Source organism: Artemia franciscana, chromosome 2 (genome assembly GCF_032884065.1).
Source record: "Artemia franciscana chromosome 2, ASM3288406v1, whole genome shotgun sequence".
Lineage (NCBI taxonomy): Eukaryota > Metazoa > Arthropoda > Branchiopoda > Anostraca > Artemiidae > Artemia > Artemia franciscana.
In genome coordinates, this window is record NC_088864.1 from 2582215 (window position 1) to 2654303 (window position 72089).

General features: G+C 35.7%; 1 protein-coding gene across 1 annotated transcript; it reads left to right on the forward strand.

The window, feature by feature from the left end:
• The first annotated feature begins 21581 nt into the window (after positions 1 to 21581).
• Positions 21582 to 56273, forward strand: LOC136035964 (ankyrin-3-like). The gene is made up of 2 exons (XM_065717860.1): positions 21582 to 22000; positions 53202 to 56273. Exon 2 carries the CDS (start codon positions 53518 to 53520, stop codon positions 55966 to 55968), a length of 2451 nt encoding a protein of 816 aa, XP_065573932.1. The 5' UTR covers positions 21582 to 22000; positions 53202 to 53517; the 3' UTR covers positions 55969 to 56273.
• The last annotated feature ends 15816 nt before the right edge of the window (positions 56274 to 72089 follow it).

The window sequence follows — 72089 nt, forward strand, 5'->3', positions numbered from 1 at the left end:
CTAATGTAGGGCTTTGGCAAGATCTTCACACTTCTGAGGGTCCGTACTCATAACTTGCCCTGCTTGCAAGGATACCACGTTTTGATATTTACGATGGTCATATCAAGTATATCTCTTTCCTACTAGGAGAATTCTCCCCATCAAATTGAAATTACTTATGTCTTCAGACATTTGAAAAAATAAATAAATACAGAATAGCGAAAGAAAATCGAAATTTAAAATTTAAAATTCAGAAGTCAAATTGATTTTCATTCTTATAGTAGTCAAATATAACTGAAAATTATGAATAGGCTCAAATAAAATTTTTACCAAAAGAGGATCTTATCATATAACCTGTTATAAGGAAGGGTAAGTAAGGAGTGACTCTGGGATTATTCACCGAAAAAGAAGGAATTTGTTGACAATAAACACATAAGCGGAATTGGCTGTTTATACTGATTCTAAATATAATTAACTTATTCATATTGTTATTATGTATCAAAAGTAACTGATCTGAGAAAATTGTACTTATATTTCAAAAGAAAATAGTACCCCCACCCCCTTAAAAAGTAAGTGATCTTAGTGAAAATTGCTTCATTAGATTCGTCGTATAAGAGAACCCTTCCGTAGAGGTTTCAAGATACAATCAGCAAAATTTGGAGAAAAAAAAAATCCAGAAGGAAGATTGCAGATCCCGCGAAAAAAACCGCAGAAAATATCCCAGAGCAGAAAATGCATCACCCAAAAAATAACCTCCCCCACCCTCCCCGCGGAAAATAGGGTTTTCAAAAAATTTAGGAATTTAATTTGAGTTTTGTTTTAGTTTCGTTGAGAATGGCTAAGGAAAGGGAGAGGAATATACACACCATAAGTATCTTGAAAACTTAGAAAAAAACTCCTTGAATCCATTTTTGTTTATAAGACTTCCTGAGCTTCTGCAATTTTTGGTAGTATTAGATGGCAAATTAATGAAAAAGAAGAAGGAAAAAATCGGCAAAAAGTCCTCAAAATTAAGCTAAAAACATGTGGCACTAAGAAAGTTAATAAATTTTAGCTTTCCTTTGAAAGGATAGTTGGCTTTGGGAACCAACAAATTTTTGTTGTTTAAGTTTTTATGGACGAAAGTGTTTTTATATCCTAGGAGTTTATTTTTCTTATCTTCTAAGCGTAAAACTACCGCAAATCACCCTTAATCAAACAGTTCGTGGTAACGAACTGTAGTAAGGAGCGACCCGGCTCAATAGAAACCAAAACTCTAAAAAATGGAATTTTGATACCAATAGCTACATCAAAAGAATTGCATTTTAATGCTGATTTTAAATATATAAGTTTCATCAAGTTTAGTCTTAAGCATCAAAAGTTACGAGCCTGAGAAAATTTGCGTTATTTTAGAAAATAGGGGGAAACACCCCCTAAAAGTCATAGAATCTTAACGAAAATTACACCATCGGATTCAGCGTATCAGAGAACCCTGCTGTAGAAGTTTCAAGCTCCTATCTACAAAAATGAGGAATTTGTATTTTTTGCCAGAAGGCAGATCAAGGATGCGTGTTTATTTGTTTTTTTTTTTGTTTTTTTTCCCAGGGGTGATCGTATCGACCCAGTTGTCCTAGAATGTTGCGAGAGGACTCATTATAACGGAAATGAAAAGTTCTAGTGCCCTTTATAAGTGACCAAAAAAATTGGAGGGCACCTAGGCCCCCTCCCACGCTAATTATTTTCCCAAAGTCAACGGATCAAAATTCTTAGATGGCCATTTTATTCAGCGTAGTCGAAAAACCTTATAACTATGTCTTTGGAGACGACTTACCCCACCCCAGTCCCCGTAGGAGGGGCTATAAGTTACAAACTTTGACCAATGCTTACATATAGTAATGGTTATTGCGAAGTGTACAGGCATTTTCAGGAGGATTTTTTGATTGGGGGCGGGGTTGAGAAGAGGAGGATATACTGGGGGAACATTCCATCGAGGAATTTGTCATGGGGGAAGAAAACTTCCATGAAGGGAGGGCAGGATTTACTAGCATTGTTTAAAAAAAACAAAGGAAAAATAAATATGAAAAAGTTTTTTTTCAGTTGGAAGTAAGGAGCAGCATTAAAACTTAAAACGAAAAAAAATTATTACCCAAATGAGGGGCTCACCTCCTCCTAATACCTCGCTCTTTACGCTAAAGTATTTTTAGTAAGGGGGCGAACCCTCTCATATGTGTAATAAAAACATGAGAATAAAAAATTCTTTACGTAAGCTAATTTATAAGTTACGTATATCTTTACTGATAAAAAGATTCGTAAAAAATTAAAAGTTCTAGTTGCCTTTTTAATTAACCAAAAAATTGGAGGGCAGCTAGCCTTCCTCCCCCGCTCTTTTTTTCTCAAAATCATTCGATCAAAATTATGAGAAAGCCATTTAGCCAAAAAATAAATAAATATGCAAATTTCGTTTTAATAATTCCTCTGCGGAGAGCCAAAATCAAAACATGCATTGATTCAAAAACGTTCAGAAATTAAATAAAACAAACAAGTTTTTTCAACTGAAAGTAAGGAGCCACATTAAAACTTAAAACGAACAGAAATTACTTCGTATATGAAAGGGGCTGCTTCCTCATCAACGCCCCGCTCTTTACGCTAAAGTTTTTTACTGTTTTAAAAAGAAGAGTTGAGAGAAAGAGTCAAACTTTAGCGTAAAGAGCGGCAAGTCAATTTTCCCTTGTTTTGAGTGTGTGTCGGTTATTTATTGTAATTTCTGTTCGTTTTTGGATTAACTTATTTATTGATTAAATAAAAAAAAATAAGTTTTTCTAACTGCAAGTAAGGAGCGACGTTAAAACTTAAAACGAACAGAAATTGTCCCGTATACGGAAGGGGCAGTCCCCTCCTCAACGCCTCGCTTTTTACGCCAAAGTTTTTTCATTCTTTCAAAAAGTAGAGCTGTGACAAAGAGTCACACTTTAGCGTAAAGAGCGAGGCGTCGAGAAGGGGATAACCCCTTTTATATACGGAATAATTTCTGTTCGTTTTTTAAGTTTTAATCTCGCTCCCTACTTGCAGTTAAAAAAAAACTTATTTTTTTAAATTTAATACAATATAGACCGACTTACTACGTGGATCTTTGCTAGCTTTGGCGATTCTTACTGGCCAGAGAGGATAATCATTGTCTTAGTAGACTCTCAAAATTTCTATACTAATGCAAGCGCACCCTACCTTTGTCATAGCCTTAGAGAATTGGGGTGAAAGCATAGTCATTTGATTCAGGGGTCATTTTTAAAGAATTGGGACAAAACTTAAGATTTAGTGTAAAGAGCGAGGTATTAACGAGGATACAAACCCCCTTGTATACATGATAAAAATATAAGATTATGAAAGTTTGTTACGTAAGTTGCTAGTTTATAAGTTACGTATATTTTTTACTAATAAAAACGTTCGTTAAAAATTAAAAGTTCTAGTTGCCTTTTGAAGCAACCGAAAAATTGGAGGGCAACTAGGCCTCCTTCTCCACCCCTTATTTCTCAAAATCGTCTGATCAAAACTAAGAGAAAGCCATTTATCCAAAAGAAGAATTAATATACAAATTTCATTTTAATAATTTATGTGGGGAGAGCCAAAACCAAACATGCATAATTCAAAAACGTTCAGAAATTAAATAAAAAAAAACAATTTTTTTAGCTGAAAGTAAGGAGCGACATTAAAACTTAAAACGAACAGAAATTACGCCGTATATAAAATGGGTTGTCTCCTCCGCAATCCCTCGCTCTTTACGCTAAAGTTTGACTCTTTGCCTCAATTCTACTTTTTAAAACAATTAAAAACTTTAGCGTAAAGAGCGAGGGACTGCGGAGGGGACAACCCATTTTATATACGGAGTAATTTCTGTTCGTTTTAAGTTTTAATGTCGCTCCTTACTTTCAGCTAAAAAAATCTGTTTTTTTTTATTTAATAGGTCAAAGACTGAATCATGCCATTGTCAGTTTGCTCATTTTGAGGTTTAAAACGATATTTTTAAAATATATGTACAAAAATCAAGAGAGATTAGATATAAGCTTCACATTTTTGATGCATTCTTCGCAACCCCCCCCCCAAACAAAAAATATACTGACTTGTCCTCAGTCACTTTCGAAATGTAAAAAAGAACTAGAACTCTCAATTTCTGACATAATGAGCACAATCCAAAGTTTCTGCAACCATGGATTGAAGGTGGGGATGAGGAAGGGACACTCCCCCTCCCATATATAATAGATTCTGCTCATTTTAGGGTTTAATGTTAGTCTTTAATTACAAATTAATAATACAGACCAGAAATATTTTCCAGATATCAAGAGGGGTTAAATATTACTCTCACATTTTTCATGTGTTTTGTACCTACCCACTCACACCGAAAAAAATTTCCCCTACAAACGGAAGTCTTGTATGTGGCCCTGGGGATTATATATCAATTTATATCTCCACCTTCCCTTAAAACTAATTCTCTATTTGTCTGAAGGTTCAAGGAGAGTTGGGATGTTTTGGCATTAAAATGCACCCTCTAAGGCATCTTCCTCCTTCCCTAAGTGCAAAACAGTTAGAAAACCCCTTTGTAGAGCTTCAAAGCCCTTATATGCAAAGTAAATTGTTCACAGCGCTATAGGCCTACAGCACTGTACACAGTTTCAATAGTTGCGCAATGAAATAAATATCCAAACAATAATCTTCAGTGAAAACTGACCAAACAATATAAACGAATTTTCAAACAGTTCGTGGTAACGAACTGTAGTAAGGAGCGACCCGGCTCAATAGTAACCAAAACTCTAAAAAATTGAATTTTGATATCAATAGCTACATCAAAAGAATCGCATTTTAATGCTGATCTTAAATATATAAGTTTCATCAAGTTTAGTCATACCAATCAAAAGTTACGAGCCTCAGAAAATTTGCCTTATTTAGGAAAATAGGGGGAAACACCCCCTAAAAGTCACAAGATCTTAACGAAAATGACACCATCAGATTCAGCGTATCAGAGAACCCTATTGTAGAAGTTTCAAGCTCCTATCTACAAAAATGTGGAATTCTGTATTTTTTGCCAGAAGAAAAATCACGGGTGCGTGTTTATTTATTTATTTTTTTTTTTTCCCAGGGGTCATCGTATCGACCAAGTGGTCCAAGAATGTCGCAAGAGGGCTCATTCTAACGGAAATGAAAAGTTCTAGTGCCCTTTTTAAGTGACCAAAAAATTGGAGGGTATCTAGGCCCCCTCCCACGCTCATTTTTTCCCGAAGTCAACGGATCAAAATTTTGAGATAGCCATTTTGTTCAACATAGTCGAAAACCATAATAACTATGTCTTTGGGGATGACTTACTCCCCCACAATCCCTGGGGGAGGGGCTGCAAGTAATAAACTTTGACCAGTGATTACATATAGTAATGGTTATTGGGAAGTGTACAGACGTTTTCAGGGGGATTTTATTTTGTTTGGGGGTGGGGCTGAGGAAAGGGGGCTATGTTGGAAGATCTTTCCTTGGAGGAATCTGTCATGGGGGAAGAAAAATTCAATGAAAAGGGCGCAGGATTCTCTGGCATTTCTATAACAAAACAATGAAAAATAAACATGAAAACGTTTTTTCAAATGAAAGGAAGAAGTAGCATTGAAACTTAAAACGAACAGAGATTAGTACGCATATGAGGGGTTCTAAAAATACTTTAGCATAAAGAGCGAGGTATTTAGGAGGAGATAAATACCTTGCTCTTTATGCTAAAGTATTTTTAGTAATTTCAACTATTTATTATACGGCCTTTTTGATTCAGGGGTCATTCTTAAAGAATTGGGAGAAAACTTACGATTTAGTGTAAAGAACGAGGTATTAACGAGGGTACAAACCCCCTCATATACATAATAAAAATATAAGAATATAAAAGTTTGTTATGTAAGTTACTTCTTAAGTTACGTATATTTTTTACTAATAAAAAAATTCGTTAAAAATTAAAATTTATGGTTGCCTTTTTATGTAACCGAAAAATTGCATGGCAACTAGGCCTCCTTCCCCATCCCTTATTTCTCAAAATCGTGATTAAAACTAAGAGAAAGCGATTTAGCCAAAAAAGGAATTAATATACAAATTTCATTTTAATAATTTATGTGTGGAGAGCCAAAATCAAACATGCATTAATTCAAAAACGTTCAGAAATTACATAAAAAAACTAGTTTTTTCAACTGAAAGTAAGGAGCGACATTAAAACTTAAAACGAACAGAAATTACTTCGTATATAAAAGAGGCTGCTTCCTCATCAACGCCCCGCTCTTTACGCTAAAGTTTGACTCTTTCTCTCAATTCTTCTTTTTAAAACAGTAAAAAACTTTAGCGTAAAGAGCGAGGGATTGCGGAGGGGACAACCCATTTCATATACGGAGTAATTTCTGTTCGTTTTAAGTTTTAATGTCGCTCCTTACTTTCAGTTAAAAAAACTAGTTTTTTTTATGTAATGATCTATATAGGTCAAAGACTGAATCATGACTGAATCATTTTAAACCTCAAAATGAGCAAACTGACAATGGCACGATCACGATTCACTCATGATTCAGTCTTTGACCTATATGGATCAAAATTAGTTTATATTGTTTGGCCAGTTTTCACTGAGGATTATTGTTTGGATATTTATTTCATTACCCAACTATTGAAATTGTGTACAGTGGTGTATAGCGCTGTGAACAATTAATAGATACTTTGAATGGTAAATGGATACTTTGAATGATTGAAATTGTGTACAATATTGTATAGCGCTGTGAACAATATGCTTTGGATAATAGTATCTAAAATTGGCGTGTTTTAATCCACTTGGATACTCTCGTGAGACTCAGCCCTCTCTTAAAGATAAGTCTTTTGCTGTTTATTTTATTTCTGGTCATCATCATTGCTTTCAACCAGTTTTGAACCCATGCTCCTCCTTTACCCTAGACTCCAATTTTTGAAATTCCAATTTCTTCTAAATCTTTTCTTATGCCTTCACCCCAATTCTGTAAGGCTATGACAAAGGTAGGGTGCGATTGCATTAGTATAGAAATTTTGGGAGTCTACTAAGACAACGATTATCCTCTCTGGCCAATAAGAATCGTCAAAGCTAGTTAAGATCCACGTGGTAAGCCAGTCTATAGATAGATTAAATAAAAAAAAAAACTAGTTTTTTAAACTGAAAGTAAGGAGCTGTATTAAAACTTAAAACGGACAGAAATTACTCCGTATATGAAATGGGTTGTCCCCTCCGCAATCCCTTGCTCTTTACGCTAAAGTTTGATTTTTTGCCACAATTCTACTTTTTAAAACAGTTAAATAGATGCCCTCCAATTTTTTTGGTCACTTAAAAAGGGCACTAGAACTTTTCATTTCCGTTAGAATGAGCCCTCTTGCGACATTCTAGGACCACTTGGTCGATACGATGACCCCTGGGAAAAAAACAAACAAACAAATAAACACGCACCCGTGATTTATCTTCTGGCAAAAAATACAAAATTCCACATTTTTGTAGATAGGAGCTTGAAACTTCTACAGTAGGGTTCTCTGATACGCTGAATCTGGTGGTGTCATTTTCGTTAAGATCCTACGACTTTAAGGGGGTGTTTCCCCTTATTTTCCTAAATAAGGCAAATTTTCTCAGGCTCGTAACTTTTGATGGGTAAGACTAAACTTGATTAAACTTATATATTTAAAATCAGCATTAAAATGCGATTCTTTTGATGTAGCTATTGATATCAAAATTCAATTTTTTAGAGTTTTGGTTACTATTGAGCCGGATCGCTCCTTATTTCCTGACTCTCTAATATAAATCGTGCATGGCTTTCTAAATTTGTTTGTACATCACGAGAGCAAAGACCATTATTCCATAAATAAGGCATTCCTACTTTTTCTAGTAATGATTTAATTTGGGATGGCCACGAGGTTTTTAAACCACATTTCAACATCTCTTTATATGCCACTCTTACTAGTCTATCTTCATTACTCTTAGTTAACTTCAACCAGAATCTAAGCATTAAAATATACCTACGTAGCTTTAAAGAAAACAGGCCCATATCTCCTTTTAGAATCTGTGAATGAGTTGTCTGATGTAGATCAAACACTCTTTTATAATACTGGAGCTGAAGGGACTCCAGTTGCTGCACCGTTTCTCCACCCCGTATCTCTGCTCCATATTCTATCACAGGTAAAATTTTTGTGTTAAATATTCTTTTATGCATTTTTAGGTTTTTCATCCTCATTATCGTCGGGTTTCTAAATATAGCTGACATGGCCACCCTACCTCTCTTAATTATTTCATCAACATGACTCCTTAGGCTTCCATTTTCCGATAAGATAAAGCCTAAATATTTTATTCTTTTACTTATAAATAGTTCCTTATTATTAGATTTAAACATATATTTTTCATCGTCCCCAACCTTCCTTTTTTTAAAAATAACAACTTCGCTCTTTTCAGTATTCAGCCTTAACTTTTTTATGTGCAAATATTCTTCTATGAGATTCAAAAGAGTCTGTAGATTTTGCGGTTTATTAGCCACCAAAGCAATATCATCTGCAAATAATAAGAGAGATAGTTTTTGAGTCCCTAGGCTAACTTTCGGATTCCATCTATTCTCTAGAAAATTAACAACATCATTAATAAAAATATTAAACAACTTAGGTGAAAGGGTGCTGCCCTGTTTTACTCCCCGCTTAATATCAAAAAGCTTCGAAAACCTATTACCAACTTGAATGATTCCACTCACACAAGTATACATGCTCACTATCAATCTAAATGAATGGGGAAGGTCAATATTTAGCATGGCATCCTTCAATTACTCTCTGTCGACACTATCAAAAGCCTTATGGAGATCCAGAAATCCCACATAAAGACAAGTTTTACCCTTTCCATATTTATCTATTAATGCCTTTAAAATAAACACACTATCTGTCGTCCCATACCCTGTCCTGAAACCTCCTTGTTCCTCATGTATTAAATTATTTTTATTTAACCAATTGGAAAGCCTGGTATCTAATATTTTCTCCAAAACCTTACTTAAAGCAGGGACAAGTGCTATTAAACGATAATTTTCATGAGCCTTCGGGTTTCCTCTCTTAAAAAGTGGTATAAACAATGATGTCTTCCAAGCGCTTGGCCATTGCTCTGACCTTAACACCTTATTACAAAGAAGAACAATTATCGGCATCAAAATGGAAAGAAAATTCTTAAATAACAATATTGGTATACCATCAACACCCGCAGCAGTACCACCTTTTAAATTCTTAAATATTGACTTAATCTCTTGGCCATTCACATCACCCACTAAATCGTAATCATGTTCTCTCATGGGATAAATAACCATCTCTGGGGTATGCGCTACCTCCTGAAGATCTGCACAAACACCTTCTAAATTATTTAGGTAATCAGGCCATGAATCAGCTTCCGGAACAGCCTGGGTATTAACATTTCTCCTTCCACTATCATTCTTTATATAGCCCCAAAACTTTTTAAAATCTTTATTTCTAAAATCATCAGCAATATCCAGTTTCTTCTTATTCTCGTACTCTTTTTTTTTCTTTTTATTAAACTTTTATATTCTCTTCTTTTATCTTTATATTTAGCCAATTTTAGACTTTGATCTTCCGCGCTGTCAAATTCATTCAAACGATTTAATAAACATTTTGCTTCTTCTCTCATTAACTTGCAATCCAAGTCAAAATATCCCTCATTCTTTTTTAATTTTTTAGTCAGGCCACATGATTCTGCACAACTGCCCATTATTTCATTTAACAGCATAATTACACTATGTGCATCTTTTTCATTGTCTTCTAACGCTTTCAACTTATTTTTTACATGCGAGTCCAAGAGCTCCCTTCTAAATGCCTCAATATCTTTATCTGTTAAATCATTTTTAATTCGTATTTCTAAACCTATTTTTCTATAATCCGCATTATAGAAATTTCTTACTCGTGAACCATGGTTCACAAACTGCCCAATCTTCACCTCAAGCATAATAGCTCTATGATCAGATCCAACTAAATCTAATACTCCCATATTTATTGATTCAGGTACAAATTGCGTATTAATTAGCACATAATCTACAACACTTGGAGTTGGACCCGAAAGGCAAGTGAACTCGCCCCTGCCCTTATCAATCCCAAACCTACCATTCGCAATCATCAGACCATGTTCCCCACAAAACGCCAGGAGCTTTCTTCCCCATACATTTATTTTTCTTTTTCATCCTTGTTGCTTCGTGGTATTCTACAACAAATTGGGACAAAAACACCTAAATCTGGGATCTCAGCCTACAGGCCGGTATAAACATTGAAATCCCCCATTAACACACAATCCAGATCTTTATAACTTTCTTGTATTAACGAAAATTCTTCTCCTAAAATTTCCCAAGTATTTTCTCGATTGTACGAAACTATTCTGTGGAGGTATATACACTACACCCAAAATTAATTTCTTCCCACATTTCAAATAAATAGACAGCCAAAGCAAGTTTTCAGATCTACTAGTAATTCTCTCATAGCCGTCAATAGCAGATGCTTTAACCAAAACCAAAATGCCACCATAATGTCTGTTATTTCTTGCTACATTACGCACGGTCTGTTCAACGAAATACCCGGGGAGAGGTGATATAGGAGAACAATCGTTCCATGTTTCGATAAGCGAAATCAAATCAAACTAAAATAAATCGTCATATAAATAGGTCAACTTATCACGTAATCCTTTTATGTTCCATGACACTAGACTCAGTATATGGTCCTCTATATCCTATGTTTCTACGCGTTCTGTTAGCACGTTAACATCACTAGCCTTTGGTTGAGATTGCTCGTTAATAGTCTTAGTCTGGGGAAAGGCAACATGATAATACTCACGAGTGCGGTTATTTATATCCGCTAACTCACGTCGGTGTTTATTGTCATAAAAATCACGTGAAAAACCACCACGATGTCTTTCATTGTGTTGCGGAGCAACACTACTGCTTCCGTAGTTTTTTTTTTTTTTTTTTTTTCACCGTGATCAGCGACCTGTAGCTCCGAAGTGGTAAGAGTTAAAAATTTGAGATTTTTCAGAGGGAAGGGAAACGTGAAACAGAGTAAAAAAGTTCCAGAGAAGTTCCTAAAATTTCTAACAGTTTTCCATAAAACAAAATAAAACGGTTTTTTTCTTAGAAACTGTGCGTTCGATGTTCGGCGTCAAGTTAAGACGACCCTAGCTTCGGAAATAAACTTGTTAGAAATACAGTTATGCTGAACTCATGTAGAACTTTCATTTGTCTCTTCGAGAACCGGAGCACAAAATTCCGTAGCTCTTACAGATTTCCCGGAAATAATTCCGGAAAAGTCCATCTCGTTCCGATTTTTTTTGGAATTTTCTCAAATTTTCGATTTTGATGTTCCTTATATTTTTATCGAGTAGTGCTATGAAAAGTATGCAAGAAGAAGTGAAGTGTTCTATATACCAAGTTGCTTCGTTCTCTAAGAAATAATTTCCGAAGTTTCGACGTTCTAGAGGTAACTTCTGTTCTGGACCAGCTAGAATTTTTTTTTCCAACGCGGTTCGACAGGTCTCGATCTCCTAACAACTGGAACTTACAATAGTTTCTCCGAAATAAAATTCCTTCTTTGGGTTTTTCTATTTGGAAGTTTTGTCATGCCCTCGGGGCAATTTAAATTTTTTGGTGAATTTTGTTTGTTTTATATTTTCCTAGTTTAGACCATCAAAAGTTAAGCAGAAAACTATAAGACGTTATTTCCGTATCTCTTTCAGATTTCCCGGAAATAGCAACTGTGTCCCGTAGGGCACAGTTGCACGTGTTGCTCCGCAACTGTGCCCTAAGGAACAGGGCACAGTTGCTGCAACACTTCCCGTTGCACAGGCAACGGAGGTCTAGTTAAACTTCTTTCTTGGCGAATGGCTTCCTTTGGTTGCTACATTACGAGTACCTGGTCGAAACAAGTCATTTGGGCTGACAATAGCACTAGCAGGTCTTTTAGCTGTCGATACTGCCTGAGGAGTGCTGGTCGATGGTACTAATGTCTCAGTATCACTATCACTGGCATCACTAACTAGCCTCATCGGAATATTATTGGGATCATTTGGGAGCCTAGCACTAAAGGGTGGACCAGAATTTTGTACTGGCTTCAAATTACGCTTAATCTCGACTGTTGAATTGCCATCATACCTGAATATTCGGCCTTCGATGAATAGTTTGTTACCTCGTAATTTTGCATCACGGCCATCATTTTGCGCAGTAGTCAACATTTCCTTTAAATGTTTACGGGCCTCCCTTTGTATAGCTGTGTAATCCGGAGCCACCGATAAACCAAACCTTCTTAATACGGAGCTGTTTCTTAAAATATAGTCTCTGATTTCAACCGAGTTTAGCTTTACTACTATCGGCCCTGATTTCAATCTAAAAATACCACGTACATCACTTCGATTTATTCCGAGAGACGGAATAGTACGATTTAATAACCCCGTTATTTCTTGCTTCAGAGTATAATCGCCGAGTTGTTGAGGGGTGTAGTTATAGAAGATTAAATTCGTTCTTTTCTGCTCTGCTTCGAGCTTGTTGGCTCGTTCATAAGAGACTGCTAGGTTAGATTTCACATTTTCCAGCTTTTTTTAATTTCATCATTTGTCTTAGCATTGTTAGATAACTGCGTAATAATGTTACTTAACTGTACTTGTATGGCATCAATGCTATCCGAAAGTTCAGGAATCGTATTAACTTTCTGCGAAAGCACCGGTAATAAATCCAGTTTAAAATTAATTTCTTGCAAGAACTGGGCACTTTGCATTTTCTCGGCCTCTCGTGTTTGGACTGCCATTTACACCCTTATAAACTTATCAAAGTGCAAAATTTTAAACCTTTATTACTCCTTGATTTGATCCAGTATCGTTAATTAGCAATAAGACTTTTTTTCACCATTCGAAAAAATCATAATATTGGCTCAAAGCTACGCGGGAGAGAAACGTTATTTCAATCTTGGTTTAAACTAGTTAGTTACACAATTTGTCTAATTGTAAGCATGGATGTTATACGAAAGAAATGAAATCTGGTTTTGTTGTTAACTCCTTGAACTCTGAATGAAAACTGATATAAAACTATATTGTATTAAATAAAAAAAGTTTTTTTTTAACTGCAAGTAGGGAGCGACATTTAAACTTAAAACGAACAGAAATTATTCCGTATATAAAAGGGCTGGCCCCTTCTCAACGCCTCGCTCTTTACGCTAAAGTTTGACTCTTTGTCACAACTCTACGTTTTAGAACAATGAAAAAACTTTGGCGTAAAGAGCAAGGCGTTGAGGAGGGGACAATCCCTTTCGTATACGGGACAATTTCTGTTCGTTTTAAATTTTGATGTCGCTCCTTACTTGCAGTTCGGAAAACTTGTTTTTTTTTTATTTAATTTCTGAACGTTTTTGAATTAATGGATGTTTTGATTTTGGCTCACGGCACCTGAATAAATAAAACAAAATTTGCACATTGATTTTTTTTTCACTGAATTGCTTTCTCATAATTTTTATCGGACATTCTTGATAAAAAAAAGAGTGGGGGAGGAGGCCTAGTTCCCTCAAATTTTTGACTACTTAAAAATGCAACTAGATTTTTATTTTTTTAAAGAACTGTTTTGTTAGTAATAAACATACGTACCTTACGAATTAACTTACGTAACAAACTTGTATATTTATGTGTTTTTAATATTTATATGAGGGGGTTCGTTATAATTGAAAAAACTAAAACACTTTAGCGTAAAGAGAAAGGTATTGTTGAGGAGACGAACCCCCTTATATACGTAATATTTTATGTTGGTTTTAAGTTTTAATGCTGCTGATTACTTCCAGTTGAATTTTTTTTAATGTTTATTTTCTCAATATTTTTTATGTAGTGCAAGAAAATCCTGTGCCCCCTTCATGGGAATTCTCTTCCCCCATGATAAATTCCTCCATAGAAAGATCCTCCCACGTAACCCCCTCCTTACCCACCCGCACCCACAAGGGGAAACGTCTGTATACTTCATAAGAACCATTACTATATGTTAACAATGGTCAACGTTTGTAAGTTGCAGCCCTTCCCCCGGGGACTCTGGGGGATTAAGTCGTCCCAAAGACATACTTATTAGGTTCTCGACAAATTTGAACAGGATAGCTCTCTCAAAGTTCTGATCCGATGACTTTTGGAAAAAATGTGCGTGGGAGGGGGCCTAGGTGCCCTCCAATTTTTTTGATCACTTAAAAATGGCGCTAGAACTTTTAATTTCCGTTAGAATGAGCCCTCTTGCGACATACTAGGACCACTGGGTCGATACGACAACCCCTGGAAAAAAATACACAAATAAACACGCATCTGTGATCTTTCTTCTGGCAAAAAATACAAAATTCCACATTTTTGTAGATAAGAGCTTGACACTTCTACAGTAGGGTTCTCTGATACACTGAATCTGATGGTGCGATTTTCGTTTAAGATTCTATGACTTTTAGGGAGTGTTTCCCCCTATTTTCTTAAATAAGGCAAGTTTTCTCAGCCTCGTAACCTTTGTTGGGTAAGTCTAAACTTAATGAAATCGATATATTTTAAATCAGCATGTAAATGCTATTCTTTTGATGTACTTTTTGTATGAATTGAAAAAAAAACAAACTAGTTTTTATTAACTGAAAGTAAGGAGCGACATTAAAAATTAAAACGAACAGAAATTACTCCGTATATGAAATGGGTTTTTCCCTCCGCAATCCCTCACTCTTTACGCTAAAGTTATTAATTTTTTTAAAAAGTAGAATTGTGACAAAGAGTCAAACTTTAGCGTAAAACTGTTTTTTTTTTTTAATTTCTGAACGTTTTTGAATTAATACATGTTTGGTTTTGGCTCTCCGTACATAGATTATTAAAATAAAATTTGCATATTAATAATTTTTTTCCCTAAATGGCTTTCTCTTAGTTTTGATCAGACGATTTTGAGAAATAAGGGGTGGGGAAGGAGGCCTAGTTGCCCTCCAATTTTTTGGTTACTTAAAAAGGCAACTAGAACTTTTAATTTTTAACGAACGTTTTTATTACTAAAAAATATACGTAACTTAAGAATTAACTTACGTAACAAACTTTTGTATTCTTTTGTTTTTAATTATATATGTGAGGGGGTTTGTCTCCTCGTTAATACCTTGCTCTTCACACTAAATCTTAAGTTTTGTCCCAGTTCTTTAAGAATGACCCCTGAATCAGAAAGGGCGTAGAATAAATAGTTGAAATTACTAAAAATACTTGAGCATAAAGAGCAAAGTGTTTATATCTCCTCCTGAATGCCTCGCTCTTTATGCGAAAGTATGTTTAAGACCCCTCACAGCATTGGCAACAATGGTCCCTTAGAGCCTGATTTTTGTTGTAGACGGCTTAAATATAAATGAACAATCTCCCTGTCTTTTTTTTGAGTAGATGTTTTAAGTAGGATGTGTTTAATTTATAAATTTTTGTTTCATGATCCCCCTACTTCACAGGCCATGGAGCCTTTGCGGGGATTATGGATTTTATTTGGTTATTGTGAATGAAATTTGAATGAAATTGAAATGTATGTGGATATATTAATTAACATCTTAAAAATATACAATCAGAATCCTGCCAGATATGAATTAAATTTTAGATATATTTTCAGGTGTTATGAATCAATACAGCAAAAAGTAGTTTAAAGTTTTCATCTTTCGAAATTATACTGCTAACTTTAACTGAATTTTTTCTTGAGTACTTGCTGCATTATTTTTTTTTTTTTTGGGGTGGGGTGGGGTACTTAGTACTCCAATTCAGGTAAGTTTAGTTCGTCATTAATAAAATTAATGCAACTTCTACATAAAGTTTCCACTTAAACAAACCTAATATAAGACATATATCAATAACAAGTTATATTTGACCGTACATACGATATGCTGTGTCGGGTGATAGACTAATTGTCAATCATTTGTTTCTAGTGTAATTTTGCCTGCATCATAGACATTGAAAATGATACAACCACTTCTAAGGCAAATGTGACGTATCTATGCTCTTCGAATGTACTGATAAATATGACGTCAACGTCATGAATTTTTTTTTGAAAAATTAAAATTCTTAATAAATTTTCTCAAACTTCTAACCTATATAGATAAATTTTTTTACGCCAGAAAATCTCAGGATTACACATTTTACTGAAAAAAATTTGGAGCCATTTTCTAGAAAAAATAAATAAATATATACAACAAATACATGCATAATTATTGCTCGCTTACAAAGATAGTATATATGGTTTTTTTCATAAGCCTTACACATTAGGAGTGTGCAAAAAGCGGCTTCACCTGACAGTTCGTTGCATCCGTCTTCTCACGTCAGCGCTGTCTTCACCACTCGTCGCTCGCTCTGCTCTCTCTTGTTGGAAGCTTGAGTCTCGGCCAACAGACATTTGTCATCATGACACCCTGTTTCTGGTTCTTATGCTTTGCTTTGTCATTTTTCAAATTTTTATAGCACAATTTCGGTTCTCATGCTTCTCAAATTATTCTGGATTAATTTTCACGGTTCTAGCTTGAGTGATTAAATAAGTATTTTACACATCCCTGAAGTAATGTTTGAGAATTTTAGAGATCGATTTTATACATATTAGAGGGAATACATTTTCCTTTAGAAAGAAATTAATAATAGGTGCAGCTTTGGGAAGAAGTACCCTCACCCCTAGGAAGCAATTAGTAATTTCAAAATAAAATAACAAATCAAGAAAGACTACCGTTTAAATCTCGGTAGTACTTTTTACCCCCCCCCCTCCTGAAAAAAAGTTGTGGTAGCACTGTTGGAAGTTATGGCAGTTTTTCAAACCTATGCATTTATTCCCTGTCAACTAATATAATCACACATAGTTCAGGTATGTCACTGTCATAATAACGTTAATAACTATTGTTAGCGTTTCTAATGGTTAATGAAATATTTTCTCATTGGGCATGTATCGTCCCTCCAAGCTTTCGTTAACAAATTACCACCTGAGAAAGCTTAGAAGTGTTCCAAGAGAGTGCGCAGAGGTACATAATTGACCTCTCTTCAAAGAGAATTTCTAGTCAAATGTCTTTTCTCCGAATTTAATTTACCACTTGTTGTGATTTAAGTAGTACGAACATGACCACCAAAAGTGAGAATGACGGAAAACGTAGCTCGATTAAATCTACGTTTGGCTTGAAACCAAATGAGAGAAGATCATCAAGACTCCTCCCAAAGTTCATGCAAAAAGTATTTATTGACCAAGCTTTCGGACAGCTGTATAACACATATACGAATAAACATAAACAGAATAATGTTCTTTACTTCATATGGGCAAATATATTGATCTCCATCCATACAATTGTTTGCTGTGTTTATAACAACAGTATCATGGTAGCTATTCCGTATAGCTGTGCTTTCGGTGCCCTTGTTATTCTGCTGCTTCTCTGCTACAGCAGAAAGCTGAAAGACGATCATTGGAATTACATGGCTTCAGCAGCTTGGGTTTTATCATACATAGAAGCAATTGGGTGGTTGTTTCTATCTACTCTTATTTCGCATTTTCGAAGTGTTATATGGTTGAATCTTACAACATTTCTGACATTTATATGCCTTCCATTTCGGCTGAGAACATGTGTCTTTCTTCAGTTGGTATCAATTTGTATTTTTATAGTTATTGGATTCCTAGTCAGTGGCGACAACTTAATACTAGAGGTACGATTATTGCATATTTGTTTATTTGGATCTGATTTATCTTAATAGTTATCTTAAAAATATGTCCCAAATACTTCTGGGATCACACTTGTGACAAGTATAGTAAAACAAAATAACGAAAGAAAACGGTAAAAAAAAGAAGCTAAACCACAGCCAGTGAAAAGAGAAAAAAATGTAAATATTTCAGTTGCAACCTACCTCAAGTTGCAATCTTCCTGAGTCAGTATAATTCTCCGTCAAATATTCCTCGGCCAGGCGATAAGATGGTAAAACGGAGATGAAAAGCAATAAAGGTCAGTCTTTATATAGAGATTAATTTCATTAAAAGCCCACGTATTCCAGCGTGTGACGTACGCCACAAAGTAAGAGAGGGGGGAGTGTTGAAAGTTGGGGTTATTTGATGTCCCTGGCACAGTGCTTTCACATTTCCCGAATTTACTGGCTACATCCCAAATTTCGGCGGAAAGAAGATGGATTCTCCAAACTTTCATTGAAATTTAAGCTTTAACGAAAGTTTGCAATTTGTATTTCGTCTCGGGAGACTTCACAGCTTTCAGTTTTCTTTTATTGAAAAACTAGCAGAAACCTTGAAAAATTCGAGAACAGGAGCACTGATCCAGGGCCACATTTTTACACCAGATTGGATGAAGTTCTTTCCTAGCGTCAAAGTTGTCACAAATTGTTTCAGATTCTTGGTGATCTTTTGAGTTTTAATGCTAATGGCTAGTAATACCTTTATATTTACCTAACTAAAAAGTTAATAGGCTTAATAATGTAAAGTCCTCTACTTCTCTGTGCTCTCGTCTTTAGAGTCTTATTGTAGCGTTGGCCTACAATCTGGGGCTCAACCAGTAGAGGATGTCAAGCGTCTCTAACTTTCATAAGGTTTATGTGCCGAACATAAAAATTTTTATTGACACATATGACACAGTAATTTTACATAAGACGAGGACAGAAACAGAATAAGAACTGACTCGAGTAATCTAAAACGGTGGCTTATATTCACTAAAACAAGGAAATAAACATCGAAACATTTGACAGGACCTATTTTAATCTGTCAACTTAGAGGAATTATTTTAAAAATTCAGACTTTATACATCTAGGAGATAGGCATTTGACAGAACTCGAGAATCTTATTATGTATCTAGCCTACTTTCAGAGTTTACAACGATTAATAGCATATAGCGAAATTAGCTCAAGGGTCGTCCGGTAATTACGCTCTTTGGTTAATAGGCGTGCAGTAATTTCAAATCAATTGGACAGAATGGGTTATGTTGGACATAATGGATTATTATGGCTGGCAAAGGGCCCTTTGTGGTGGAGGCTTGGGCCTCCTGGAAAATCTGGGGAGGTCATTTGCCCACCCTTACCCCCCCCCCCCCCCCAATGGCGCTTCTGGCTGCATCGCTCCTTACTTTCAGTTTGTTACCACGAATTGTTTGATTTTGAGATTTTAAGCCCGCGGAATAGCTTCCTGGCCTTCCTCAACATATCCCTGGGAATAAGACGGCTGCACAAGATCCTATTTCCAGTGAAATTCCGTAATATTTGCATATTGTTGCCCGTATTTTCCTTTTGTTTTTCATAGAATAATGGTCCGCCTGTGCCCTTTCAGGTTATTTCTCTGTCTTTAGTCCCTCCGAGCCGGTATCTTGTTTTCAGATTTGAATACTTTTATCCAGCTGAATTGTAGTCATTGGACAGACAAGTTGGGACTGTTAGGAACGAAGTAATTAAATTCTTTTTTCATAGGAAATGGTCCTCTTCAAGTTTTGCTGAAAATAGCTTCATTAAACTTAACAGAAATTTAAAGTTATAGCTTAGATGTTCCTAATTCAGAGAGAAGGTTCTGGTTAATATTCAGTGATTTGCCACTTCTGAATTGATTACTCTAAACAAATAAAAGTACTGCAATTAGATTCCTTTTTGCATGATAATTCATAATTTCACAGTCACTTTTTTGACGATGCACCCCCACCCCCCGTTGTTTCTGGACATAGCCCGATTCCTCCGTTAGCCTACTTGAATCTTGTGATTCGATGTAGGATCTTAGTTAAAACGGATTTTGTAGTCTCGATCAGATTAAATTTAGATTCGCCAGTAAATGATTGATTGACGTGACTTGTGATTGATTGCAATATTGAATATTTGTATTATATGAAAGAATTCTAGAACTATAATATGTAAAAGTATCTACATAAGATGTTTAAATGCAGTACTGTGGTTGTAGGAGTGGTAGCAGTTAAGAATAGTAGTGGTAGCAGTAGTTGTGGTGGTATTACCTTTTCGGTCAATCGATCATCTTTTGTATCATTTCCTGAACGCAAAAAATTAATAAATTCAGTGATTCATGAGTTACGGCCTTTTGACAGCCCGTATAATAATAACATTTTGTGATTTAGTTCAACACTCCCCTCAATCTTCTCTGAAGGCTCACCTGAATGACCTTTGTTTTTTCGGAAAGTTACGGTCAAACATTTATACCTTTATCAATAACATATACTATGTGTAGACAGTTAACGAATTGCCTAACTTACAGCCCTTGTTCTGTGGACTGTGAGGGGATTCTCGTCCCTAAAGGCATAACTGTAGGATCTTTCAACTATGCTGAAGAAAACGGATGTCTGAAAATTTTGATTGGATGTTTTTTTGGAAAATGATTGTCGTTGGAAGGAGGAGTGGCTGATTGCCCTCGATTCACCTTTGCCTCTTAAAAAGATCACTATAACTTCGGATTTCCAATCAAATGAGCCTCGTCTAAAGTTTATACGACCACCCATTCCATAAAAACCTTATATGCCTTACGGGCGTAACAAAAATCCTTGCCACCAGGTTCAGAGGGGCTATTTCAACCCCAAAGGCTTTTTAAAGGATCTTTTTTGAAAAAAGATAAAGGATAAAAAGGGCTATATAAAATTTCTATCGGATACATTTGGGGAAAACAAGATGGGGGAGGGGCTATTTGTCCTTCCATTAATTTGATTCACAAAAAGGACACTAGGACTTCTGATATCTAATTGAACTAGCCCTATCTGAAGTTTTTGCGACAACCCTTTCCATAAAAATGTCAAATATTAACAATGGGCAACTAGTATAGCTAATCGCCCTTTTCCTGAGGGCCGTGGGGAGGGCTTTGTCATCCCCAAATACATAATTACTGGACCTTTAAAATATGCTTAACAAAATGGCTGTCTCAAAATTCTGCTTGGATATGTTCGGGGAAATGATGGGTGAGGGGGAAGTACAAGCTCTGGGGGGGGGTGTAATGCAAAGACATATTTACTGGACCTTCCAACTACGTTAAACAAAACGGTTATCTCAAAGTTTTGATTTGATGTATTTGGGAAAAGGATGGGCGTGAAGGGGAGGGGGGCTAATTGCCCCTCAATCGCTTATGAATGGTAGAAAGGGCAGTAGAACTTACAATTTTCAATCGCATGAGCCCTTGTGAAGTTTCCACAACAAATCCCTCTCTACAAAGTGCCCTTGTCAACCCCCCCCCCCCCCCCCAAAAAAAAAGTTGTGCCCACATCGCTCTTTACTTAGGCAGCGCTTATGCGCTGCCCTTGAACTTTAGATTATTTTTTGAACAAATGGCTAACTCAAAATTTCTATCAGATGCACTTCGGGAAAATACGACGTTTGGGAGGGATAATCGCCCTCAAGGGTCAAGGTTCGAGGTACTCGTGAAAAGTTATTAGCATAAGTTAACTTGCGTAAGTTCAAAAACAGCTTCCCCCGTCAGAAAGTGATCTAATATTTGTGAAAGTCTTATCGATTTCTGGGTACCCAAGTTTCTCTAAACTGTACTTTCAAGCTTCTAACCGCAAAAATACAATTTGCATAATTTTTGCGTGCAAACAGTTATTTTTTTTTTTGCCTCTCAACCATCCTTCCCGGACATTAAAAAAAAGAAATAATTGTCGATGTTGGAAAGCCTGAAAGGGATTTTTAAGCCTCCTGTCAAAACTTGTCACTTCTGTATATCATTGACTATCTAATCGAGGGCAAAGACTATAGAAAAAATGGCCTTTGCCCGATTTTCAGAGCACTTTACTTTTATAAAAATGTTTAAAAATTATTGAATATTCTGAGATGGATCAAGTCTTACATCCTCGCTTCCGGTGCACATCAACGAAGTATAACCCAATGCAAACAACTGATACGGACAAAATCATATAAATATCATTTCACCCTATTGCAAGTTTTGATGTCCTTTCGATAAACAACTTGCTTTAGTCCACAACAGATTATTGCATTCTATTATGGACTATCACAGGGTTTAAGTAAATTTTTATTAGTTGAGTTAGAGCTGTTGGACAAAGCAGATTAACATATTTCTAAGTAAGTGAATTTGTTCTTCACAGATATGGTGTTTAGAGGGATCTTACTAAATATAGGCAAGTTCTTAGGAATCTAGTTGTGAGGGGGTTCTTACTCGCCATGGGAAGTGTTGCAAGGCCAATGTCTTGTTTCGTTTATTAGTGAATATAATCTGAACAAGAGCTCATATGGCACTTGTGACGAGGCAAGAAGAGCCAAGAGATCATATGGTATGAGCTTTAACAAAATTCTATGAATCAATAGATTGATTTAAAAGATAAATAAGAGGCTTAATGCCGACCAGGATTTAAAATAAGGGTAAAATTCTAGTTAATTGACTTCTCGCTATCTTGGAAAGGGTTTAGGTTAGGAAAATGAAACTTTCAGGGATGGGTCTATAGGCTAAAGTATGTCCCGGGAAAGTATTTTAAAATACCCACCTCCACCCCTTCTCCCTCTAGAGGGCCCAGAAAATTTGCCTACATGACATGTCTATGCCTATTGAAATTTTGACAAAATGACATTTTACCTTAATTTTCAGTTACTAGTTGCTTTTTCTCTGCCTTTAGTTCTGAAAATGCAATTCCTGTTATTTGAGTAGAATTTTGAGCCATATCAATGTTTTTTGTTTTTTTTTTTAATTTAGGAAATGTATTTGCAGATCTTTAAAATCTTATAAAATGGAATTGAGCAAAGTTATGAATTTGAAAACAATTTTGTAGTACTTCATTCAAGCAAAAGATCTATTTTGCGAGGTTTCGCTTTTATACCACACATATTTTTAAAGGTCATTAAAGGTCAGGGCCCTCTAGAGGGAGAAGGAGTGGATGTGGGTACTTCAAAATACCTTCCCGGGACATACTTTAGTCTGCAGATTCATCCCTGAAAGTTTCATTTTCCTAACCTAAACCCTTTCCGAGATAGCAAGAAGTCAATTAACTAGAATTTTACCAAAATAAGAGCTCTGAGTCACGATGTACTTCTAAATATTAAAATTCATTAAGATCCGATCACCCACTCGTAAGTTATAAATACCTAATTTTTTCTAATTTTTCCTCTGCCTTTAGCCCCCAGAGGGTCGAATCTGGGAAAACGACTTTATCAAGTCAATTTGTGCAGGTCCCTGACACGCCTATCGATTTGCATCGTCCTAGCACGTCCAAAAGCACCTGACTCGCCAAATTACTGAACCCCTGCCTCCAACTCCCCCAAAGAGAGCATATGCAGTACGGTTCCGTCAATCACGTATCAAAGACGTTTGCTTATCCTATCCACCAAGTTTCATCTCGATTCCTCCACTCCAAGTGTTTTCCAACATTTCCCCCACCAACTCCCCCCAATGTCAAAGATCTGGTCGGGATTTGAAATAAGAGATCTGAGACATGAATTCCTTCTAAATATCAAATTTCATTAAGATCCGATGACCTATTCGAAAGATAAAAATATCCCAATTTTCACGTTTTCCAAGAATTCCGGTTTCCCCCTCCAACTCCCCCCAATTTCACAGGATCTGGTCGGAATTTAAGATTAGAGCTTTAAAGCACAAGATTCTTCTAAATATCAAATTTCATTAAGATCTGGTCACCCTTTCGTAAGTTACAAATACCTCAATTTTCAAAATAGCCCCCCCCCAACTCCACCAATGAAGAGCAGATCTGGTCCGGCTATGTCAGTCACAGTATCTTAGACAGGTTTTTATTCTTCCCATCCAGCTTCATCCTGATCTCACCGCTTTAAGTATATTCTAAGATTTCCGGTCCCCCCAACTGCCCCCCCCCCAATTTTGCTGGATCCGGTTGAGATTTAAAATAAGAGATCTGAGTTACGAGGTCCTTCTAAATGTGAAGTTTCATGAAGATCCGTTCACTCCTTCGTAAGTTAAAAATACGTCATTTTTTCTAATTTTTCAGAATTAACCTTCCCCCTAATAGAGCGGATCCATTCCAATTATATAAATCGTGCATCTAAGACTTCTGCTTATTTTTCCCACCAAGTTTCATCCCGATCCCTCCAATATAAGCGTTTTCCATGATTTTAGGTTCCCCCACCCCAGACTCCCCCCAATGTCACCAGATCCGGTCGGAATTTACAATAAGAGCTTTGAGACACGATATCCTTCTAAATATCAAATTTTATTGAGATCCGATCACCCATTCATAAGTTAAAAATTTCTTATTTTTTTCTAATTTTTCAGAATTACCCCCCCCCCCAACTACCCCAAAGAGAGGACCCGTCCCGGTTGTGTCAATCTTGTATCTAGGACTTGTGCTTATTTTTCCCACCATTTTTCATCCCGATCCCTCCACTCTAAGTGTTTTCCAAGTTTTAGGTTTCCCCCTCCCAACTCCCCCTAATATCACCAGATCCGATGGGATTTAGAGTAAGAGCTCTGAGAAAAGATATCCTTCTAAATATCAAATTTCATCGAGATCCGATAACCCGTTCGTAAGTAACAAATACCGCATTTTTTCTAATTTTTCAGAATTAACCCCCCCCCTCTAACTACCTCAAAGAGAGTGGATCCGTTCCGGTTATGTAAATCATGTATCTAGGACTTGTGCTCATTTTCCTCACAAAGTTTCATCCTGATCTCTCCACTCTAAGTGTTTTCCAAGATTTTAGGTTTCCCCCTCCCAACTCCCTCCCCCTAATGTCACCAGATCCGATCGGGATTTATAATAACAGCTCTGAGACACGATATCCTTCCAAACATAAAATTTCATCAAGATCTGATCAACCGTTCGTAAATTAAAAATACTTCAATTTTTCTATTTTTCCGAATTAACGGGCCAATCCACCCCCCCCCAGATAGTCAAATCGGGAAAACGACTATTCCTAATTTAATCTGGTCCCTGATACGCCTGCCACATTTCATCGTCCTAGCTTACCTGGAAGTGCCTAAAGTAGAAAAACCAGGACCGACAGACCGACATAATTTGCGATTGCTATATGTCACTTGGTTAATACCAAGTGCCATAATTAATAGTAATTTTTTAGTCAGAAGGGAGCAAATGAAAATGTGTACACAATCGAAAGGCATTGAAGACTTTCTTGATATCAAGCAAATACTTCCACTATCAGAAATAGAAGGTTGAGATAAAGGAGTGGGAAAATCAATTAGGCCTATATCTAAAAATGCAGTTATTGTCTTTTGATTTCATACAGCCTAGAAGTAAATTTGTAGTTTACAATATATATTTTAGCTAGGATGCTAGGAAGAAAGCGGACATATCACCTGGAAAAAATATTGAATAATTCCTATAAATGACCCACAAATAAAGTAAACATACCACACAGTGTCTTTTTTATGCTTTTAATATAATAATCACTTTTGGTGTAAATTCAATTTTAAACCCTCTTAAGGAACGTTGAAAATGATAATTTTTGGACGCTTGTGAAAGATAAGTTTTTTTTTATATTTTTTGGGTAAGCTATAAAAAGGGGGGGGGGGTCAATGTTTTCATTACCTGAACAATTGTTTAGGTTCATGAAACATTGTTAATAGATACATTTTGACTTTTTGAGCATCTTTTCTGTCTTGCAAAATTACCACAAACTCACCGTTATGGACCCGACCGGATCTGGTGACATTAAGGGGATTTGGAGGGGGGAACCTAAAATCTTGGAAAACGCTTAGAGTTGAGGGATCAGGAAGAAACTTAGTGGGAAAAATAAGCAAAAGTCCTAGATATGTTGACCCAATCGGAGCGGATTCGCTCTCTTTGGGGGAGTTGAGGGAGGGTTAATTTTGAAAATTAAAAAATGAGGTATTTTTAACTTACGAAGGAGTGATTGGATCTTAATGAAATTCTATATTTAGAAGGACCTCGTAACTCAGATCTCTTATTATAAATCTCGACTGGATCCAGTGTTATTGGGGGGAGTTGGGGGGAATCGGAAATCTAGGAAAACGCTTAGAGTGGAAAGATCAGCATGAAACTTGGTGGGAGGAATAAGTACAAGCCCTAGATACGTGATTGACATAACCGGACTGAATCTGCTCTCTTTGGGGGAGTCGGAGGGGGGGATAATTCGGAAAAATTAGAAAAATTGAGGCATTTTTAACTTACGAACGGGTAATCGGATCTTAATAAAATTTGATAGTTAAAAGGATATCGTGTCTCAAAGCTCTCATTTTCAATCCCGACCGGACCCAGTGACATTGGGGGGAGTTGGAGGGGGAACCTAAAATCTTGGAAAACGCTTAGAGTGGAGAGATCGAAATGAAACTTGGTGGATAGAATAAGCAAATGTCGTAGATATGTGACTGATGTAACCGGACTGGATTCACTCTATTTAGGGGGTGTTAGGGGGGGGGGGGTTCGGTGCTTTGGAGAGTTCAATGCTTTTGGACGTGATAGGACAATGAAAATAGGTAGGCGTGTCAGGGACCTGCACATATTGACTTGATAAAGTCGTTTTTCCCGATTCGACCATCTGGGGGGGGGGGGGCTGAAGGGAGAGGAAAAATTAGAAAAATGAGGTATTTTTAGCTTACGAGTGGGTGATTGGATCTTAATGAATTTTGATATTTAGAAGGACCTTGTCTCTCAGAGCTCTTATTTTAAATCCCGACCGGTATCAAGCCTCTGATTTTCCTGTTAAGTTAATCTATTGATTCTAGAGCTAATGCCGCATGAGCTCTTAGCTCTTGTTTTGAGGGGTTTCAGGTCCTCGGCTGCTATTTTGAGTAGGCTAGGTTTACATGATTTTTGATAAATTTTATGTGATACTTCATATACGTCAGTCATTATAGTCAGAGCGCCAGATTCTGCATCGTGCACCCACCCATGCCGGAAGGTACAAAAATGCTGAGGACGGATCCTAGGGTAGTCGACCATGCTGAAAACGAATATCGTAGGGCGCATGTTCGCCGTTGGGGCGTTTCTGAGATATAGGCCAAAAACGCCAAATTTAGCCTATAACTAAGTGCGACGATTCAGGATTTTTTTGCGAGTTATTGGGTTGAGGAATCCGGCGTAATTTTATATCAATCGAAAGAAGAGGTCTAGATCTACAAGAATATTATTTTTAAATTGAAAAATAAATGCTTTTTTTCTCTATTTACTGCAGTTTCAAAATAAGTGCTGTAAAATTCGACAAATATCTTAAAGAAAGGCTAAAAACTCGAAATTTCTTCAAGGTAACAAACTTTTTTTCATATTTGAAAAGAAAGCTCATTCAATTCTGTACAATTTGAGCTAAAAACATATAAACTATTTTTATTTTTAAAAGGTCTGCGATTTTTTGTTGTTGTGTCACTGAAATGATCACTAGCCGTATCGTGAAAAGGGACATATTTATTTTTTTTCTTCTTCAAAGGGTAGGAACACTTCAGAATTCCTAACTGTTTTAAAATTTTTAACTTTTACTTAAAAATAAAAGTAGGTTTAAAAAAAATGTCGTCTAAAAAAATGTTGTTTTTTTTTAGAATGGATGAATATGTTTTCTGGTGTACTAAGGCGTCTGTAATTACCTTTTTGGGACCTGATTTGCCAGTGATACCTCTGAGCTATTTACTACATAAAAGAATTCTGCTTCACAGATGAATTCAGTCGGCGCACTGGAGTTGTCTTACTCGGCCTGCCCGTAAAATTGGGTAATAGCAACTGATTAGGGACCTGTTGTAATTAAAAGTAAAAGGTATCAAATAATACTTTCAAAAATATTCCTAATTTTCTTCTTCCGAGAATTCAGATAGGGCAAGGTCGGACTCCCTGCATGCCCTCCTCGTTCCGCGGCAGGGGCATAAGCTGTAGCATCCTTTCATTTTTTGAGCAGCCACAGTCTTTCCTGCATCTTCCCACTTTTGCATCTGCTGTAAGATTCCAGGCTTGATGCTTCTTTACAGCTTGAGACGACCGCATCTACTCCCCCTTCAGCCATCTTCCATCCAAGGAGGAGTGGATCTGGAATGCTCGGCCGAGCCTGTACTGATGACAAGATTATCCATGTAGCGAATCTGGCTCTTCGTATGCATGGCTCGAAGGTGTCGTCAGAAGGTGGCAGTCTTTTCACATCTTGTTTCTGGCACCGAATGTAAGCCCTTACACTGGCCAGTGAATTGAATCCTGCCTGTTTACCGTACATTTCAATGACCATGAATTTTGATAGGTCGTAAACTTCTCTAAACGCGTCGACTGAAAGCTTCCCTTCTGCATCCTTGATCCGCTCCGTCACAGACACCATTTTTGAGGCGAAAGTTGGAGACACCGCGGTGTTTAAGAAAGAAGCTTTCCCGACGCCGAAGAAAAAGTTCGTTTATGTTAACAGTAACATAATCTGCTCCTCTTTGGACAAGTGGACTCCATCCGCCGGCACGTGTACTGGGATAATGTAAGTCGGGAACTTGAAGAAAAGTTCGCTCAGTCCTTCAGCTTGAAGCTCTTCAAAAAAATTAACACAGGCTACTGCCACGTCTGTGTCGTTGGCATGCACAACGATGCTACAAGCGTAACGGCTAGCGTACTTGACATGTGTCATAAGGCGTTGGTCAGCCTCTTCGTGGCTGGAGGACAATCATTCCTCGTAGTCACAGTGTTCTGGTAAAGTTGGACAGCAGCCACACTTGACCAGAGACACTATGAATCTCTCCTTGAACCCACCTGAGAGAAAAAGGTTGAATGCGTTCGGAAGCTAATCACCCATCTGCTCCCAGGTTTCATACAAAATTTCGAAGAGCCGGCTTTTAGACGCTGAACTTGCAAGTACGGCATCCCCTTCTTCAATTGTGCTAAGAAAGGAAATCTGGAGGTTTGTCCCTTTCCCTTGTCGGAGTCTGCATAATGATTTCAAGGAGATCGACTCTCCAGTGTCCGTGAGCTTCCCAAACAGCCCGTTGTACCGATGTGCGACAATGTTGACTTCAAGAATACCCACTGGAAGATCATTCAGCAATGATAAAAGCAATCTTTCCACGAAGGATTTGACTGTTTCAAACCTGGCAGGCCGATATGACCTTATCTTGGACATTAGGTCAATGATGTGTACTGTAGCTGATGTTGTTTCTTTGGATTTCAAAGTTGCCGGCCAAGCTGCAAGTCCTCTTTTTTTCTTAGCCAGTTCAACAGCACAGCTTTGTTCCCCGTCCTCATTTTTCAGCCAGAGGATGTCTTGGTTGATTGTTGCGGAAGATGTTCAAAAATGGATGGAGGGAAAGGAAGAATCTCTTTTGTGAGGATCTTTGCAACGGCTTTCTCCTTTTCTTCGCCATAGCTCATTTGAGCAGTAATGATTCTCTTCAAGGCTGTTATTTCAGAGCTCAGGAGATCGGTTCTAGGGACACTCTTCACTTTCTGAGTTTTTATCTCTGAAGGGAAAGTTCGGAGTGCAACCTTTTTCACATCGTCTTTCCTGTTGCACAGACAGTCCTCACCCACCTCTTTCCCTTTTGTGGTTACGCAATTAATATCAGAAAAATCTTCTCATCGTCCACAACTTCTGACGTCACAATATTCACTAGGTCGAAGTCCACTCTGCTGAACGGATTGCCACATGTAGTGAAAATGTCTCGAACTCTATCTTATGAAAGTTTTAACCGCGTCATCGTCGACTGATTGTCTTCGTGATATTTCAATGTCTCTGTGGATACGTTGACTACTTGCAGGAAACCATTGCTGATGGCAGCGGAAATCAGTAAGGTAAGAATCCAAGCTTCAGTCTGTCTCTCATCCAATTGTTCTCCTATTATTCCGGCTGTCGTCTTTGCATCCTTGTTCACTGTACATTCCAGTATCTGATCGGAACAGGTGGCCGTAAACGTGGGGTGCGTTCTCTTCACTGCGAAGTATCCTTCCATGAGCTTCCTGTGTACATCATGAAAGGTTTCTGGTAAACTTCGCATGTCATATAGGTACTGTGTGAGACATCTTGTATACTGAGGATGGTCAGCCACCACCAAGTATGGCAACATCCGAGTAGCTGCTGTCAAATGAGACTCCCAGTCACAGTCTCGTTCAGCATGATTGAATTGCATCGCTTTTTCAAGTATTTCCAAGAACTACTGCCAGAAAGCAAACGTGGGTGACGCATTTCGAAGGGTTTCGAAGGCATTCATTATGGGAGCCAAAGTGATTAAGGTATCATTTGCCTCCTGAAGTGCAATTTGCGTGTTAGCACCGTTTGCCAATAAAGTCCTGAATAGCTCAATGGCACTACCCAGCTGGTCCAGACGGGATAGGTCTTCTTGTGCTTCGGAGTAATGCTCTTCCAAGGACTCCAAGTAGAGGGCTAGCGAGACCTCGTGCAGTATGCAGTAGGCTTTGATAGCTTGGTAGTAGCCTTTTCCTTGAAATACCTTTTCGCATGTACCAGGAAGCAGCAGCTTTGCCTGCACTATAATCTCTTTGAGTCCGGAGCTGTCCATTATCTTACCAACTGCCTTGAGATAGTTGAGCAGGAGATGGAAGCCTCCCATCCGTAGGATTACGTTTTTGAAGTCATCCGGGTATCTACTTTTCACTCCCTGTGCTAGCTGATAAATGAAGAGATCTTACGTGACCACCGTATCGTCACATCCGACAGCTTTACTTATCGCCATGAACGTTCGCAGAGATTTTTTGACTGTTGCATGGTTGTTTGGTGCTTCATGAAGGAAAGGCAAGTAAAATACTTTTAGGAACATTTTCCTTCGAGACTTTACTGCAAATCGTTCGATAGCTTGGTAACGACGGGGGACTTTATTCTGTGGCCAAAAGCTGTGTTGGCTATTCTGTAGCCAGCATTATTGCCTTGTCTAGGTGTCTTAGTTGCTTTTGGAGTCTCGAGAAGTAAGTTCACAGGAAGGAGTTCTTTCAAAGTATTTAATTTTGTAAATTACTTTCATTAAGTCTCTTACTTCTGCAAAAAAAAATTTACACTCCTTTTGCCAGCCAACTTTACAACACCAAAAGTGATATTAAAAATTCTATTTCTTTCAATTTTTTTTTGATCTTCCAAATTTGTGTAATATTCTTCATTATTATCCATCAGCAAATCAGTATTTGCGTCAGAATATGAATCAACGTTGAATTTCATATGTTGATATGTTGTACGATTTCATATTCATATGTTGAATCAACCTGAAGTAACTTTTTTTTTTCTTTTTTTTTTATCTTGGCCTGCCTGACTCACTTTTCTTTTTTATCTTCTGATTATCAATTTCATCTGCTTAGCTTATCAATCAACTTCCCGCTAGGTAGCAGGTTACTAAAAAAAAATTCCTATTATCGGGTACACTCGCTAAAAAAGTTGCAGACCCCCCAGATACAATAATTTAAACTTTCTTTCTTAGCTCAATGTGTTGGGAATCAAACGGGCTTTCTTTTTCAATATAAAAAAAAATACTTTATCTTGAAAAAATTTCGAGTTTTTAGCTTTTCTGGTAGAAATTTGTCGACAAAAATCTGATTTTTTTAAAAACTGCAGTAAAAAGTGTACTATTTTTTTTTTTTTTTTACAAACAAAAATCATATTCGTGTAGCCCCAAGTCTCTCCTCTGTATTGATGTAAGAGTACACTGGATTTGACCAATTTTATCTGTAAAAAAAAATTAGAATCGTCGAACCCCATTATAGGCGAAATTTGGTGTTTTTGGCCTATATCTCAGAAACGTCCCAACGGCGAACATGCGCCCTACGATATTCGTTTTCAGCATGGTCGACTACCATGGGATCCACCCTTAACATTTTTGTACCTTCCGGCATGGGTACTAATCGAAATAAGCGAGATACAAAATCTGGCGCTCTGACTATTATGCATTTGAAGGGTAGAGACTTGTAGGGATGATTTTATGTAGCATAAAAAACTGGAACTAAGGCGTAATTTATTGTTAATCAAAGTATAATTCCCTGTTAAGATCTATAAGCTATTAATTCGTATATTATTATTTTCTTATATTTTATTTTCGTTTTTTATGGCGCTTAATATTTACCAAGTGACATATAGCGATCGTAAATTCTGTTGGTCTGTCTATCTGTCGGTATGTCTGTTTGTTCCGGTTTTGCTAGTTTGGGCATTTCCCGATAAGCTAGGACGACGAAATTTGGCAGACGTATCAGGGACCAGACCAGATTAAATTAGGAATAGTCGTTTTCCCGATTCGACCATCTGGGGGGGGGCGGAGTGGGGGACGGTTAATTCGGAAAAATTATCAAAAATGATATATTTTTAACTTACGAACTGGTGATTGGATCCTAATAAAATTTGATATTTAGAAGGATATCGTGTCACCAGGGCTTCCACTCTCGAATCTCAAAATTCGGGGACAAGTCTTCAAGATTCGGGGAATTATCGGGGCAAGTTCAAAATGGAATTTTGTTACAAAATTTGGGAGCCAAAATTGGTTATAGCTTCATTTTCAGGCTCAAGTAGGGCTTGGATCCGCGTACTAAATCAAGTTTTTAGCAGAATAGGTTCTAGAGCTAGAGTACAGGATTGGAACCCATAGCTAAAAACGATTTTTGCTGGCATTGCAGACAAAACCTCAGAACTACTTTTAAATAAATTAAAAAAAATAGGCTCAATGACACTCTGGAACTTTGTTGCTTTAGGTTCTATATTACCTTTGCTGCTTTATTCCCATAGCCCAAAAACGAGATTTTTATGTCATTTATTTTCAGAAAGACGACCAAAATAAAGTAGCCAATAGAAAGGCAATAATCTCATACAAAGCAATAACACGTGCAATGATTTCTCGAAATTAATGAATATTCTTCGGCAAGCAAACATGAACTTACACCAGAAATTTAATTGAAAAAACTCACCTGAAAGCAAGGAACATAATTAAAAATTTAAACGAATAGAAACGATAACATAGTAAGAGGACTGTCCTCTTCTAAACGTCCAACTATTCATGCTGAAATTTTTTAGTGCTTAAGCTTTTCATTTTTCAATTGTTTTGGAAGTTGTTCTTACAGAATCGGGACTAAATCTGAACTTAAGCGTAAAGAAAAAAGGGGGCTATCCCCTTCATATATATAATATTTTTTGTTCATTTTAATGTTGCTCCTTGGGCGTACTTTCAGGTGGAAAAAATCTTATTTTATTTCAAACAGTTTTTTTAAAATGCCAGGAAATCCAGCTCCATCTCCACAGAAAAATTATTCCTCTCCCCGGAAAAATCGTCTAGACAATTCAATACCGTTAAAAAATTTTCCCGGACAAATACCAAAAAGGTCTCCACGCGTAAGATTCAGTTTACAAAGATAAACTTGCAATAAATACAAATAATTTTATTTAAGAATATTGGCAAATCTGTTTTTTCTCTGATTGGTTGAAAATATAAACAGGTTTTATTTTCTTGACTGGTGTTTCAAAAGCCTTTTCGGTCCGGCGGTTCTACCTAGCTTCAAACACTTAGACCTGCTTAAATCCTAGAGTGGAAATCAGCTTTTTCAATTTCTTCTGCACCAAAAAGGCAGTATTTTGGGATGGGAAAGCCAAAAGAATTTTTCGAATGATCTAACATGTATTTGCAATAAACCTTGTTTGTACTATATTGTGCAGGAAAAAATAAAGCCTTTAAGTTTCAATTACATTGAATTATAAAAAAAAATATGTCATTGAAAATTGCCACTAAGAGGCTCAATATCAGCTAAACCAAGCACACTACCTACGACCTAGGGAGCCACAAAACCAGAAATAAGCGTAGCTGCTTCTTCAGCAGTTGTAAAAGCCTTAACATTTGACAGAAGCTTCGTCATGTCACGGTCAAGGACAAGAGAAGAGGAACTGAGAATGAGTCTCTTCATTCCCACTTTCGTCTGAAGACTACACGCAACCGATATTGTCGTGAAACAATTTCGTTTATCTATTTTCAAATCTTTGAGGGCACTGAACAAGCGTTCTGCTGTAAAGTTAGAAAATGGCAGTGCACACATGTAATTACTATTATTATTAATTTATTACCCGTCAAAAATGGAAAAGACGGAGTATATAAAAGAAAAAGAAAGAAAAGCACAAAAATTAAAATACACTTCCACTACACATATTATAAAATATCACTAGTCCAGGGGTGGTTGGCTCTTGAAACATTGGTGCTGGATTTGGAGATTCTTCTCTCTATGGCCATGGAAGGGTTGGTCACCAGGTTTTCAGGAGGGTTTCCTGGAGATGTCACCATTGCTGTGCCACAAAGGGAGACGCAGGAGAAACTTAGCATATCTGTAAAATACGCTGCAAATGGCTTTCTTTTCGGTAGCTGTGAATATTTTCCAGAAGGGAACCAGAGCAAGCAGATGGGGGGTAATAAAAGCATTGTATAGCCGGGCAAGGAGAGGACGGTTGAAACGATACTTATTATCTCCGGCAAGGAGAGGCTAAGAGAAAACTCATTTTTTGAACCATTGAAGAAAAGAAGTTCTGTTTTAGATTCGTTGATTGAAAGTCCGATCCGCTTGTATACCATTGCAAGTGAGTCGTAATTTTGTTGAAATAAAGATATCGAACGAGAAACATGAAGAATGCCATCAGCAAAGTTCAGCAGCGAAAGATTAATCCAATGTAAAAAGCACGACGGCTTTGTTCGGCACCACTTTTATCCTTTGTGACTACTTTCCAGGCGTTTCTACTGGGACGAAGCTCTGTTATATTCCCACTAGCTTCTCCACAAACATGCTCCAGATAAGCTTTATGGGAGTCAGGCATTTTAAGGTCTAAGGGGGGCTTCTTGAGAATAACTGCTTAGGAAGGCTTGGCCGGTGGAGTGACTAATTGATTCATGGATGTAGCAAGTTTCTCAGCTGCACGGGCTTTTTTTCTCACTTTCAATAAAGTCCTTCAAATTATTGGAGATTTCTGTCGCTTTTTGAGGAACAATAGCACTCAATTCAGCAGGCGTAGTTGGGACCTCCGTAGGATCAAAAATTACGAATTTCGGCAATTTGATCCGGTTAGTCTCACATAACTGGATCAGTTTCAGCATATCTAACACATTATCGGCTATCTTTTGGCGAGCAACGTTGCGACCCGAAGTATTTGAATAGTGCCAAAGTGTATCCTTAGCTTTTATAATCGCATCCTTGTCATAAAATCCCACTGCCTTTTCGCAAATTTCATCAGTCGTATTTGCTTGGAGCACTCGCGATAAATAGATCAATTAGACTTGTGAACTCATAAACGTCACATTCAAACGTAAAGCGTCTCTGTATCTGGATAATGGCCTCCTTGTAAAAGTCTCTTGCTGTTATGTAGACCTTTCTCACCTCCAATTGTGAGATATCTGGACTAAACGAGACCAAGGATGCCAACTCCTCTTCTTCAGTATACCCGAGATAGACCTTCTGAACGTCAATATAATGGCTCTCGTCTGTTACGTCAAGAACCAAAAGATCAGTACAGTTTCTGACGTAGGTTCCATCCATATAGTTTATAGCCAAGGTTGCAATAAGCTTAAGTATTTCCGTCTTCAGCTTATAGAAAATTGGTGACTTCGATTGAAACAATACATTAAAGTCGTTCAAAAGGCCTAGAGCGTAGTCAACAAACATCATTAGAACCTTCATAAAAGGATTTTTCAGAGCACTAAGGCCAAGTTCATTGCCATGGGTGGGGTCATCAAAATTGGCACTAGTGAAATAGAGGGACAATGCGCTCCACTGTTCAAGAATTCTTTGCACACATACATGGAGGGACAGCCACCGGGTTTGTCCAGGGGCTAAAATTTTGTGATCTGGTGTAACCGAGAAATCTTGAAATTCTTTAAGTACTGCAACTCGCTTAGCCCTCATAGGGAAACGACTATGAACGTGGCGACATAAGTCTTCCAGAGTTTTGGTAAGCTTCTTGCAGGCATACGAAGCACAAAGATGAATGGAGTGGCAATTACACTTGACAACTACCACCCACGAATAATTGTCACTGATCAGCTTTGCAACCGAATTGTGACATCCCATCATTGAGTTTATTGTGTCGGCACAGAAACCAGTCCAATTTCGCAGAGGTACTTCGTTTTCTATTGTTTTCAATGGACACTGGTCTGATTGGTGTTTCTCTGAGCACCTCAAACAGACTGACTGACTCTTTAGCTCTGCATTCTTTTTGAGTGTGTTCATATTCCTGGGACTTGTAACACTGAAGGACTCTGCAATAGTACTGATATACAATATACCTCCCTCTTTCTCCCAAAGCACCAAACATTTGGTGCTTGTGTTTATGTTGTTGCACTTTGTCCTTTAGGGAGGATTCCAAATAAAGGTTGAGAGTAGGGGGGATGGAAATTTTGGGTGGGACCAGGTAGACCCTGGTTAGGTAACTGAAGCATTCAACTGCAACTACAATTGTCTAAAGTGTAAGTATGGTAAAACAATCAAGGAAATGCGAAGAATCACCAATACTCACGAGATAATTATAACTTGAAGCAGAAGATATTATACCCAACCGGTTAATTTTGAACTTTGCAATGCTTAGAAGATTTGAATTTCCAAACTATAAGCTCAATCCCGTTTAAAATTTTTCAATATCATACGTTCGCCAGCGTACCATAGTATAAAGGTGCAAAACAATATTAAAATTGTGGAACGAACAGTGAACCTTTCACTAACTCTATTTCGGGTAGATCATGGGAAAAGAAAGATTTTCGGGGAGTTTTCGGGGATTCGGGGAACGACATTTTTTTTCGGGGATTTTTCTCGAATTTCGGGAAAATCCCCGAAAATTCAGGGACAATGGAAGCACTGCGTGTCACAGAGCTTACAAATGGACGATCAGATCTCAATGAAATTTTATATTTAAAAGGATCTTGTGCATCAGAAAGCTTATTTTCAATCCTGACCGGATCCAGTGCCTTTGGGGGGAGTTGGAGGGGGAAATCGGAAATTTTGGAAAATGTGAAAATTGAGGTATCTTTTTCTTACGAATGGGTAATCGGATCTTAACGAAACTTGATATATAGAAATATCAGATCTCAATGGAATTTGATATTTAAAAGGATCTTGTGCATCAGAAAGCTTATTTTAAATCCTGACCGGATCCGGTGCCTTTGGGGGGAGTTGGAGGGGGAAATCGGAAATCTTGGAAAATGTGAAAATTGAGGTATCTTTTTCTTACGAATGGGTAATCGGATCTTAATGAAACTTGATATATAGAAATATCTTATGTCTCAGATGCTCCATTTTCAATTCGAATCGGATCCAGTGAAATAGAGGGGAAACGGATCCATTTGATCGGATCCATTGGAGAGGGGAAACAGAAATCTTGGAAACCGGAAATCTTGGAAAACGCTTAGAGTGGAAAGATCGGGTTGAAACTTGATGGGAAGAATAAGCACAAGTTTTAGATACGTGATTGACATAATTGGAACAGTTCCACCCTCTTTGGGGTAGTTGGGGGGATTTCCAGTGCTTTGGCGAGTTCGGTGCTTCTGGACGTGCTAGGACGATGAAAATCGATAGGCGTGTCAGGGATTTGCACAAGTTTCCCCCGAATGGACCATCTGGGGGGGGGGGCTGAAGGGAGAGGAAAAAAATTAGAAAAACAGAAATTTTAAATTACGAGTGGGTGGTCGGATCTTAATGAATTTTGATATTTAGAAGGACCTCGTGTGTCAGAGCTCTTATTTTAAATCCCGACCGGTATTAAGCCTCTGCTTTTTCTATTAAATCAATCTCTTGATTCTTAGAATTTCGCTAGAGCTCATGCCATACGAGCTCTTGGCTCTTCCGACCTCGTCAAGAGTGCCATATGAGCTCATAGCTCTTTTTTTTGTATATTCCTATATTTTTAAGTTGTGTATTTAAGCGTATAATTCGATAAGTTCCTTGGTATTTTGGAAGGTTTTCGAGCTCCTCAATGGGGCTAGCTTTGGGCTACATACGCCAATTCACCTTTTTTCAAATTTGTTATGTTTAGCAACCTGAACCAATTGTTGATGAAAAATAAGGTCACTTTGCGTATTAGCAAATCCAAATAAAGCAAATTTGAGAGAAAAAACAATTAACAAATCGTCGATTTGCCAATTCAACAGATTGCTACAGCAAACTAAACTGATTCCTTTAAAAATTAAATAAAAAAACAAGTTTTATTTTCAACTGAAAGTAAGGAGCAAGATTAAAACTTAAAACGAACAGAAGTTATTAAGTATGTGAAGGGGGTTGGGTACTTGTCTATTATTCAGAACACACTCAATGAGTGAAGTTAGGTTCTTTCGGGAAACATCAATTCAGAACACACTCAAGAATTTTGCTGAGGAAATCTGGTTTCATAGCCACAAAAACAAAACTCAATTTAGTTTGCTACGCATAGGGATAGAAGATAGTGTCTGAACATGGATTTTAAAATGAAGATTTGGGATTTGCCAAAGACTGAAAAAGAGGCAATTATATTTTTCCAGGATAAGGGGTTGTTGCCCACAATAAAACAGTGCGTCATGCATTCTGGGTACATAATTCTAAGTTGTAATTTTATAATTTCCCTAATAAAATATTATATTTTCATCATATTTTGTTTTATTTCATTAGGTTTATCAACAGTTTGGGCTATATATTTGCACATTAGGGGGTGGGGTGGGGTGCATTATATCAAATAATTAACTTAACCTAACCACCTCTTCACTTATTGAGTGTGTTCTGAATAATACACAAGTATCGGGGGTTGTCACCTCCTCAGCACCTATCTCTTTTCTAATTTTTTTTAGTACTTTTTAAACAGCTTCTTACCTTTTTTTAAAGAGTTTCCGTTGCTATTTAGCCGAGTCGCTCCTTACGTATAGTTCGTTACCACGAGTTGTTTGATCAAATATAATTGAAAAGAATTTTTTACGGTAATTCTATGATGCTTATGTAAGAAACCAATTTATATTTTGAATCAACATAATAAGCTGATTCTTTTAATATAACTTGATTCTTTTAATCTTTTAATATCGTTTTGGATTTCCGTTTTTTAGGGTTTCGGTTGCTATTGAGCCGCCTCGTTCCTTACATTCAGTTCGTTACAAAAACTGTTTGATTATCAATTGACGTTTAAAAAAAAAATTCAGTTGTCAAATTTCAATACTTCAAATGAAATGGAACAAAAAATATTCTTTTTAAAAAGGAAAAAAAAATGAAATGTCTCAGTTCTTTCTATTCTAAGAAATTGATTGTTTTTTTTCTATAAATTCGATCAATGTCCTGATTGAAATTAGTTTCGGAGTAAGGTTCATTAACTTCTCAGATTAGATTATGTGAAAAACGTGAAAACCCACAAAAACAGACAGTATTTAGTTTTCCTACGTTGACAGTGGGCAAGGATGGAAAGGGGAAGGGGCTTGAGGTCGTGCCTCAGTCAGGTTCTCAAAAATTACTTGGGGAAATTGAAAGGGGCAAATACGAGAGATAAAGCCAAAAAGCCAATAATTAAAAAATGTAATTAGTTCTGTAAAGAATCTTGAGGTTTTCTGGTCGGAAAGTTAGGGAAGTGGAAGCGAAGCTCTCCACTCGTGGTCATGCCTTGCCTGTCTCTTAACCAAAACTTTCTATGATATTTTGCATTTAAATTCTGCTCTCTCCTAACATCATCCCGCTGAGATATTTTGTACTTGCGTATGGACTCGTACACCCTGCCCCAAAATATCATAATTAGCGTGATTTGTCTTGTAGTTCATTAAAATTGTCCCTATTCTCCATGCATTTACCTCAAAAGGTTTCCTATCATATTGAAACCATTGATGTCACAATTGGTCAATTTTTACAAATTTCGTGTCCAAACTTCAGATATGGTGACCTTTTTTTAAAATCTTCATTGGCAAAACAATTTTAGCCAGACGGTTTTTTTGGCACTAATGATAGAAACACCGACATTGTTCTGGAAGAAATCTTGTATCGAAATTTGGCATTATTAAATTTGCATTTCAGTTTTGAAGATTCGTCCCAAGAAATAAGCTCTGCATACTATATATATATATATATATATATATATATATATATATATATATATATATATATATATATATATATATATATATATATATATCATGAAAAGAAAAATCACCAATGCAACAGCACAAACACAAAATATATATATATATATATATATATATATATATATATATATATATTTGCTTAAACTTTTAGGCTATAAATAATTGTTGCTACACTAAAACACAAAAGATCCGAGTGCAAAATTATTCATTAACATCTCCAGGTTAGCTGTCATTGTCTTTTACACTGGGCCCAGGAAACCAGTCCTCTTAAAACGTTTACCACCCACAGCCGATAACAAGGAATCTTGTTGCTTAATGTGAATCAAATATTATTAAGGTACAATGATGACCCCCTTTCATTCTTTCTATGATCCCGAACAGCTCCAAGAACTTCAACGAAATTTCGTTAAGAAAAAATACCGAAGGATATCTTTCGAAGTTTCGAGAAGTGATTACCCCTAACCATCTGAAGCAGTTTCATCTGAGTTGTCTTGCCTTTATTGTCTAGCTCGTGTTACTAATTCGGAAGAGAAACGACCACAACAATCCAATATTAAAAGCCTTTGCCTGCTTTGGCCCGGAAGTTGCACGTGAAGGAAGGCTTGACACCGTCGTTAGCCTGCTGGCCGTTTCTCACACCGTCTTGGGGAATCAGAACCAGAGATCGAGAAAGCATGAAACAACCTTGAATACAAATGGTTGTTGGTCTCTTAGGATAAGGCAGAGATGCATAGAATTATTGGTACTGAGTTAGGTTCTACTTTCTGGAAATTATTGGCAAGTCTTAAAAATCCGCGTGACAAAGCAATGTATGGCGATCTAGGCTATTTTATGTTGAATTTACGTGCACTTCCGCATTCAAATGCAGCTGAAGAAAGACAATTCCCGCTTCTATCAAACATCAAGACACGATTCAGAAATAGACCTCTGCTTTCAATTATGCACCCTAGCGGTGACCAAGTTGACCAAGTTGGTAGAAAATCTGGACAATCCTCTCAGAGCTGCAAAAAATCTTCTTGAAACAGCACAAAAATGTAACAATTGCTGCCGTTGTTCAGGAATCACGTTCTGGTTAGAATCGGATGGTGAAAAGCTTAAAAATTTATTAACGAAATATTTCAAAATGTTCCTGACTTTGACAATTACCATATTATCAAATTTTGATCTCCTTTCTGAAGTAGGTCTGAATATTGTTTTCTTCTTTCTAACTTCTCCACATTCCTCTCTGAATAATTCCTGTTCCTGTGGAGTGTCATTTAAAAATAATTTAATAAAGTTAATGACGTTTACATATGTTTGTAGATTTAGAAAACGATCTCAAAAGTGAAAAATTTTTTGTGTGTGTTAATTTTATTGATGTGTTGTCAAATGCTGGTCTTTTATCTGAAGTGAAAGTTTTGTTTGTAGGAAGATATTATTTGAATGTGTAGCCACTATTCAAAATGGGTTGAGGTTTAGTCAAAATTGATCCGAGGTTCTAGGTCTCCCCACTCAAAGCAGTGTAATCCATTGAGCTTTTATTGCATAACGGGGAATTGCATGTGCTGAGATGCGCCTTTCCTTCCAAGCTGGACAATATTGTCGATATCTTCAGTTTGAAAAATATTTAAGCCATATGATTATTTAAAATAGACGTCTTCTGAACCTTTATTCAATTATTTGCAAGTGAAGGCATTAAAAAAATTAGACTCGTGTTGACAGTTGCTAATAATGCTATTGCACGGTGCGGGAAACCTGACTAATCGCATCAATAAGTTCGTGATAACGAACTGTAAGTAAGGAAACCCGGCTGAATAGTAACCAGAACTCTTAAAAACGGAATTTTCATACAAATAGACACATCAAAAGAATCGGATTTTTATGTGAATTTTAATAAACTAAGTTTCATCAAGTTTTGCCTTATTTTGAAAAAGGGGGAACACCCCCTTAAAGTCATAGAATCTTAACGAAAATTACACCATCAGATTCAGTGTATCAGAGAACCCCGACTGTAGAGGTTTCAAGCTCCTATCTGTAAAATGCGGAATTTTGTATTGTTTTGCTAGAAGAAAGATCACGGATGTTTGTTCGTTTGTCTTTTTCCAGGGGTGATCGTATCGATCCAGCGGTCCTAGAATGTCGCAAGAGAGTTCATTCGAACGGAATTTAAAAGTTCTACTGACTTTATAAAGTGACCAAAAAAGGAGGGCAACTAGGCCCCCTCAAACGCTGATTTTTTTTCCAAAGTCATCAGATCAAAATTTTGAGATGTCCACTTGTTCAACATAGCCGAAAAATCCAATAACTATGCCTTTGAGGAAGACTTAATCCTTCAAATTCCCCGGGGGGAAGGGCCGCAAGACATTAACTTTGCCCATTGTTTACACATAGTATTGGTTATTGGGAAGAATACAGACATTTTCTGGGGGATTTTTTCTCATGGGGGAGGGAGTCAGGGGGAGAGAGTTATGTGGTTGGATCTTTCCATGGAGAAATTTTTCACAAGGGAAGAGCATTTCCATGAAGGGAGCACTGGATTTCCCAGAATTGTTTAAAAAAAAGAAATTAAATAAAAAACAAAACAAAACAAGTTTATTCAGCTGAGAGTAAGGAGCAGCATTAAAACTTAAAACGATCAAAAATTACTACGTATATGAGGGGGTTCGCCCCCTCGTCAGTATCTTGCTCTTGACGCTAAAATATTTTTAGTAACTTCAAACGAGCTATTTGTTTTAATTAAAAGGCTTTTGGGATTCGGGGGACATTCTTAAAGAGTTGGAATAAAATTTGAACTTTAGCATAAAGAGCAAGGTCTTTACGAGGGGGTGAACCCCCTAATATTATGTATATGAGGCAGTTTCTTCCCCTTGTCAGTATCTCGCTCTTTACGCTAAAGTTAGAATTTTGTTAGATAATGGCCGATATAAACAATAATTTGTTTGTGTTATATTTCGGTCAATCTTGGGATTTAATGTTATCTCAACTAGCTTTTAACTATGATTTTTATGTGAAAATAAACCGAAGATATTGTATGTTTTCATCTTGTGGTTGTTTTTAAATAAAAATACAAGTTTTCTCCAACTGAAAGTAAGGAACAACATTAAAACTTAAAAAGAACATAAATTATTACGTATATGAGGGTTTGTCCCCATCTCAGTACCTCACTGTTTACGCTAATGTTTGACTTTTTGTTCCAATTACTTAAGAATGACTCCAGAGTAAATTTGCCCTATTTTTGAAGAAAGGGGGAAAAACCCCCTAACAGTCATAGAATCTTAATTAAAATCACACTATCCGATTCAGCGTATCTGAGACCCCGACTGTAGAGGTTTCAAGTCCTATCTGCAAAAATTTGGAATTTTGTATTTTTTGCCCGAAGAAATATCGCGGATGTTGATTAATTCAAAACTTAAAACTTAGCGATACTAAAAATTAAAACGAACAGAAATTATTCCGTCTATGGAAGGAGCTGTCCCCTCCTCAATGCCTCGCTCTTTAAAGTGTAATATACGCAATCATTTCTGTTCGTTTTTAAGTTTTTATGTTACTCCTTGCTTTCAGTTGAAAAAAAAACATAGTTTTATTTTAGTTTGATTGTTTTTTAAATGATGCCGGGATATCTGGCTTAACCTCCACGGAAAAACCCCCTTTCCCCCAGAAATATCGTTTGGACAATGCAATCTCGGTGAAAATTTACCTTGGACGATTACCTTCAACATCTCTACAAGTAAAATTTAGTCGGGAAAGAGAAACCAAGACATAAAAAAGAATTGTAAAAATACTGACAATTCCCCCAGTGAAAAATTTCCCCTGAAAAGTTCACCCCCTAGAAACTTCCCTCGAATGAAAATGTCTCCGTGGAAATTCCCCAGAGCAGAAAATTTGCCCGTATCGCTCCTTGTTTAGCCTACCGTTAGTCACCGCGAACTCTTTGAAAATAAGGAGCAATATTAAACCTTAAAACGAACAAAAATTATTCCGAATACGGGGGGGGGGACTGTACCCTCATCAATTCGTGACTTTTTACGCTAAAGTTTTTAGTAGTTTAAGAAAGTTTCTTGTTCCAATTAAACGGGAATGGTGTTTCAGAAGTCGTTCTTAAAGAATTGAGAAAAAAAGCTTTAGCATAAAGGGTGAGGGTTTAAGGATAGATAGCTCCCCTCGTGTTTAAGACAAATTCTGTTTATTTTAAACAGATTTATTTAAACAGACAGAAATTTATTTATTTTTAATGTTGCTCCTTGCTTTCATATGAAAAAAAATGTTCAATTTAGTTTCTAATTGCTTTTCAAATAATGCCAGGGAATACGCCTCTCCTTCGATGGAAATTCCTACCGTGTAAATCTTTCTCCTCCCAAATTGAGTTCCCTCCAGGAAACTCCATTCTCATTGAAAAGTCTTCTTGGAAAATTTCCTGTGAACAATTCCCCCTAGAAAACTCATTACTTCTTCAAATTACGTCTAAAATCCTCTCCTCTCCCTCCTCCGCAAAATTTGCCCTGGAGGTTAACGCTTCCCTAATAGAATTTTTTCCCCGAATAAAGTACTTCTAGAAAGTTTCTCCCGTGGTAGATCCCCTCCAGGCGAAAATCCTCACAAACTATTCTAGCCATGCAGACGATTTCCCCTGACAGTTATCTTAGAACATCTCTGTATACTAAATTGAATCACTAAAGAGAAAGCCAAATAATAAACAAATTCCATATTGAAATTCTGTTGCATACAAAATTATTAAAATTCTTTCATAAAAGATTTTTACCCTAGTCATAGTTTTGGGACTTTTTACCTGTGCTGAATAATACTGTGCTGAATGTGCTGAGTTACCATATGAATGTGCTGAAAAAATATTGAACTATGTAAGTAATGAAGATTTGAAAAATTTGATAGATGCTTTTGAGCCTGATTGTAGCAGTTAAAAAGGAATAGTATAATTAAGTATTCTCATATAAAGTTATATTTGTGCAATTTAACTGTAATTGTGTGTGCAAGTTTTAAAAGATTTTAAGCGTCATGTTCAGGGAATAAAGGTATACACAGTGAACTCAGAGATGAACAAGTTTAAATAAGGCGTAAAGCTTGGAATTAGAATTTGAAAATCATTTATTAAAAGAGGAAAAGAAGAGATGAGTTATAAGAGCTATGTGTACTGCGATCAATATAGTTGAGAGTATTTCTCTATATAAATTTTATTATATTTTTTTTTCATATATTACACGGTATAGTATATTCAAAATCTTTTTTGCCTGAAAAAACAATTTGGTAGATAGATCACAATATAGGACTCACTGTTCAGAAAGGTGAGTAGAATATAAGCAGTAGTAGAAAGGAAAACACCTAATTATTGTTTTTGTGAAACAAAAGGAAGCTATTGTTTGTCGATAAAGCTGTCAGGCATCTTAAAAAGACAATAACCACTAGTATGTATTATTACAAAGCTACATCGTAAGCAGCGCAATAGCGATGCCTATGTAAAGAACGATTTTGGCACAATATATTCTTATTATTTTTTGAGCTCAAATGAGCAAAAACTAACATGAGTAGGACTTACAACCCCTGTGGCTTCTCGAGGCCAGAACATAATTTGCACTTTACTGACAAAAATACAAATGAATGTGGGTTGTCACTCTAATATACATATGCTGATATTTATTCCTTAGAGTTTTATTTATTTTTTAAAGATGAAAATGTGAAAACTTTTTTTTTAGTAGAATACGAACTGTATTTTGTCCTTCAGAAGCCATGGGGGTTGTCAGCCCTACTCGTGTTAATTTTTGCTCTTTTTGAGTTTCAATCGGTTATTTATTGTAATTTCTGTTCGTTTTGGGTCTCATTTATTTATTAAGGGTCATTTGTGGTAGTTTTACGCTTTGTAGATTATTTGATTTAATTTTTGCTCATTTTTCTGTGCTTTTGTTTTAAAAAACTTATTTCGTGGACAAAGATTCTTAAATTAATTTTGATAAAAACTAGCATAAAACTTGAAAGTAGGTTGAAATTGGATTTGATGATCATTCGAAAAGATAATTAAAAGTTCTAGTGCCCTTTTTAAATGACCAAAGTTTCATCAAGCTTAGTCTTACCCGTCAAAAATTACTGAGAATATTTGTCTTATTTTCGAAAGAAGGGGGAAACATCCCCTAAAAGTCACAGAATCTTAATGAAAATCACATCATTAGATTTAGCATATCAGAGAATTCTACTGTAGAAGTTTCAAGCTCCTATCTGCAAAAATGTGGAATTTTGTATTTTTGGCCAGAAAAAAGATCAGAGATACGCGTTTTTTTGTTTTTTTCTTTTTCCCCGGGGTGATTGTAACGACACAGTGATCCTAGAATGTCGCGAGAGGGCTCATTTTAACGGAAATTAATATTTCTAGTGCCCTTTTTAAGTGATCGGAAAAATTGATGGGCAACTAGCCCCCCTCCCAAGCTATTTTTTTTCCTGTTACCGGATCAAAATTTTCAGATAGCCATTTTGTTCAACATAGTCAAAAAATCTAATAACCATGTCTTTGAGGACGACTTTATCCCCCATAGTCCCCGGGGGAGGAGATGCAAGTTTTGAACTTTGCCCACTATTTACATATAGTATTGGTTATTGAGAAGTATACTGACGTTTTTTCTAGTGGTAGGGGGGTCGGGGAAGGGGTTATGTAAGAGGATCTTTCCATGGAGAAAGAGAGTTTACGTGAAGGGGGTGCTAAGTGTTCCAGCGTTATATAAAATACAATGAGAAATTAATTTTAAAAAACAAGTTTTTTCAACTGAAAGTAAAAGCAAATTTAAAACTTAAAATGAACAGAAGTTATAACGTATATGAGGGGGTTGGTCCCCTCTTCAATACCTCGCTCTTTACGCTCAGGTGTTTTTAGTAATTTCAAAAGAACTATTTATTCTAATTAAACAGCCTTTGTGATTCAGGGGAAATTCTTAAGGAATTGGAATAAAATTTGGATTACAATAGTATTCAACTAGTTACAAAAAGGTCTTTGAGGCAAGCTGCCAAAAAAGCAAAATTAGCTTTGAAAACTTGTATTTAATTATTTTTGTTCTGTTAGGTTTGAATGAATTTTGTCGTCTCACATCATTTTATTTATCAGTCCTGGTTTAAGTTAGTTGAAGTAAGGATACAAGGGCTGTTTTAAAAAGTCTTATAAAAACTTTTTAGTTTTAATTTTCACATTTTGATTTGATTTTGAAAGTTCTTATAAAGTTCTTATATTAAGTTCTTATATATATATATATATATATATATATATATATATATATATATATATATATATATATATATATATATATATATATATTCTGGTGTTCTGCTGGAGACGGCCCTTGGACATAGGGACCGAAATATTCACTGAATTGAATTCCAATGTCTTGGAAACCATTTCCCTATTATTATTGGCAAGTCTTAAAAATCCGCGTGACAAAGCAATGTATGGCGATCTAGGCTATTTTATGTTGAATTTACCTTCACTTCCGCATTCAAATGCAGCCGAAGAAAGACAATTCCCGCTTCTATCAAACATCAAGACACGATTCAGAAATAGACCTCTGCTTTCAATTATGCACCCTAGCGGTGACCAAGTTGACCAAGTTGGCAATCGGTGACCAAGTTGGTAGAAAATCTGGACAATCCTCTCAGAGCTGCAAAAAATCTTCTTGAAACAGCACAAAAATGTAACAATTGCTGCCGTTGTTCAGGAATCACGTTCTGGTTAGAATCGGATGGTGAAATCGGTGACAATCGGCGACCAAGTTGGTAGAAAATGTGGACAATCCTCTCAGAGCTGCAAAAAATCTTCTTGAAACAGCACAAAAATGTAACAATTGCTGCCGTTGTTCAGGAATAACGTTCTGGTTAGAATCGGATGGTGAAATCGGTGACAATCGGGACCAAGGCAATCGGCGACCAAGTTGGTAGAAAATGTGGACAATCCTCTCAGAGCTGCAAAAAATCTTCTTGAAACAGCACAAAAATGTAACAATTGCTGCCGTTGTTCAGGAATCACGTTCTGGTTAGAATCGGATGGTGAAAAGCTTAAAAATTTATTAACGAAATATTTCAAAATGTTCCGGACTTTGACAATTACCATATTATCAAATTTTGATCTCCTTTCTGAAGTAGGTCTGAATATTGTTTTCTTCTTTCTAACTTCTCCACATTCCTCTCTGAATAATTCCTGTTCCTGTGGAGTGTCATTTTAAAATAATTTAATAAAGTTAATGACGTTTACATATGTTTGTAGATTTAGAAAACGATCTCAAAAGTGAAAAATTTTTTGTGTATTAATTTTATTGATGTGTTGTCAAATGCTGGTCTTTTATCTGAAGTGAAAGTTTTGTTTGTAGGAAGATATTATTTGAATGTGTAGCCACTATTCAAAATGGGTTGAGGTTTAGTCAAAATTGATCCGAGGTTCTAGGTCTCCCCACTCAAAGCAGTGTAATTCATTGAGCTTTTATTGCATAACGGGGAATTGCATGTGCTGAGATGCGCCTTTCCTTCCAAGCTGGACAATATTGTCGATATCTTCAGTTTGAAAAGTATTTAAGCCATATGATTATTTAAAATAGACGTCTTCTGAACCTTTATTCAATTATTTGCAAGTGAAGGCATTAAAAAAATTAGACTCGTGTTGACAGTTGCTAATAATGCTATTGCACGGTGCGGGAAACCTGACTAATCGCATCAATAAGTTCGTGATAACGAACTGTAAGTAAGGAAACCCGGCTGAATAGTAACCAGAACTCTTAAAAACGGAATTTTCATACAAATAGACACATCAAAAGAATCGGATTTTTATGTGAATTTTAATAAACCAAGTTTCATCAAGTTTTGCCTTATTTTGAAAAAGGGGGAACACCCCCTTAAAGTCATAGAATCTTAACGAAAATTACACCATCAGATTCAGTGTATCAGAGAACCCCGACTGTAGAGGTTTCAAGCTCCTATCTGTAAAATGCGGAATTTTGTATTGTTTTGTTAGAAGAAAGATCACGGATGTTTGTTCGTTTGTCTTTTTCCAGGGGTGATCGTATCGATCCAGCGGTCCTAGAATGTCGCAAGAGAGTTCATTCGAACGGAAATTAAAAGTTCTACTGACTTTATAAAGTGACCAAAAAAGGAGGGCAACTAGGCCCCCTCAAACGCTGATTTTTTTCCAAAGTCATCAGATCAAAATTTTGAGATGTCCACTTGTTCAACATAACCGAAAAATCCAATAACTATGCCTTTGAGGAAGACCTAATCCTTCAAATTCCCCGGGGGGAAGGGCCGCAAGACATTAACTTTGCCCATTGTTTACACATAGTATTGGTTATTGGGAAGAATACAGACATTTTCTGGGGGATTTTTTCTCATGGGGGAGGGAGTCAGGGGGAGAGAGTTATGTGGTTGGATCTTTCCATGGAGAAATTTTTCACAAGGGAAGAGCATTTCCATGAAGGGAGCACTGGATTTCCCAGAATTGTTTAAAAAAAAAGAAATTAAATAAAAAACAAAACAAAACAAGTTTATTCAGCTGAGAGTAAGGAGCAGCATTAAAACTTAAAACGAACAAAAATTACTACGTATATGAGGGGGTTCGCCCCCTCGTCAGTATCTTGCTCTTGACGCTAAAATATTTTTAGTAACTTCAAACGAGCTATTTGTTTTAATTAAAAGGCTTTTGGGATTCGGGGGACATTCTTAAAGAGTTGGAATAAAATTTGAACTTTAGCATAAAGAGCAAGGTCTTTACGAGGGGGTGAACCCCCTAATATTATGTATATGAGGCAGTTTCTTCCCCTTGTCAGTATCTCGCTCTTTACGCTAAAGTTAGAATTTTGTTAGATAATGGCCGATATAAACAATAATTTGTTTGTGTTATATTTCGGTCAATCTTGGGATTTAATGTTATCTCAACTAGCTTTTAACTATGATTTTTATGTGAAAATAAACCGAAGATATTGTATGTTTTCATCTTGTGGTTGTTTTTAAATAAAAATACAAGTTTTCTCCAACTGAAAGTAAGGAACAACATTAAAACTTAAAAAGAACATAAATTATTACGTATATAAGGGTTTGTCCCCATCTCAGTACCTCACTGTTTACGCTAATGTTTGACTTTTTGTTCCAATTACTTAAGAATGACTCCAGAGTAAATTTGCCCTATTTTTGAAGAAAGGGGGAAAAACCCCCTAACAGTCATAGAATCTTAATTAAAATCACACTATCCGATTCAACGTATCAGAGACCCCGACTGTAGAGGTTTCAAGTCCTATCTGCAAAAATTTGGAATTTTGTATTTTTTGCCCGAAGAAATATCGCGGATGTTGATTAATTTAAAACTTAAAACTTAGCGATACTAAAAATTAAAACGAACAGAAATTATTCCGTCTATGGAAGGAGCTGTCCCCTCCTCAATGCCTCGCTCTTTAAAGTGTAATATACGCAATCATTTCTGTTCGTTTTTAAGTTTTTATGTTACTCCTTGCTTTCAGTTGAAAAAAAAACATAGTTTTATTTTAGTTTGATTGTTTTTTAAATGATGCCGGGATATCTGGCTTAACCTCCACGGAAAAACCCCCTTTCCCCCAGAAATATCGTTTGGACAATGCAATCTCGATGAAAATTTACCTTGGACGATTACCTTTAACATCTCTACAAGTAAAATTTAGTCGGGAAAGAGAAACCAAGACATAAAAAAGAATTGTAAAAATACTGGCAATTCCCCCAGTGAAAAATTTCCCCTGAAAAGTTCACCCCCTAGAAACTTCCATCGAATGAAAATGTCTCCGTGGAAATTCCCCAGAGCAGAAAATTTGCCCATATCGTTCCTTGTTTAGCCTACCGTTAGTCACCGCGAACTCTTTGAAAATAAGGAGCAATATTAAACCTTAAAACGAACAAAAATTATTCCGAATACGGGGGGGGGGGACTGTACCCTCATCAATTCGTGACTTTTTACGCTAAAGTTTTTAGTAGTTTAAGAAAGTTTCTTGTTCCAATTAAACGGGAATGGTGTTTCAGAAGTCGTTCTTAAAGAATTGAGAAAAAAAGCTTTAGCATAAAGGGTGAGGGTTTAAGGAGAGATAGCTCCCCTCGTGTTTAAGACAAATTCTGTTTATTTTAAACAGATTTATTTAAACAGACAGAAATTTATTTATTTTTAATGTTGCTCCTTGCTTTCATATGAAAAAAAAATGTTCAATTTAGTTTCTAATTGCTTTTCAAATAATGCCAGGGAATACGCCTCTCCTTCGATGGAAATTCCTACCGTGTAAATCTTTCTCCTCCCAAATTGAGTTCCCTCCAGGAAACTCCATTCTCATTGAAAAGTCTTCTTGGAAAATTTCCTATGAACAATTCCCCCTAGAAAACTCATTACTTCTTCAAATTACGTCTAAAATCCTCTCCTCTCCCTCCTCCGCAAAATTTGCCCTGGAGGTTAACGCTTCCCTAATAGAATTTTTTCCCCGAATAAAGTACTTCTAGAAAGTTTCTCCCGTGGTAGATCCCCTCCAGGCGAAAATCCTCACAAACTATTCTAGCCATGCAGACGATTTCCCCTGACAGTTATCTTAGAACATCTCTGTATACTAAATTGAATCACTAAAGAGAAAGCCAAATAATAAACAAATTCCATATTGAAATTCTGTTGCATACAAAATTATTAAAATTTTTTCATAAAAGATTTTTACCCTAGTCATAGTTTTGGGACTTTTTACCTGTGCTGAATAATATGCCCTTCTCAAAATTTTGATCGGATGTCTCTGGGGCAAAAGGGGGTGTGGAAAGAGGGCTACTCAAGTTGTTGTACTGCTTGGGATGAGCTAATTTTAAGTTGCCCTCATTAAAAAAAAGATTTAGAACTTTGATTTCCGTTTGAATGAGCCTTTCCTGATCTTATAGGATCATCGAGTTGACGCCATCACCCATGAAAACAAAACAAAACACGCATCCATGATCTTTCTTCTGGCAAGACAGGTGTCTGAAATGTATACCGCAGGGTTTTATGATATGCTGCATCTGATGATATGATTATCATTACGGTCCCTTGACTTTTTGGAGGCGTTTCCTTCTTTTTCGATAATTGTATTGTGTAAATACATATTTCATGAATGTTTAAATTCAATAAACTTCATCCACTACCATTTTATTAGGTTTGGGCCTTAGGCTATATTGGAGAGAGTGAGACTCTTTTCAAGTCAATTATATTATGTATCTTTCAAAAGTAGTGCAAATAAATTGTGAGCTGATGAAATGAGTTCTTTTGATAAATAATATAATTATGTAATTAACACATACCGGTACCATTATTACCTATGATATATGTGTAACTTTCTCTCTAAACAAAAATTGTAAAATTTACAGAATTGATGATGTGGAGGGAGGTGGCAAAATCTACATCCGCCCCCTCCCCCGCCCAGCCAGAGAAAAACTATATGTTGCTCTGGGTAGCAGTAATAGTAGTAGTAGTAGTAAAGAAAAATTTATACTTCGAGTAGTGCGTTCTTGTATTTGTCATAATAACATCAACAGCGACACACTAAAAAAGACAATTTAATGTAACAAGGCTAATCGTGGTTTACAAATAAGAGGGGCCTACTCCTACAACCACCCTAACTTTCTATGCAGTTGGAACAATATTGGTTTTGGACAGTGTTTTTAGTGTGTCAAAACAACAACTGAAAAAAATACAAAAAGAATTACCGTGGTAATCAAGATGACTGGAAAGTACTCATGAAAATGCTGAATTTTTAATATAGAAAAAAAATTAAGCAGAAATGTTGCAAATATATTTGATTTTCATTATAGTACAACTGAGACTACCGTGTTATTTTATTTGTTTTATTAATTAAACCAATAACAAAAAATTAATAATTGATTATTTTATATTATTAGTCAACTAGATTATTGAGCTCTGATCCTCGGTTCCAAATGATAAAATTGCAATAAAGAATTCCAAAGAAATTAGAACCTCATAAGAAGGGTAGTGAGAAGCAAGAAAAACGTTTTCTTGGTTCTCAAATATGGCAGGCCTTGCTACCGTGGCCCCTCCCAGAGGTCTGTTTAATGACTTGAAACTCATGAGATCAGTTAAATCACTCTTAAATAAAGCTTGACCTACGTCAAAATTGTTCTACGCATCTATAAGCAAATTTGTTTCTATTCCTTGATAGTTTTGACCACCTCTTGTTTCCCTGCCTCTAATTGATAACTTATAGACATGTAAGCAGACATATTAAGACAGACTTCAAAGGATAACATCTTTAAGGAAGATTTTACATAGTCATATATAAATATACTACTTATCTAATATATAAATATTATACTTTTAAAATAAATATTATATTTATATAATATAAAGTTATTTTCTTTCAGGGGGAATCAAGAAAGTTCATCTAGAGAAGAGGATTTAATTCAAGGGCCGAAGTTTTAACCATTAATACCCCAAAAATTGTTAACAGGGAGTGGAGTAGCCTTGCAAGATAACTATGATGTTAACTACAGTTTAATTCGTGCAGTTCGTGAAGGAGAACTTGAAAGAACGAGGGAGCTAATTAATTTGTTTGGGCTCTCGTACTCAAAAGGATGGTCAGAAGGATAAATATTACTTCGTGATGCTTTGTTCAACAGAAAAATAGAAATCACTAAATCACTTTTAAATTACGGGTGTAAAGTAAACATCAAAAACACCATGCCTTCTGACACGCCACTTCATTTGGCTGTTGCTAGTAGTGATACAGATGTTGTTGAAATGATTCTAGACAAAGGAGCTAGGATTAATGCAGTAAACACACTGGGAGAAACTCCTCTACACTGCGCGATAAAAAACAGTGATAAAAATGTTGAAATGACAAAATTACTTCTAAAGTATGGAAGTAATGTTAACGTAAGAACAAATTATGGTGCAAGTCCACTTCATTTAGCAGCTTCTAGAAGATGCCCACAAACTATTGATTATCTTTTGACGCATGGGGCTAATGTTAATGCAATAGAAGATAATGGTGCAAGTCCGCTTCATTTAGCAGCTTCTGGAGGATGCTCTCAAACTGTTGATTATCTTCTCAAATATGGAGCCCATGTTGATTGTGTGTATACTTGTACAAGGCACAAAGGATATACACCACTGCATTGCGCTGCTGAAAAAGGCATTACAGAAGTTGTTCAGCTACTTTTAGATAGTGGTGCTAACGTTGATGCTAAAGGGGAAGATAGCAACACCCCTCTTCATATTGCTGTTTTTAGGGGAAAAGAGAATATTGTCGAACTCCTTTTACGGTATGGAGCTACAGTTGACAATCAGGATAAAAATGGCAAAACTGCACTACGCCTCGCTGTTGAAAACGCCTACGCCTACGCCTCGCCGTTACCAACTATTGAGGATATTTTGAAGTACAGACCAGATATTAATAACCAAAGCAACAGAGAATGTCTTAAAATTGCAGTGCGTGGCTATGCTAGATGGTTTAAAGAGGTTGTTGAGGCTCTTCTAAGATATGGTTTTAGTGTAAACCCTGAAGATACAAATAACACAGAGTTTTTGCATGCTGCTTTTGAAAAAGGATATGTCAAGATCGTTGAAGACTTTTTAAAGTATGGTGCCAATGTTAATACGCTTCTTGGTCCTAGCGGACACGGAAAAGGTTTAACACCCTTACATATTGCAGTTATAAATAAACAAGAAGAAATGGCTAATTTATTGATCAGCAATAAAGCTGATATAAATGCCCGAGATGAAAATGGGAAAACTCCGATATTTTATGCTACCAAGAACGCTGATTTAAAGCTTACAAAGTTCCTTTTAGCTAATGAAGCTAATGTAAAAAACAGTCCTGAGGTTTTGTTCCAAGCTGTTGAAACGGAATGCATGGAAATTGTTAAAGTTCTTTTGAGTTATGATGCTGATGTTAACGCTTCTGATAAATATGGGCAAACAGCATTACACCTTATTGCGTTACAAGATGATGGTTTTTCTGTTGTACGTAAATGCATGGTTTGCAATCCCAGAGGTAATGAAGTTTTAGGTAGAAATTCTCAGGTTAAGGAGGCAATAGCTAAACTGCTTCTAAACAAAGGTGCTGGTGTTGACGCTCGAACTATAAAGGGCGAAACAGCTCTTCATTTTGCCATTCAAAACGAAAATGTAAAAGTTGTTGAAACTATTTTGGAATATAATGCAAATGTTAACCTGGGAACAAAAAATGGTGACATGCCTCTGTGTCTCTCTTCTCTTACAGGAAATGTAGAAATTTGCACAATGCTTCTGAATAAAGGAGCTAATGTAAATGTGAAGAAAAACGGTGGAATTTCTGCACTCCACATTGCAGCTCAAAATCATCACGGGAACATTGTAAAACTGTTGCTAAACTATGGAGCCAGAGTTAACTCTCAAGATAATGATGGCAGAACAGCACTTCACTATGCTTGTTATAATGGGAGTATTGAAACTGTTGAAGAGCTTCTGGAACATGGATCTGACATAAACATTACGAGTAAAAATGGTTGTACAGCTCTTGATGACAATGCTGCCGGGATAAAGTCATTTTATAGTGACCTTAACACCTATGATTCTGATGCTTCTGATTACTTTGATGCTGATCGTGGAATCTATAGGGGGAATATAACTCTTAAACTTATTATTTGCCTTATAGTTAAAATGAAAACGGCAAACTTATATGTAAGTGAAAAAAATATACGATCGGCAAGCACAATAAAGTGCGGTGAAATTACTGAATACATTGATTTAGGTGATGAAGATGAAAGGGAAATTCAGGATCAGTATTTGAGAGAACTAGCAAGTATGAAGAAAGAGAAAATTACTAATTCCAATGTTTCATTTTATGACATTTTGGTAAAAGGAGCAAGCTCATTAGCAGCATATATGAGGAATGAAAATGTAGTGGGAGTTTCAAAAACAGCAAAATATGAAACGCAATTTCCATTTTATGCTAGCATATTAAAAAGTCAATTCAGAAAGGGCATGGAAAGGAATAAGTTACTTGAACCGGCTAATAGATGTTTCAATTCTCTTTTTAACGGTTATACTGAGTTACCATATGAATGTGCTGAAAAAATATTGAACTATGTAAGTAATGAAGACTTGAAAAATTTGATAGATGCTTTTGAGCCTGATTGTAGCAGTTAAAAAGGAATAGTATAATTAAGTATTCTCATATAAAGTTATATTTGTGCAATTTAACTGTAATTGTGTGTGCAAGTTTTAGAAGATTTTAAGCGTCATGTTCAGGGAATAAAGGTATACACAGTGAACTCAGAGATGAACAAGTTTAAATAAGGCGTAAAGCTTGGAATTAGAATTTGAAAATCATTTATTAAAAGAGGAAAAGAAGAGATGAGTTATAAGAGCTATGTGTACTGCGATCAACATAGTTGAGAGCATTTCTCTATATAAATTTTATTGTATTTTTTTTTCATATATTACACGGTATAGTATATTCAAAATCTTTTTGCCTGAAAAAACAATTTGGTAGATAGATCACAATATAGGACTCAACTGTTCAGAAAGGTGAGTAGAATCTAAGCAGTAGTAGAAAGGAAAATACCTAATTATTGTTTTTGTGAAACGAAAGGAAGCTATTGTTTGTCGATAAAGCTGTCAGGCATCAAAGACAATAACCACTAGTATCTATTATTACAAAGCTACATCGTAAGCAGCGCAATAGCGATGCCTATGTAAAGAACGATTTTGGCACAATATATTATTATTATTTTTTTTAGCTCAAACGAGCAAAAACTTACATGAGTAGGACTGACAACCCCTGTGGCTTCTCGAGGCCAGAACATAATTTGCACTTTACTGACGAAAATACAAATGAATGTGGGTTGTCACTCTAATATACATATGCTGATATTTATTCCTTAGAGTTTTATTTATTTTTTAAAGATGAAAATGTGAAAACTTTTTTTTAGTAAAATACGAACTGTATTTTGTCCTTCAGAAGCCATGGGGGTTGTCAGCCCTACTCGTGTTGATTTTTGCTCTTTTCGAGTTTCAATCGGTTATTTATTGTAATTTCTGTTCGTTTTGGGTCTCATTTATTTATTAAGGGTCATTTGTGGTAGGTTTATGCTTTGTAGATTATTTGATTTAAGTTTTGCTCATTTTTCTGTGTTTTTGTCTTACAAAATTATTTCGTGGACAAAGATTCTTAAATTAATTTTGATAAAAACTAGCATAAAACTTGAAAGTAGGTTGAAATTGGATCTGATAATCATTTGAACAGAAATTAAAAGTTCTAGTGCCCTTTTTAAATGACCAAAGTTTCATCAAGCTTAGTCTTACCCGTCAAAAGTTACTGAGAATATTTGTCTTATTTTCGAAAAAAGGGGGAAAATCCCCTAAAAGTCACAGAATTTTAATGAGAATCACATCATTAGATTCAGCATATCAGAGAATTCTACTGTAGAAGTTTCAAGCTCCTATCTGCAAAAATGTGAAATTTTCTATTTTTGGCCAGAAGAATGATCATGGGTGCGCTTTTTTTTCTTTTCCCCCGGTGTGATTGTAACGACACAGTGATCCTAGAATGTCGCGAGAGGGCTCATTTTAACGGAAATTAATATTTCTAGTGCCCTTTTTAAGTGATCGGAAATATTGGTGGGCAACTAGCCCCCCTCCCAATCTAATTTTTTTCCTGTTACCGGATCAAAATTTTGAGATAGCCATTTTGTTCAGCATAGTAAAAAAATCTAATAACCATGTCTTTGAGGACGACTTTATCCCCCATAGTCCCCGGGGGAGGAGATGCAAGTTTTGAACTTTGCCCACTGTTTACATATAGTATTGGTTATTGAGAAGTATACTGACGTTTTTTCTAGTGGTAGAGGGGTCGGGGGAGGGGTTACGTGAGAGGATCTTTCCATGGAGAAAGAGAGTTTACGTGAAGGGGGTGCTAAATTTTCCAGCGTTATATAAAAAACAATGAGAAATAAATTTTTAAAAAACAAGTTTTTTCAACTGAAAGTAAATGGAAATTTAAAACTTAAAATGAACAGAAATTATTATGTATATGAGGGGGTTGGTCCCCTCTTCAATACTTCGTTCTTTACGCTCAGGTGTTTTTAGTAATTTCAAAAGAACTATTTATTTTAATTAAACAGCCTTTGTGATTAAGGGGTCATTCTTAAGGAATTGGAATAAAATTTGGATCATAATAGTGTTCAACTAGTTACAAAAAGGCCTTCGAGGGAAGCTGCCAAAAAAGCAAAATTAGCTTTGAAAACTTGTATTTAATTATTTTTGTTCTGTTTGGTTTGAATGAATTTTGTCGTCTAAAATCATTTTATTTATCAGTCCTGGTTGAGGTTAGTCAAACAGTTCGTGGTAACGAACTGTAGTAAGGAGCGATCCGGCTCAATAGTAACCAAAACTCTAAAAATTGAATTTTGATATCAATAGCTACATCAAAAGAATCGCATTTTAATGCTGATTTTAAATATATAAGTTTCATCAAGTTTAGTCTTAGCCATCAAAAGTTACGAGCCTGAGAAAATTTGACTTATTTAGGAAAATAGGGGGAAACACCCCCTAAAAGTCGTAGGATCTTAACGAAAATGACACCATCAGATTCAACGTATCAGAGAACCATACTGTAGAAGTTTCAAGCTCCTATCTACAAAAATGTGGAATTTTGCATTTTTTGCCAGAAGACAAATCACGGGTGCGTGTTTATTTGTTTGTTTGTTTTTTTTCCCAGGGGTCATCGTATCGACCAAGTGGTCCTAGAATGTCGCAAGAGGGCTCATTCTAACGGAAATGAAAAGTTCTAGTGCCCTTTTTAAGTGACCAAAAAAATTGGAGGGCATCTAGGCCCCCTCCCACGCTCATTTTTTTCCCAAAGTCAACGGATCAAAATTTCGAGATAGCCTTTTTGTTTAGCATAGTCGAAAATCATAATAACTATGTTTTTGGGGATGATTTACTCCCCCACAGTCCCTGGGGGAGGGGTTGCAAGTTACAAACTTCAACCAGTGTTTACATATAATAATGGTTATTGGGAAGTGTACAGACGTTTTCAGGGGGATTTTTTTGGTTTTGGGGGTAGCTTTGAGGGAGGGGGCTATGTGGGAGGATATTTCCTTGGAGAAATATGCCATGGGGGAAAAAAATTCAATGAAAAGGGCGCAGGACGAATCTGGTCACGTTAGAAAAAAACGTCAAATGGGTTCGGAGCCTCTCTATTATGGAGTATAATTTGAAAATGACACAACTATACGAGCGATAAAACATATATACCACAACCATAACTCAACCAACGAAAGAACTGCTAAGAGATAACACAACTATAAAGCGAAAACAGGTGAAAACTAACGGGAAAATAAACGAACTAAGAGGTGGAAGGGGCCCAGAGAAAAAATATAATCCTTTTTCAATTTTTAGCCTAACTTCCGCAAAGGAGTAATAATGTCAGAAGCCCCGAAATACCGAATTATTTTCTTTTCAAACAGTTCGTGGTAAGGAACTGTAGTAAGGGGCGACCCGGCTCAATAGTAAACGAAACTCTAAAAAACGGAATTTTGATGCTAAAAGATACATCAAAAGAATCGAATTTTTACGCTGATTCTAAATATATAAGTTTCAATTAATTTAGTCTTTGTCATCAAAAGTTACGAGCCTGAGAAAATTTTGCCCTATTTTGGAAAAAAGGGGGAAACATCCCCTAAAAATCATAGAATCCTAACGAAAATCACACTATCGCATTCGGTATATCAGAGAACTCTATAGCAAAAATTTCAAGCTCCTATCTAAAAAATGTGGAATTTTGTATTTTTTGCCAGAAGACAAATCACGGGTGCGTGTTTATTTGTTTTTTTTTTTTGTTTTTTTCCCAGGGGTCATCTTATCGACCAAGTGGTCCTAGAATGTCGCGAGAGGGCTCATTCTAACGGAAATGAAAAGTTCTAGTGCCCCTTCTAAGTGACAAAAAAAATTGGAGGGCAAATAGGCCCCCTCCCATGCTCATTTTTTTCCAAAATTCAACAGGTTAAAATTTTAAGATAGCCATTTTGTTCAGCATAGTCGAAAACCATAATAACTATGTCTTTGGGAATGACTTACTCCCCCACAATCCCTGAGGGAGGGGCTGCAAGTTACAAACTTTGACCAGTGTTTACATATAGTAATGGTTATTGGGAAGTGTACAGACGTTTTCAAAGGGATTTTTTGGTTTGGGTGGTGGGGTTGATGGGAGAGGGCTTTGTGGGAGGATCTTTCCTTTGAGGAATATGTCATGGGGGAAGAAAAATTCAATGAAAAGGGCGCAGGATTTTCTAGCATTACTATAAAAAAAACAATTAAATAAACATGAAAACGTTTTTTCAAATGAAAGTAAGGAATAGCATTGAAATTTAAAACGAACAGAGATTATTACGCATATGAGGGGTTCTAAAAATACTTTAGCATAAAGAGCGAGGTATTTAGATGGAAATAAATACCTCGCTCTTTATGCTAAAATATTTTTAGTGATTTCAACTATTTATTCTACGGCCTTTTTGATTCAGGGGTCATTCTTAAAGAATTGGGACAAAACTTACGATTTAGTGTAAAGAGCGAGGTATTAACGAGGGTAAAAACCCCCTCGTACACATAATAAAAATATAAGAATATAAAAGTTTGGTACGTAAGTTAATTCTTAAGTTACGTATATTTTTTACTAATAAAAACGTTCGTTGAATATTAAAAGTTCTAGTAGCCTTTTTAAGTAACCGAAAAATTGGAGGGCAGCTAGGCCTCCTTCCCCACCCCTTATTTCTCAAAATCGTCTGATTAAAACTAAGAGAAAGCCATTTAGCTAAAAAAAATTAATATACTAATTTCATTTCAATAATTTATGTGCGGAGAGCCAAAATCAAACATGCATTAATTCAAAAACGTTCAGAAATTAAATAAAAAAACTAGTTTTTTTAACTGAAAGTAAGGAGCGACATTAAAACTTAAAACAAACAGAAATTACTCCTTATATGAAATGGGTTGTCCCCTCCGCAGTCCCACGCTCTTTACGCTAAAGTTTTTAATTGTTTTAAAAAGTAGAATTGTGGCAAAAAGTCAAACTTTAGCGTCAAGAGCGTGGGACTGCGGAGGGGACAACCCATTTCATATACGGAGTAATTTCTGTTCGTTTTAAGTTTTAATGTCGCTCCTTACTTTCAGTTAAAAAAAAACTATTTTTTTTTTATTTAATTAAAGTAAGGATGCAAGGGCTGTTTTAAAAAGTCTTTTAAAAACTTTTTAGTTTTAAAGATTAAACAAGCAATTGCTAATCTACAGAATGAATTTGTAATTGTGCCAGTGGATAAAGCTAATAATAATGTTGCCATAATTTGTCAGAAGCTGTATTGTGATATCTTAAAAAGGGAGTTATGCACAACTAATGTTTACGAAAAGGTAAATTTAGAGGATGAGAATTTAATTGAAAAGACTGAAGAAATACTTTTTAAAAATTGTAATATTAAAATAAATGACAATGATAAAAAGTTCCCTTTCCTATATTGGACTGTAAAATTTCATAAGAATCCCCCTTAACCGCGGTTTATTGCTGGAGCAGCTAAATGCCTAACCCGCATTGCTGCTACTGACCTCTGTTTAATTTTAAAGGAAATTGTAAATAAACTTAAAACCTATAGTTCTGGTATTAAAAAGTTTTCGAATTTTAATCCGTATTGGAGTGTTAATAATTCACTGCAGGTGATAGAGTCTTTAACAATGGTTTCAGCTAAAAGAATTGTGTCTTTCGATTTTGCGACAATATATACTAATTTATCACTTAATGTAGCGTTAGATATTTTAAAAACTGTTATCAAGAAATCTTTCCTCTTATCTAGTAAAAGGTTCTTAAAAATAGACACTTATAATAAAAAAAGCTATATGGACAAATTGCTTTAATACCACAGTTAACTTGAGATGTTACAGCTTGGATATGATTTTTGAGTTATTAGAATTTGTTTTATACAATACTTATATAAGATTTGGTGGTGATTTGTACAAGCAAATCGTGGGAATTCCCATGGGGGGGGGGGGAATGCCAGCCCATTTATAGCTGACTTGTTTTGAAGTCAACCAGAATATAAATATATGATGGATAAGAATAATCCAAATAATTTAAAACATGTTTTGTCAAATAATAAAAGATATTTAGATGATATTTTGGTCTTAAATTGTAAGGATTTCATTGATATTTCTAAAAATACATATCCATCAGAGCTTACTCTTGAACCTAGTCATGGCGCTGGTCATGAAGATCATTTCTTAGATTTAAATGTTAATATTTCTGATAATAATAAATTAAGTTTTAAAATGTATAATAAAACGGATGATTTTGATTTTGAAGTGATTAGTTTCCCATTCCCTGAAAGTAATATACACTCAAATATCACATATTCTGCGTTTTTCTCACAGTTACTTCGTTGTGCAAGGATTTGTAGTAATTATATTGATTTTAAAAATAGATGTAAAATCTTAAGCCAAAAATTGATATCAAGAAGTTTTTCTGCAAATAAATTAACTTGGCATTTTCAAAAATTTAGTTTTCATTATAACGAACTTTTAAATAAATATCAAAAGAATTATCTGGAAATACTTAAAGAAATATTCAACTAATTTCAGAGGTTCGACAAATGATGATGAAGCGCCATTTATTTTGAATTGTGTTTCTAATAGAGCGGATTTTTTTTTTTAAAATAGCCACATGGTAAAGATGAATTCTATAATTGTTTAGTTCATTAATTTTTTTTTGCAATGTGTTAATATTTGTGATTTGGTAAATTTTATCATATTGAGTTTACCTATTGTTGCTAAAAAGAGGGATATATTAACAGGATAAGCTTGTTTTGGTGTTAATTGGTTGTTTTACATTTGCTGTTTTTTTTTCATAGGCATGTATTTTGTGGGTGATACCTGACACGGGGATGCCATGGATATTCTGTGGTAGCCACAACACTTGGCTGGGTAGAGAATTTAAAGTGGCGAAACCCTATAGGCCAGTGTATTCTCCTGATGAGCCCTTGTGTTGGGTTGTTGCCTCTGAATTATTTGTCTTTATTATTTTTTCTTTGACGACATGACTGCCTGTCCATGGATTATTCTTTATGGTTGATTGTGTTTGGCTATGCTGTTTGACCAATGTGATTGTATGGATGAGTAGGGCTAAGGCCTCATTCAAGTGCTGGTCTATATTAATCACTAATTTAGGAAAACAGTCTTCCTTTTCTCCTTCTGTCTCTCTCTTTTTTTTTTTCTTTTTTTTTATTTGTGTGCTGTTGCATTGGTGATTTCTCTTTTCATGACATTATTCCAGGTTGGATCCAGTGCTGGTGGAGAAAATGTTTTAGTTTTCTCCCCGACAGACCTTTACCCTGGTCCAGGTTTTTAACCTGATATTGTCAATTATTGGTGAGATGGCACTTATGCAAATTTCATGTTCTTTCATGTTTTTTTTTTTTTTTTTTTTTTTTTTTTTTTTTATGTATTTATTGACCTATTGACCTTGGTATGTTTTTTGGACTTTGATTGTTGGATTTTGATTTGGATGTTGGTTTGTTTTGGATTTATTTTCAATAGCTTTTAATGCAACAAAACACAAATATTAGCCTCGGAACTCGGAACGATTTTTTGAAAGTTAGTAAGTGTAAGAATCGTTGTTTTCTTTGCCAAGATCATTTTATCCCACGGACTTTTGTTAAGAGTACATTGTATAATAAAAATTTTGCATGCAAGTTACGTGGTAATGTTAATTGTAGAACAACCAATGTAATTTACCTAGTAGAATGTAATGAATGCTGCCTACAATATGTGGGGGAAACAATAATATATATAAAAGATTTTCTGGACACAAGACAACAGTTAATAATGAAAAAACTAATAACTATCTAGTTCAACATTGTAATAATGGTAAATGTTCCATATCAGATATAACTGTCAAAATTTTAGAAAATTTAGAGTTAGAAAATTTAAATAAAGAAGAGAAGAATAATAGACTACGTACACAGGAGGATTTCTGGATCCATACTCTTGGTACAGCTTATCCTTTTGGGCTAAATGATCGTGTAGCAAAATATGGTGACATGTCTCAGGTTGTTGTTAAATGTATTGATGGTTTTATGGACCATCCTTCCTTTACTTGTCCTACTAAACGTAAAAAACGATCTAGAGGACATAGGAAAAATAATAGAAAAAATGAATTAGATTTACATATGCTTTCTATAGATCTACGCCAGCTACTTGAATCTAGGGGTATAATTTCTGTATTAAAATGTCTAAATAATTTATCCAAGAAGAATTTAATCAAACTTTTCTGGATTGTTAAGAATAGTACAGCTCTTGAATATAATTTTAAAGTAATATGTGATACAATTTGCATTCTAACTAAAATGAAATTTATTTCAAAAAAGAAAAAGTTTGATAAGATTGGTAATAAGGAAAACAGATTATATTTACCTATTAATTTTACTTGTAAGCAGATTGAAGATATTAATTTACCAGAAATTTTAAATCAGCGGCATGTGAAACAGGCCCTTCCTAGTCATTTGAATTATAATGATAGTCCAGTTTTAACTTATAAATTTTCAAAAACTATTGGGCAAATTATTTTTAATTATAATTTAATACTTAAAAGATTAGGTAGTGATATAAATTGGAAACCGGTTTGTAATTGTAAGCAACTTGACCCATTTGTAAATCCTACTTACAAACATGTTATAACAGGGGACTTGTCAATAATAAAGCAAGATGATCTTCAAATTATAATGAATAAAGAGGCTAATTTCCGTCTTTCTCATCATCTGAAACCATCGAGTGTTCTTGATGGCTTGGAAAATGATTTTGATTTATTTATTGATAAGTGGTGTAAGAAAGAGAATAAAAGTAAAGATAGTTTTCAAAGTTGGAAGAATTTAATTATTAGTAGAATAAGAAATAAAATATATTCTAATTTAAAAAATAGTAACACTAAATCATCATTTTATAATGCGAAGATTAAACAAGCAATTGCTAATCTACAGAATGAATTTGTAATTGTGCCAGTGGATAAAGCTAATAATAATTTTGCCATAATTTGTCAGAACCTGTATTGTGATATCTTAAAAAGGGAGTTATGCACAACTAATGTTTACGAAAAGGTAAATTTAGAGGATGAGAATTTAATTGAAAAGACTGATGAAATACTTTTTAAAAATTTTAATATTAAAATAAACGACAATGATAAAAAGTTCCCTTTCCTATATTGGACTGTAAAATTCCATAAGAATCCCCCTAAACCACAGTTTATTGCTGGAGCAGCTAAATGTCCAACCCGCATTGCTGCTACTGACCTCTCTTTAATTTTAAAGGAAATTGTAAATAAACTTAAAACCTATTGTTCTGGTATTAAAAAGTTTTCGACTTTTAATCCATATTGGAGTGTTAATAATTCACTGCAGGTGATAGAGTCTTTAACAGTGGTTTCAGCTAAAAGAATTGAGTCTTTCGATTTTGCGACAATGTATACTAATTTATCACTTAATGTAGTGTTAGATAATTTAAAAACTGTTATCAAGAAATCTTTCCTCTTATCTAATAAAAGGTTCTTAAAAATAGACACTTATAATAAAAAAGCTATATGGACAGGATAAGCTTGTTTTGGTGTTACTTGGTTGTTTTACATTTGCTGTTTTTTTTCATAGGCATGTATTTTGGGGGTAATACCTGACACGGGGATGCCATGGATATTCTGTGGTAGCCACAACACTTGGCTGGGTAGAGAATTTAAAGTGGCGAAACCCTATAGGCCAGTGTATTCTCCTGATGAGCCCTTGTTTTGGGTTGTTGCCTCTGAATTATTTGTCTTTATTATTTTTTCTATTGTTTGGTAAATGACGACTTATACTTATTGACGACATGACTGCCTGCCCATGGATTATTCTTTATGGTTGATTGTGTTTGGCTATGCTGTTTGACCAATGTGATTGTATGGATGAGTAGGGTTAAGGCCTCATTCAAGTGCTGGTCTATATTAATCACTAATTTAGGAAAACAGTCTTCCTTTTCTCCTTCTGTCTCTTTTTTTTTTCATGTGTGTGCTGTTGCATTGGTGATTTCTCTTTTCATGATATATATATATATATATATATATATATATATATATATATATATATATATATATATATATATATATATATATATCTATATATATATCTATATATATATATATATATATATATATATATATATATATATATATATATATATATATGTGTGTGTGTGTGTATAAATTCTGGTGTTCTGCTGAAGACGGCCCTTGGACATAGGGACCGAAATATTAACTGAATTGAATTCCAATGTCTTGGAAACAATTTCCCTATTGTTTCTAAGTTGTTTTTGTTTGACACTTTATACTCCCTGGTTGGAAACATACCCGACGCTAGGATGGGTCAGACACATATTTAATTGGAGTTTGGTTGCTGAGAGAATCGAATAAAAATGACAGAGAAGAAAAGAGAAAAAAACCAAGGATGGATTAATCTAAAACAAGCGTGGTAAATTATACGTATGTAAATACGGCACTTAAATTATATGTAATTTGGTTTAGTATTTGATCAGTAGTGGTTATAGACCTTGTAACTGGGGGAGGGGGAAGATAAACTGCAATAGTGTAAACATAAAATACAGCCCCCCCCCACTGCCAAGGCATAGAACTGCCTATGTATTTGATTAAAATAATCTGAATAACCATGACGTAAATTAAAGAAAACCAAAAAAAAATATATTTTTATATAAAATTCTGATTTGTCTCACTTTCTCTTTGCAATATAAATTTTCGGTTAAATTTTCAGCTGGGTTGAAATTGTCAGCAAGATTTGTCCGTTGTAAAAGTTGGAATTGTCCGTTGGAGGAGCGATTATCAGTTGAAACATTCTCCATGGGTAAATTTTCCTCGGAGCAGTATTTAATTGAGAGGGGGATTCCGTTTTTTTTTCGGATTAAGAATTTACTTTGGTTTTTAATCAGTACCGGTTTTAGGCCCCATAATCAGCGGGTGGGGATAGGTATACCACAGGAGTGTAAAAATATAAATACAAGCACTGTAATGATGGCGTAAATTAAAAAGAAAATAGTAGGAGACAAGATAGGAGAAAACCCATTTTTCAATGAGCATCATGTAATGAAAAGAAATAACTAAAATCTAATTCAAGTGCAAACTAGGCTAAATAGGGTGGTATATTACGTATTTTATATGAGAAGCAAGACAGCAAACAGTAATTGAGGAGAATGAGAGAGGGGTAGGTCTTGTAAAAAGTCAAGTTCTCATCCTGTCGCTTACCAACTGACGATCTTAAGGCCAATTCGGCAAGAGCAACGAAATAAATACAGTCTGAAAGATTATATCCGATCTTGTATCAAACCCTTTGTAGTAACGAACTGTAAGTAAGGAGTGACTCGGACCAATAGTAACCGAAACTAAAACAAAATCTTGATAGTAATTGATACAAAAAAAGTAGATTTTTTATGCTAATTCCAAAAGTAGTTTCATTGTATTGCGAGAGCAACACTTCTTTTTTATATTCCTAGCACCCCGATTTCAGCTTATTACTATGAAGTGGTAGGGTCTAACCTCTGCGGTTTTTAAGGAAAGTGTGGAACTTAGGCCAGATTGATGAATATGACCTTGTATTTTGGAAAGCTTCGTAGAACTCTTGCCTGGGGCCAAAAAGGATGGTTTTTTGCTTGTCCTTGAGCCAGAGCCTATAGTGTGCGAAGTGAAATAGAGTTTTATAGCCTATGTCAGAGAGAACTATCTGAATGCAGTCAATCTTTCGTTTCATCAAACCATGTTTTTGCTTTCGAGTGGAAAGCTCCGTTCAAGCAGACAGGCACTATTTTCAAATTGAAGTTGGATTTAAATCTATAAGTGTTAAATATGTGCGGCAGTTACCCGGCCCAACAGCCGGGGAGTGATAAATAAAAAATTTACAGAAACAAAAAAGAGGCATTTTCCCACTGGTCCGAAAGTGCTGTCATCTATTGTTTCTACCCGATTCTGTTCGTGATTTCAGCTGAGTTTATCATTTGGTTTTTCGCACTCGGGATTGCGATTCTCTCATTGTTAAAAAAATTAGCTTTGCTCCTTTCTAAGTGATGACGTTAGAAACTTGGCCTACGGCAGAAAAGTCAACTTTTGAACTAAGACAGATAGATTTTTTTTTGACGGCAGTCGATAGCTCTTGATGAGCTGATCAAAGTATATATCATCCATTTTTTGGTAGAAAAATTTTCACAGTTTAAAGTTTAAAGGGGTTGACAACTTCAGTAGTAATGTACATACTGAAACCAAAAATAGGCCGATACCAATTGTGAGACATATAGGAAAGTTTTAAGCAACAGTCGGCTGTTAGGACTGCCTGTGCCACCCAGGGTGTAGCCCCCCACTCATACTTCAGGTTTCCTGCTACCATGAGATCTTCCAGTCTGGTTGAACGAATGTTACGCAGGATGCATAGATCCCTCCGGAGTAGTGCATCGTGTTTCTTGGTCTTCTTCGGCTGCGAATTCCTGAGGTTTTACTGGGAAATTATTTTTGTTCTCTTTTAGAACAACCATCTTATCTACCTTCTTGTTGTAAATTTTGTATGCAATTTTTGCCCTCTCTGGGGTAGATCTCTTCAAACTTTACCTCCAATAGGACCGCCAGTGCCTCCAGTGGCACCCAGGGTGAAGCCCCCAATCTTACTTCAGGTTTCCTGCTGCCATGATATTTTCCAATCTGGTCGAAGGAATTTTAGGTAGGATCCATAAATCACTCTGGAGTAGTCCAGTGCATCGTATTTCTTGGTCGTCTTCGGCCGGGAATTCTTGGTAGTTGCAATTATTAAGTGACTTTTGGGAGTCTATGGTCGTCCAAAGTAATCGTAAGAATTCCATGTGATTTCAAACTCAAACAAATTCATAAGATTATCAGATACTTTTTAAAGCTTTTAGTATATTTAAAACTTACTTTAGCCATATGTTCCAAAAAATCTTTAATTGAGTATTAAAGTTGAATTTACTTGGCAAAACGCGGCCAAGAAATCTTTAATTTGTTTTCAAAACTCGTATTTAACCTACTAGGTTCAAACGGTTTCTTTAACCATATCTTTCATCAGATTCATCATTTACGACTAATTTTAAAACAATAGCGCCCGAGACTTAAGGCAAAACGTCATCTTGGAAACCTTTCTATAGACATTGAAAAGAGGCTTGAAAAAATCAAAATTCTAAAAACTTTTCAGACGCAGTCAATATTCAAGCAAGCAAGTACTTTTTTATTGGCAAAATATTTAAGTGCTCTGTTAAAGCAAATGACCTTTCATTTGTCAATATTTAACAATTTTCTTTCCCATTTGATCTTTCAAAATTCATCACTTGCTTCTAATTGACAAGTCAAACAATGCAATTTGCCCGAGTAAAAATACATTTTTTACAAAACCAAATCAAATATTCTTATAGATTGACAATCAGAAAACAAAGGTTTAATATAAGCTTTGAATCGCAGAAATGGCAATCGAGATATCAAGGGCTCTCACACACTTCACGAATCAGTACAACAGGGTTTTTAGGGGGTTCTTACACAGTTTTTAGGGGGTTCGTCACAGGTAAGCATTACAAAAGTGCTCTTGACTAGACTCTATGATGCCGTGACCTTGTTTCTTGTTCTGTTCCTAGCACCATTTTGGGATCTTCTGACAGTCACAGATAAGAAAGATATTGGAAAATGTTTTTTTTTTTTTTTTTTTTTTTTTTTTTTTTATTTGCCAAGTTCCTTCTTCAGCTCCCTAGTTGGTCTCGTAATCGTTTCCTTGTGAAAAAATAGTTGATTGCTGATCCTATTCTTAGTATTGATGACCTGCGCTCTAGCCCATTTAGTAAAAAGATGGACCAACCCTGGATGTGTATTTGTTTTTGAATTGTTTATACTCAGTCTTATGTATTTTTGCGTGTAGTATTTATTTATTTTTCTTGTTATTCTCTCTTTTCGTACTCTTGTTCCCCATCGCCTTTGATCAATGTTATTGAGGTATATTTTCCTAGCAACAGTTTTGTAAATAATGATCCTATTGGTTTACCAGATGTACCATCATGTTATTTTGACTCTTCTTATTAATATTATTTTTACTGATGTCCACCGGACTTTTTCTCTGTCGTGTCATATTTACTCTTTTATTTTTCTTGAGCACCAAAGTTAGCAATAAGTGTTCCCGATTTTAAAAGCTTTTACCGCCTTCCAATGCATTACAAATCATCTTCCGAGTCCCAGCGTCGGCTGGTCGTCTCAAAGACAAAAGGCCTATCAGCGAATCTTCCCAACTCTACCGGGAGCTTCCAAATCTGTCAAATGATTCAAACGATATTTCCTTATTTTTTAATTAATAGGGAATCTTTGCCGTTTTAACACTCCGAAAAGCTAACGACTGGTTAGCTTAAAATAAAGCAAAATTTAATTGTTTTTTAATTGTTAAGCAAATCGCTGGCTATTTAATGTACCTACATCATAATAAAATACGTCATCTGTGTCGGTACGGTTTTCAATTAAAGAGGGTAGCACCATAGCGAACTTCCAAAACTGCCAAATTAGTTAAAAATATAGCTCCTTTGAGCTATTTTTTAAATATTTTCCTTGCAAGTATGCTAAAACATTTTTAGGGGCTGCTCTTTCCTGAAAGTAAAAAATTCTCATCCATTTAATCGAAAAAAAAACAAAATTCACATTTTGTAATGATCCAAGTTTCATTAAATCCGAGTATTTCTGTCTCCGACACAAAACAAGATAAGTTAAATGGTTTTCCTAAGATCTCCGGGATAGTAGTTGTTGGCGTTTAGTTTTCTGTCGTTTATTCAGATCTCTTATTTAAGATCTATAAGTTATGGCAAGACTAAATAACTTGGCCGTTCAACTAAAAGAGTTTATATGGACAAAATAAGTTAACTGTTTAAGGTACCTTTCGCCTTAAATTTTACGAGTGCCGGAATTGGTAAGCTGCTTCCCCAACTTTATATTTATTGAGGGCTGACCCGGATATCGAAACATGTTAAAACTATTTTTTATTTAATTTTATTCTCAGTAAATGTGTGTTCTGTGTTGGTGTTGCAACAAAGCAACAAACAACTACCAAATGAAAGTGAACAGTTACAGTAAAACATAAATACAAACAGGGGGGAATTCAAGGTAATTCTTACTTTCTAACCACCTTGCGCTTTACGCTAAATTGTGATTTTTTCTCTTGAACATCCGAAAGTGATGCGATGAAATATATAGTTTCTTGTTTACTATGCTTCAACAATGAAAAGGTTTATTTATTAGTATTTGCTCCGAATGTTAAAATTATCGGTTAAAAAATTTTGAAAGACAATTTTAACAAAAAATCCTTTCTATTATCAACTGGCTGTATTTGTTGTACTTTTTTCTGAAAAGTTTTCAGAAATGCACCAGACAAACTTCAGCAAGAAGTTGAGGGGGATGTAGTCCCCTCTAAGATACAAAATTTATATTTTTTCAACTTTACTGTCACTTTATTTCGCATTTATTCTTTCCAATATATTCGGGGATGAATGTGGCATTGCCTCTGAAGCAGGTGGCTAGGTATATAAATTTTCCGTAGTTTTAAGTGCATTAATTCAACATTTTGGCTCTACCCGAGTCAAAGTTTGCATCTTATGACACAAAATGGTAAAACATAGCACAATGACAGTGACATCGGGAACAATAGTTAAAGTGCCACAGAATGGTGCACTTTTCTGTACCAAGATATCTTAGGTTGTTTAAAAATGGCACTAGAACTTGAATCCTTGTTCAAATGGTCACTTTTACGATATTACTAACTTAAAACTTGTTGCACGTTCCCCTTTCTAAAGTTATTAAAAAAATCTAATGCGTATACTAAGCATGTGTAACTCACACACATTCTCTTACCCATTAATATGGGTAACTTTACTAAATTTTACATAATTAGAATTGCCTTGGCAACCGACTCTGTTTACGTAGCCCATATATTTTTTTATATCAAAATTTCGTTCTCAGAATTTCAATTACTATTGGCTCGGGCTGCTCTTTGCTTACACTTTTTCACAACAAACGTTTAAAACATTCCATCAATATAATTCCATATCAAACAGTTCGTGGTAACGAACTGTAGTAAGGAGCGACCCGGCTCAATAGTAACCGAAACTCTAAAAAATGGAATTTTGACACCAATAGTTACATCAAAAGAATCGCATTTTGATGCCGATTTTAAATATACAAG

Bases quoted from the DNA above. Each gene is read 5' to 3' on its own strand.
- LOC136035964 (XM_065717860.1), top strand. From the start codon at position 53,518: ATGCCTTCTGACACGCCACTTCATTTGGCTGTTGCTAGTAGTGATACA.